At 40.7% G+C, this 72,089-nt stretch overlaps 2 protein-coding genes and 2 pseudogenes across 2 annotated transcripts; 2 read left to right on the top strand and 2 right to left on the bottom strand.

Moving 5' to 3' along the window:
• The first annotated feature begins 25,382 nt into the window (after positions 1 to 25,382).
• LOC142168247 (uncharacterized) lies at positions 25,383 to 26,171 on the top strand. The gene is made up of 2 exons (XM_075228907.1): positions 25,383 to 25,860; positions 25,957 to 26,171. The coding sequence occupies exons 1-2, from the start codon at positions 25,383 to 25,385 to the stop codon at positions 26,169 to 26,171; spliced, it is 693 nt and encodes a 230-aa protein (XP_075085008.1).
• Positions 26,172 to 26,231: 60 nt separating this feature from the next.
• Positions 26,232 to 26,858, top strand: LOC107758978 (uncharacterized). The gene has a single exon (XM_016576829.1). The coding sequence runs from the start codon at positions 26,232 to 26,234 to the stop codon at positions 26,856 to 26,858; it is 627 nt and encodes a 208-aa protein (XP_016432315.1).
• Positions 26,859 to 27,818: 960 nt separating this feature from the next.
• Positions 27,819 to 28,763, bottom strand: LOC107758980 (polyubiquitin 11-like; annotated as a pseudogene).
• A 448-nt stretch (positions 28,764 to 29,211) lies between these two features.
• Positions 29,212 to 30,723, bottom strand: LOC107758979 (uncharacterized; annotated as a pseudogene).
• Between the last annotated feature and the right edge of the window lie 41,366 nt (positions 30,724 to 72,089).

Below are 72,089 nucleotides of genomic sequence, written 5' to 3'. Positions count from 1 at the left end.
AAACTTCATGCTAATGCATGCTGAAGTTATTTATCCTGCAGTCTACAGTTTTGCATTAGTTTTATCTGAAACTTCAGTCTAAACATGCTGAAGTTTTTTAGTTCATTTGCTAAAATTTCAGACTAAACATGTTTAAATTTTTGTTCTGCAGTATGTACTTTTCTAATGAGTTTTTTCTAATGCATGCTGAAGTTATTTAGTTCATTTGCTAAAATTTCATACCAAAATATGATGAAGTTTTGTCTTGCAGTTTACAGTTTTGTCATGAGTTTTATCTGAAAGTTCAGTCTAAACAAGCTGAAGTTTTTTAGTTCATTTGTTAAAACTTCAGACTAAAAATGCTTAAGTTTTTGTCTTGCAGTATGTAATTTTCTAATGAGTTTTTGCTAATGCATGCTGAAGTTATTTAGTTCATTTGCTAAAATTTCATACCAAAACATGCTGAAGTTTTGTCCTGCAATCTACAGTTTTGTCATGAGTTTTATCTGAAACTTCAGTCTAAACAAGCTAAAGTTTTTAGTTCATTTTCTAAAACTTCAGACTAAACATGCTTAAGTTTTTGTCTTGCAGTATGTAATTTTCTAATGAGTTTTTGCTAATGCATGCTTGTTTACCCGAAAAACGGTACAATTGAATTTGTTCAGTTTCTAGACAAGTGAATTAATTTCATCCAAAAAGTAATGAAATAACTGATGAAATATAAAATACTTAGCCTTAGAATGTAGATGGAATGACAGAACTGATGAATCCAGGAACAGGGTTTCCGGGCACAACAATGATGAGATCAAAAAAGCGAGAGAATAAAATTATATTAAAATGTTGTGGAGAATAAAGTGAAAGCCAGAAAATTCGTCCTCTTACAATGATAACAGAGCTCACTATTTATAACTACGTCTAGGAAAGGAGGTCCTAAGATCATGCCCTTCTTTAATGTCAATTATGAGGGCCATTGATAAAGATGTAACGTTAGACATAAATGCCAAATTCCTTGTAATGGGCCATCATCCTTAATGCTGCGAAATATTTTGTATTAAATGTTACCAAGCGCAAAATATTTAATACTCCTTTTATGATCGTTATTCCTTCTGGTGACAAGTGGAATAGCTATGTTCAGTGGCCATCCCCATCTTCCATTCCACATGTCCTTCCTTTAAGTGGCCACGTGTCATATCGTATTTTTCTCTATACAGATAGTCCCCCTGCTTTCCAGTGACACAATTTTGAGTTACCGGAAAGTTGGTAGAAAGCACCTTTTTAGCGAGAATTACTATAACTCCCTTTGAAGTTTTCTGAAAGTTGATTAGATGTACGTCTTTCCGCATTTAATGCCCCGAACATGCGTCATCCCACGATTCAACACAATTTTTTTGCCGATTATCGAGGTAATCATGGCCATGAATTTAGCCGCCAGAATTTTAGTTATACACATCGTCCTCATCTTATGTACTTCATAATTTCTCAAACTTCTAACTTGCATCTTTATTTTTCAACTTTTCTCTGATCTTCTTCGAACCAGAAATTTTCCTTCCTTCAATTTCAATGGCTTTCTCTTCAAAACGTGCTAGTTCTTCAAAGGGCAAGAACAAAACCGAGGATTTCGTTCCTCCAACAGTGGGTTCCATCATCTCAAGAAGGCTTAGTACTTTGAAGGATTTTAAAGAAAAATTTTCTACTATAACCCTCGTACATGGGATGTTAGTAGATACCCTTCTTCCAATCACCCTTCCAGTATTTCTGTTGTGAAGGAGGACTGCCGCTGCCCTGAGTTAGCTATTATTGCTCCTGATTTATCGGAGAGAGTAACCCTTCCTAAGGAAGGTTTTACATATTTCTTCACGTATCCTATTACATTGGGTGTATTTTCTTTGAGCAGAGAGCTTGATTCCGTAATTGCAGAGTTTTGCCTTCGCTACCATGTATGCTTGGCACAGGTAAGTCCTTCAGTGTGGAGGACGATCGCCTGCCTTCGGCGTTTGTACCAAGAAACTGGAGAGGAGCTAAGCCTAGCTCATATGATGAATCTTTATTCCCCCAAAATCTTCTGTGGGGGAATGATAAACCTTTGCAAGCGTAGCCACTATGCTTTATTGTCTAGCATGGATGATGACAACGACCGTGGGTGGATGGAACGGTTCGTTGCAGTTGCCACCAGTGACATTAATACAACAACAGCTTCATCCTTTCCGGTCGCTTGGAACCGCTCTCGTAAGTTCCCTTTAATAAACTGTTTCCTACTAAATATTCTTTCATGCTCGTATTGATTATTCAACCTTCGTTTGTTACAGTGACTCAATGGATCCCACCGGTGATAGAAAGCGTGAACCGGTGGGTTCAGAATATCTTGGACATCACAATGCCCGAAACTCATTTGTGGAAAGAGTTGTCCCTTAAATATGGGTGGAAGGACAAAAATTATGGTAACTTTGAATTACCTTGTTTCCATTTTCTGTATATGAAGAACTTGGTTGAACCCTTCTTACTTGTTCATGAAATTAGGTCTACCTGCAGGCTCAGTTGATATTCCCGAGGAGGATGTTTTGGCCTACTTCGGGCGCAAACGTTTCTTCACGGAGTTACCGGCCAGAGAACAAGCAACCAAAGAGAAGACGTTCCTCTGTGGCCGGGGAAAAGAATAAGAGGGAAAAAGTTGATATCCCCGAGTCATCTCCGGTGGCGATGGTGACTGGTCCTCCTTCCGGGATGGTCATAGACACTGTGATGATCGATAATGATGAAGAAGCTAGTGATGAGGGAGCTTCTTTACATAACTGACGATGATGTATCAGCACTTTGGGGAGAATATGATTTAGTTGAATATGCTAACTCCCACTTATGGGCCCCAATTGCTATAACCGGTACCACAGGGCTGAGTATCGGGTCCGTGCCGTCTTTAGTTGGCGAGCATCAAACAACCAGCACTACATTTGATGCAACTGCTTCTCGCTCTTTAACTCCATCAGCTTCATCTCTACCTTCACCACCACCAGCAACTGCTACATCATTTCCATCTTCATCCACTATTCCAACAATGGTTGCTACATCATCTCCATCGGCTGCACCTAACCATGAAGAAGGTGTCCCTCCTCCACAGTCCCCAGTTCATGAGAATTTGAGGCAAAATTATGCTGCCCCTTTTGAAAATCCACAAAAGAGGAGGAGTGTTACTCTTTCGGTCTCCACGGGTGCAACTTGCTTTCGAGGCTGGTGAAGCTTGCTAACTATCTGAATCCTTTGGCTTCGGAAAAATACTGGGAGAAGATTCAAACACTCTCGGGGGAGTGTTTTTTGAACAATGCTATGCATAACGCCACAACGATATGTTCCTTTCTTATTTTGTTATTTCTTCTACTTTCAAAAAATTGTACTCTAAGTTTTACCTCTTCTTATTTTGTAGGCCAATTTTCTTGCTTCTGAGGCCTTCAAAGGCTGATTCGTGAGAAGGAAGAACTTACTTCTGAACGGGATCAGCTTTTGGCGAAACGGGACCAGACTGTTCTCCGTCTCTCAGAACTGGAAACCAAGGCTACCTAGGTCGTTGTTTTGGAGGCCCGTTTGCATCAAAGTGAGCAAGAAGTGGTAACCCTTAGCCAAGAAATTGGGCCGTTGAGGGTTAGATTTGATGAAGCCAAGGCTAAATGGGCAGAAGTCCAGAACATCGTTCTTGCAGCAACCGATCGTGAGGCTGCCTCAACTGAAAGAGTGATTAACTTGGAGGAAGACTTAAAATCCAAAAGTGAAGAGCTTGCTGCTGTGGTGGTGAAACATGCCCAGCTAGAAGAAAAGTATAGGAAAACTATCGAGCATAATAGACTCTTTAGTTCAAATGTCAATGAGCTCGACGTCAGTCTTAAATCTGCTAGGTCCGCCTGGGAAAAAGTTTCCGCCGAAGTTACTCAACTCAAAGAAGAAATCAAGCACCGAGCAGCTTCCCTCATTGTTGAAAAAACTTATTCCATGTATAGGATGAGGAGAAAAACTTTGGAAGAGGCCAAGAATGGTATCATTGACATTGATGCCAAAATTGCTAAGGCCCCAGAGCTTGAGTTGGCTGCAAAAAATGGACTCCCGGCGCAGTCTGACGCTCCAGGTTCTTCTGATTCCGATTTCGAGTTCTCGTAAACTGAAGAAGGATCGGAAAGCGATGATGCCGAAGACCAAGCTAGGGAAAATATTGAGCCATCGGTGGAACCATCTACTACTCCAGGGGATGCATATACTTCTCTTCCTCCTGATTTCGGAGACGCTGCAGTTTAGCTTTTTCTTTCTTTTTCTATTTTGTACCTTTATCATTTTGACGCATCCTTGTAAATAAAAGCATATTTACTTTCGTACTTTCTCAAGTACTCTGCGCATGTTGTTCTGTTCGTGCTTTATTATGTGTAATCCTGGATGCTTTTTCTTCGAAGCATTTTGGTTCCAAGTATTATCCCTTTTTCGTGAGGACTTCCATGAGTATTTGTGCAAGTTTGCTTTCTGCATCTTCTTCGTATGCAGCTTCGAGTGTATTTTTCCTCAATGGCATTCTAGGTTCCGGGCATTGATTCTTCCGGAACCAACCCTTTAACGTGAGGGTTCTTATAAGAGAAGGCCTTCTTATGTTTACGGTGCTATTGAAGAGGACGTCTCATGTTCATTACGACACTAACATTTGAACTACTTATTTAACTTTCAAATGGCAAAATTAACTCATCGTTCGGACAAGAAATAAGATAGAAATAAAAGGATTTAATTTTATTTAATTCCTTCTATTTTAAAAAGTACATAAGCATTTTGCTATGTAGAAAAGAAATTTCCATGACTTGTGGCTATCTTGAACAACTTGTTTCTATGGGGATGGTTGCGCAGTCCTCGGTCCCGATGAATGTATTCTGTTCCCGAAATTTCATTCCCTGGTTGACGTGGCATTCAGTGTTGTCGTATTCTCATATCATTCACCTACAGTGTTCGAATGCGAAGAATACGAATTAGAATACTGGAAGTCTTGTATCTTCGAAGATCCCACCAATGAATTGCTAGGTAATCCTTCACTCAGCAACATATCTTGTTTCCCTTAGGAAACCATACTATCAAGCGAAAGAATATCTAATAGTCCTCTAGTGGTTTGTGCTCGTGAATGGTCGGGTAACCTCCATTCGGTAGCAAACTTAACTTCCCGGTGAGCATTTGCTATCGAAGCAAAGATTATCTAATCGTACCCAAGTCGAAACTTGTTCGTTTGCCTTGTTATGAAAGGTCTTATCACTGCTGTCTTCGTAGTATGCTTTCCGTCGCTGCCTCATTAGAAACCTTGCCAGAAAAATACAATTGGAACAAAAACTAAATGAAGGGAAAAAGAGTACAGCACATACTATCCGTTTGACTGTTGTTTGTCAGCAGTAATATCTTTTGAGGTGAGCCACGTTTCAGTTGTTGGGCAACTTGTCTCCGTTCTGGTTCTCCAACTCGTATGATCCTTTCCCAGTGACAGCTAAAACCCGGTAATGGCCTTCCCATGTTAGTCCTAACTTGCCCACATTTAGTTCTCGAGTGTTTTGAGTTACCTTCCTCAAGATCAAGTCTCCTACTTTGAAATAACGGAGGTTGGCTCTTCGATTATAGTATCGCTCCATTCTCTACTTTTGAGCCGCAATTTTGACATGCGCCAAGTCCCTGTGTTCCTCGAGAAGCTTCAAGTTGATTAGCATTGCTTCGTTGTTCGATTCTTCGTTCGTCTGGAAATACCTTAAGGTTGGTTCCCCTACTGTCACACCCCAAAACCGAGGAGCGCGACCAGCTCCCAACCGAGTGAACCCGACCGAGCAAGCCTGTTAGATTTCTTTCTACCCAAACTCATCCACAAATGAAGATAATACATATTTTCATTAATTAGACAAAACGTGATCATGTCTACAATACCAATTCATTACCAATAGTTTTCATTATTTTAAAGTCTCAAATGGGACAAATAATACAACCACAACATAACATAGTTTGTCTTTTCCAGCACCAATACACAACCCACACTATGTCTACGAAGCCTCTATAGATAAAGAAGAGTACAATGATAATGTCGGCTACAAGACCCCGGCTATACCTCAAACAGAATACACAAAGAACAAAAGATACATGACCCCGGGATGAAGTGGGGCTCACCAAGTCAGCTAGGAAGAAGGTGTACTGCTATCACTGATCAATACCTCTTGCTGTGAAACCACCTATATCCATTTAAAGATGCAGCGCCCCCGGCAAAATAGACGTTAGTACCGTCGAATAAGACTAGTATGAAAACCAAACACCAATTTAAGAATTTAGAAAAACAATATGAATATGATAAATCATGGCGACAATAGCATGATATAGCTAACCGTTTAAACCAGAGCAAGCTTATTAAGAGCTATCAATATCATTTATAGGATTTAATATGAGATCCTATGTAACCATATCCACACAAAGCGGCCCTACCGCCTCACCCGATGTATGCGAGTGGAGGTATAAGTACAATACCACAATTCTACTCAAGCGGCCCTGCCGCCTCACCCCAATGTATGCGGGTGGATATATAACCATAGTACCACGAACTTACACAAAGAGGCTATGCCGTCTCACCTCAATGTATGTGGGTGAAAATGCATCAATGATACCAATACCAACACAAGCGGCTATGACGCCTCACCCCAATGTATGCGGGGGGAAATGCATCAACAATACCAATACCAACACCAAGCGTCTGTGCCGCCTCACCCCAATGTATGCGGGTTGAAATACATCAACAATACCAATACCAACACAAAGCGGTTGTGCCGCCTCACCCCAATATATATATTTGGGTGGTGGTGCCACAACAATACCAAAACTATCACAAAGCGGTCGTACCGCCTCACCCAAATTTAAAAACTATACACAAAGCGGTCGTACCGCCTCACCCCAATGTATGCGGGTGGAGATGCAGTCCCACAATACCATAATCTCTACACAAAGCGGTCATGCCGCCTCACCTCAATATATGCGGGTGGAGGTGTATCACAATCACAATCTCTATTCCATAATCCCCACACAAAGCGGTCATGCCGCCTCACCCCAATATATGCGGGTGGAGGTGTATCACAATCACAATCACAATCTCTACACAACTTGGCATAATAACTTTCACATAAATCACGACTTGAAATTATAACATGTGGATACACAATCCATAGTTTGGAACATATCCTCAATTTATAATGCAATATGATAAGAGCATTTGAAACATGAATTGAACATATATCTTCATCACAAAACTTATCGGAATACTCGATTTGAAATCAACATCTCGGAACTCACAAGGATAATGAGAATTCCAACTCTTAAAGAAGAGTTTAGCCAACATACCTCACTTGAGCTTCCTTACACTCTAAATATTCCGGAATTCTTAGCAACTTCAATCTCTAGGATGAAGACCTAGTGAGTTTCCCTTCTTAATCTTCCAAAACGTGAGCAAAAATTGAAGAACACCTTCTCACTCCAGGGCACTCTCTCACTCTAAAATGTCAGATTCTAGCTCAAAAATGGCCCAAAGAGTGTATTTAACGAAATAGGGTCAGGTTTTAAAAACTCAAAAATGGAGCTCCGGAACATGTTCTGCGGTCGCATATGCGACCTCATAACGGATATGCGGACCACATATCGGTCGCATAATTGCAAACCAAATGACCAAAAATCTGTCTGTGTATGCGGTCACTATGCGGTCGCATAGTCGACCGCATAGCTGCTTCTTGAATGGCCCTCTCCTGCTCACTTCTGCGGCCATTATGCGGCCCGCAGAGTGATTCTGCGGTCGCATAATGGATCGCAAAAATACATTTTCTGCCAAAAAGTTTTCTTTACCTTTCCGTGCATTGTTCAACCCCAAAAGTCCGAGCCGCTTAGAATTTCTATAATCCTCAACATGTAAAACGAATTAGGCGCCACAAAACATTATTTTCTTTTGCAAATTTTTACGGGGCCTTACACCTACTTCCACCGGTATTAAAGCCTCTGCGCCTTACACAAGGGAAAAAGGGATTTCTCTCGTGCTTGACTTGGTCGTTGTTCGGTAGGCCCATAGAACCCCAGGTAATTCTTTGGAAAAATTGCCTTTTGCTGCTTCTAATCTTTTCTTTAGATTTTGTATAATCACTTTGTTTGTTGACTCTGCTTGACCATTTGCGCTCGGATGATAAGGTAAAGAGGTAATCCTCTTTATCTTCAAATCTTCAAGGAACTTTGTAACTTTTGCATAGATAAACTGCGGCCCATTATCGGATGCAATCTCTTTTGGTATTCCAAACCTGCAAATTATGTTTTCCCACAGAAAGTCGACCACTATGCGTTCTCCGATCTTCTGATTAGGACCTGCTTCCACCCATTTAGAAAAATAGTCTGTCAAAATTAAAAGAAACCTTACCTTTCCAGGAGCCAGTGGTAGTGGTCCGACGATGTCCATCCCCCATTTCATGAACGGCCACGGGGACAGAACCGAATGTAGGGGTTTTGCCGGTTGATGTACTAGTGGTGCGTAGCGTTGGCACTTATCACATTTTCGTACGAAGTTTTTGGCATCTTGTTCCATACGGGGCTTGTAATATCCTGCCCGAACTAATTTCAGCACCAAAGAATCCGCACCTGAATAGTTGTCGCATATCCCTTCGTGGACCTCTCTCATGGCATAGTTAGCTTCTGATGCTCCTAAGCACCGGGCCTTGAAAGGAAAACTGTACAATTGGCCTTTCTTGAAGCTATAACGTGCAGATTTGGCGCGTAAAGCTCTTGATGCTTTGGGGTCTTCGGGCAACTTTCCATGCTCGAGATAACCGATTATTTCGTTTCTCCACTCCCAGGCCAAACTAGTCGAATTCACCTCATAGTAACCATCTGTGTCACAAACTAAGTTCATCAGTTGTACTACCGTTCTTGATCCCAATCCTTGGACTTTTGTCGATAAGCCCAAATTTGCCAATGCATCTGCTTCCGCGTTATCTTCCCTCGGGATATGAATAATTGACCACTCTCGGAATCGTGCCAATAAAGCCTGAACTTTTACCACGTATTGCTGCATATGTTCTTCTTTGGTGTCAAAAATTCTATAGACCTGCTTCACCACCAACTGCGAATCACATTTGATTTTGATGATTTCAGAGTCAAGCCCCCGCGCCAATTCGAGCCCTACAATCAAAGCTTCGTACTCTGCTTCATTGTTAGTTAAAGGAATTGTTCTGATGGATTGCCTCAAGGTTTCCCCCGAAGTCCTGATCAAGACTATTCCAAGCCCGGACCCTTTTACGTTTAAAGATCCATCCGTAAATAAGGTCCAAACTCCTGATATCGATTCTGACACCATTATTTCCTCCTTGTCCACCAGAGGCAATGGTCCCGAACTGAAATTGGCCATGAAGTCAGCCAAGACTTGCGACTTAATTGCAGTCCTCAGTTTATATTCTATATCGAACTCGCTCATTTCGACGACCCATTTGGCCAATCTACCCGAGAGCTCGGGTTTATGAAGGATATTCCTCAGAGGGAAAGTAGTCACCACAACTATCGAGTGGTATTGGAAGTAGGGCCTCAGCTTCCGAGAGGCGACTACTAGAGCTAAGGCCAGCTTTTCCAGATGTGGGAAGCAAGTTTCTGCTCCTATTAAAATTTACTAGCGTAATAAATGGGAGTGTGTGTACCTTCGTCCTCCCGAACTAAGATTGCGCTTACCGCAACTTCTAAAACCGCGAGGTAGACTAGCAACGTTTCACCTTCTATTGGTTTTGAGAGCAACGAAGGGTTTGACAAATATTTCTTCAACTCCTTCAAGGCTTGCTGACACTCTGGTGTCCATTCGAAATTGTTTTTCTTTTTGAGTAGAGCGAAGAAGCGATGGCATTTTTCTGATGAACGGGAAATGAACCTGCTCAAATCTGTCAATCTCCCTGTGAGCCTCTGGACTTCTTTTACGTTAGACAATTGATCTGGGATGTCCTCTATGGCTTTGATTTTGTCGGGATTTACCTCAATTCCCCTTTGTGAGATTAGGAACTCTAGGAACTTACCCGAACTTACCTCGAAAGCACACTTCTCGGGGTTAAGCTTCATATTATACTCCCTCAGGATGTCGAATGTTTCTTGAAAATGCTTCAGGTGGTCACCTGCATTCAAAGACTTAATGAGCATATCATCTATATATACTTCCATAGTCTTTCCAATATATTTTTCGAACATCTTATTCACAAGCTGTTGATAAGTGGCTTCGGCGGTTTTTAACCCGAAGGGCATTACGTTGTAACAATATGTACCAAAATTTGTTATAAATGAAGTCTTTTCCTGGTCTTCTGGGTTCATCTTGATTTGATTGTACCCAAAATAAGCATCGAGGAAACTCATTAACTCGTGCCCAACCGTGACATCAATCATTTGATTTTTTGGCATTAGGAATGAATCTTTCGGGCACGCCCTATTAAGATCCTTATAATCTATGCACATGCAAAATTTATTATTTTTCTTAGGAACTACTACTACATTGGATAACCAGTCCGGGCTAACTTCATCTGATTTGAGGGAAGGTGTCGGTTCCAGTAATTGCTATGCCACACTTTCCTTTCCTTTGCTATTGGAGACCAAAATTGCATTCATTTCTCTTGTCTCCGGTTGATCACCCCTTTTCTGTTTAATCCCCTGGGGTGCCAGAAACTTTAACAATTGGTGATATGTTGAAGGCATAACTTTTATCTCGTGCAGTCATGGTCTTCCCAAGATGATGTTATACCTCATGTCTCTATCTACCACTTCGAAGAGAGTTGTCTTCATTACTCCCTAAGCGTTCGTGAGTAGCAAAATTTCTCCCCGAGTTGTCACGCTTGCAAGATTGAATCCGGCGAGGAGTTTTGTTGCCGGGATAATGCTTTCGGTGAGTTTACCTTTCTCCAGTACTCTCGATTGTATAATATTAGTTGAACTTCCTGGATCCACTAAAACACATTTAATTTTAAAATCTAACACATTTAAAGAAATTACTAGTGCGTCATTGTGCGGTAGTAGTAATCCGTCTGCAGCTTCGTCCATAAATATGATATCGTCTTCCCGGAGCCTTTTACTATGAGTTATCAATACTTTTGTCTTCTTCGCTGCCGAAAAGGCGACCCCGTTAATTTCATTTCCTCCGAAGATCATGTTGATCGTTTGGCGTGGGGGTTCTTCTCCTGCTTTCGAGGTTTCCGCGTCGCCCCTGTTCCGACCATAATTGTTTTTAGCTCGGTCACTCAAGAATTCTCTGAGGTGACCATTCTTTAACAGTGTTGCCACTTCTTCCTGGAGGTGTCGGCAGTCCCCAGTCCGGTGGCCGTTAGTGCCATGGTATTCACACCATAAATTGGGATCCCTCTGGCTGGGATCAGATTTCATAGGTCTTGGGAATCGCGCCTCTTTGATATTCCTCATGGCCGACACTAACTCTACTACACTGACATTGAAGTTATACTCTGATAACTTTGGGTAAGAAGAATCTCGCCACTCCCAGATTTCTTTATCCTGTAACGATCTGTTGTTCCGGCCACGATCGGTCCCTCTATCAATGGTGAACTTGTCTGTTGTCTGGAAGCTCCTGCCACGACCTTCTGTCTGTTCGTAGGGCAAAAACCGGCCCCTCGAAGTCCGTCTATCCGTGTCAATATCATCTTTCATTTTTTCTCTGTTCTTCTCCCGTCCTTTGGTCGATGATGGAAAGCCCACCTAATCGTCTTCGATCCTTATTTGTGACTCATACCGGTTGTGTACATCCGCCCAAGTCGTCGCTTGGAACTCGAGCAAACTTTTAAGAAACTTCCGGTAAGCGTCCGAACTTCTCGGATTTAATCCTTTGGTGAATGCTTTAGCTTCCCATTCGTCCGCGACTGCTGGTAGTAATATCCTTTCCTTCTGGAACCGGGTAACGAACTCTCATAATAATTCATACTCTCCCTGTGCGATCCTGAATATGTCGGCCTTTCGGGCTTGTACCTTTCTGGCGCCAGCATGGGCTTTGATGAAAGAATCCACGAGCATCTCAAAGGAATCTATGGAATGCTCGGGCAATAATGAATACCACGTTAAAGCTCCCCTCGTGAGAGTCTCAACAAATATTTTCAGCTACATATACCTAATTTCATGAGGAGCCAAATCATTTCCTTTCACTATTGTTGTGTCGGTGGTAATGTGCTCCTGTGTATTTGAAGTTCCGTCATACTTTGGAACTTTAGACATTTTGAACCTCTTCAGGATTAATTCCGGGGTTGCGCTCGGTTTATACGGTAATTGAATATACTTCTTTGAGTTTGGGCCTTTTAGTACTGGTGGTGCACCCGAGATTTGATCCATGCGGGCATTTACTTTCTTCATGAACTGTAAAAGTTCATCCTTGAACGGATCGTTCTCGTTGTTGAGGCCGGATCTACTCCCCCTAGCCCCATCGGAGCCAACTTCACCCCTAAGAGTGTTATTATCAACTCTCTACGTCGTCTGGTTTGCGGGAACACCAGGAGGAACTAGATCTCACCTGTTTGCATTATTTTAGGCACCCGATAGCGCCTTCTTCAGTTCCGTCATAACCTGATCATGCCTCGTGAGATGGCCTAGAATGATTGCATGTTGCTCTTGCAGGATCCTTACTGCATCCGCCACATGCCACTCATCAGCATCATCAGGAGTTGCCTCCCGAACCTGTCGAGGGTACCGCCTGTCATGTACCGGTGTGGCGTTGTTCCCCTCATTACGAGTGTCACTGATTGAATCCTCGAAATGAGACTGTTCCCCTTGAATTTCAGGGTTGCATGTGTCGTTAACAGTGTTATCTGCCATTTCTTTTGTGATTTTTGCTAAGACAAAATAATCAAACACTTAGAGAAAAAAAGGCAAGGATCAATTTAATCGCACGAGTGTCTAGGCCCCACGGTGGGCGCCAAACTGTTTACCCGAAAAACGGTACAGTTAAATTTGTTCGTGGTTTCTAGACAAGTGAATTAATTTGATCCAAAAAGTAATAAAATAATTGATGAAATATAAAATACTTAACCTTAGAATGTAGATGGAATGACATAGCTGATGAATCCAGGAATAGGGTTTTCGGGCACAACAATGATGAGATCAATAGCGAGAGAATAAAATTATATTAAAATACTGTATAGAATATAGTATAAGGTAGCCAGAAAATTCGTCCTCTTACAATGATAGTTGAGGTCACTACTTATAGCTACGTCTAGGAAAGGAGGTCCTAGGATCATGCCCTTCTTTAATGTCAATTACGAGGGCCATTGATGAAGATGTAACGTTAGACATAAATGCCAAATTTCTTGTAACGGGCTATCATCCTTAATGCTGCAAAATATTCTGTATTAAATGTTACTGGGCGCAAAGCATTTAATACTCCTTTTATGATCGTTATTCCTTAAGGTGACAAGTGGAATAGCTATGTTCGATGGACATCCCCATCTTTCGTTCCACATGTCCCTCCTTTAATCTGCTACGTGTCATATCGTATTTTTTCCTATACAATGCTAAAGTTATTTAATTCATTTGCTAAAACTTCAGACTAAACATGCTTAAGTTTTTGTCTTGCAGTATGTAATTTTCTAATGAGTTTTTGCTAATGCATGCTGAAGTTATTTAGTTCATTTGCTAAAACTCTATACCAAAACATGCTGAAATTTTGTCCTGCAGTCTACAGTTTTGTCATGAGTTTTATTTGAAACTTCAGTCTAAACAAGCCGAAGTTTTTTAGTTCATTTGCTAAAACTTCAGACTAAACATGCTTAAGTTTTTGTCTTGCAGTATGTAATTTTCTAGTGAGTTTTTGCTAATGCATGTCATACCAAAACATGCTGAAGTTTTGTCCTGCAGTCTACAGTTTTGTCAATAATCTTTTATAAAAAAAAGGTCAAATCGTCTTTTTAAAATGCTTTTAACAAAAAAACGGGTACGGATGCAAACGAAAAAATAAAACGAGTACAAATTAAAAAGGGACGACCAAATAGGGCGCCCCATGCAATTTTTACATTTGGTTTGCTTCAATTTTTTAAATATTTTTTAATTATTATTAATTGTTCGACTATAACATGGAGCTGGTTTTATTATTTCACATGATATCACTTTTGATAAAGGACTTTAATTTATTTTTTCCACAAAATTTTAGTGTTTAAACAATGGGAGAATATTCTTATGAGTTATGACAATAGATACAATCATACAAATTACCACTGTTGCGTCTTGCTAAATGTTAACACTATGAGAAGATGTTTTACAGTGAGAGCTTAGAAATAAAAGGATGGGCCGGAAACTATAACATCTGTTTATATTTTGATTAAAATTTTGCTATTTTAGTTATTTCACTTTTTTCTGAAAAAATCAAAGGTAATTCAACTGTCTATTTGTGTAAAATCCTAATCTAAATTCTAAAAATATTAAATCATCACCAAATGAATTTCGATATTTTCAGTTCGCTATTTCAACTAAATCGCAAAAATGCATACCTCTACATCCAAGCTTGCGATTTGAGAAAGTATATCTGTTTTATTTTGCACTATTCAACCTAAGACAGGTAATAAGTTGAGGTTTCGTTCTTTTGCCCTTTCCTTCATCGAAACAAATAGCATTGAATTATGTATTAGTCACTTATTTTTCGTTGGGTAAAACTAGCAATAATTTTAAATTTCGACTACCCTTGTGTCTTAAATGAAAAAATAAAAAAATTTGTCAGATGATAATACAGAGCTGAACTCGGTGCGTCATGGTCAAAATTTGAAACTCTTTTGAAATATAAGTTGCTTTTTGTATCTTTTGGTGTTGCTGAGATAAAAAATTATTTTGCTGTATTTAATAAGTTAGTTCACTGTCAAGAACTAATTAAAAAATAAGAGGATAATGTGCTACAAAAACCATACAACTCTTTTCACAATAGCAAAACCATACAATTGCAAGTAAAATTTCCAACCAAAATAATAGGTGAAGACTCATCAGAAAATTAAAGTCCGCATAATTTTTGGATTGAATTAAAATAAAAATTGATACACATTTCTCTATTTTTCACCAATTAGAAAAATTAGTGAAGCAATTGCAATGTATCCTCGAAAAAAGAGAGTGGTTTTCCTCCCATCCGGGTCCATCAGCCATTTTAGCGTTTATGTTTAATTACACATCCGCCAATTATTTGGATGGAAAGTTATTTAGGCTAATTACTCAATGTTGAAGAATGTCAAAGTATGTTTATTAGGTTGAAACACGTATATTTAGTTTCTTTGCTGATCTGATTTTTGCTTAATTGAGTCCGCTATCACCCGAATTCTCTCTCTACAATGAATAGCCAGTGCTTTGAACCTTCAAACACAATTCCTCCAAAACCACCTGATTTAAAACATGAAAAAACCACAATGCTAGTATCCTCACACCCAATGAACTTTACAAGTGCTTTGAATCTATCTCAAATGCAATTGGCAGAGAGCTCCTCAGAAGATGGACTGTTTGGTCATTTAATGGAGCCTACAACAACAATAACCCAGTATAATTTCACTAGTGGGGTCTGGAGAGGGTAGTGTGTACGCAGACCTTACCCTTACCCTGGGATAGAGAGGCTGTTTCCGATAGACCCTCGGCTCCCTCCCTCCAAGAACTCTCCACCTTGCTCTTGGGGTGATTCGAACTCATAAGCTCTTAGTTGGAAGTAGAGGGTGCTTACCACTAGAGCAACCCACTCTTTATTTAATGGAGCCTAACACATGGGAAATTAAAACAATACCCCTAACCGAGGAAAACATGTAGAGAATTTATGAACCATGGAAGTTCTTTGAAAATTTACATGTTTTCGGAAAATGTATACTACATTTTCTAAAAAAGAAAATTCAAGAGTTGTGGCGTCCCACATAGGCTTTCCCATTAATTGACCTAGGGAAAGACTACTACATCATCAAATTTAGCAAAAATGAAAACATGGAAAAAGGCCCTCCATCGGGGACCATGGTTCATTAATGGCCATTATCTATAAATTACAAAATGGAAACCGAACTTTGTAATCACCAAAGAGAAATTAATAGTCTCAGCGGTATGGATTAGATTACCACAATTGCCGACTGAATTCTATGATGAAAATTTTTTAGAAAAAATTGGGAATTCTATAGGATGTCTATTAAAAATTGATGCATGCACATCAACCACAGTGCGCGGTCGTTATGCCAGGATCTTTGTTGAATTACCATTGAAATTCTCAGTACAACCATTTATCTACATTGGTCACCATAAACAATACATCCACTACGAAGGTGACAATGTTATATGCAAGAACTGTGGAAGGTTGGGTCATACACAAACCTAGTGCATTTATGTGCAAAAGGAAAACATGGACAAAATGACTACAAACAAGGACCAGCCAATAACGACAAGGGAAGATGCTGACGGGGAGTGGAAGACAGTATCTTTCAATAGAGGGAAGAAGCAAATTCCAAAGAATAATCCAAAAAGTTTCACCAAATCAATGGAAAATCACAACAACTCAGGTATCACTGTAAAATTATTCAATGCCAATACAGGTAAGTATCTGGATACTCAAGTCTTGCAATACAAATCTAAAAATCCTGTTAGAAATCAAGGAAAATCCACCAATGAGGGTTCAATTAACTTGGCCATGGGCAGTGGAGCAACCGGTGCCGGTATGATGGCACGAGAATCTTGCTGAGATCTGTTGCTCGACAACCTAGGGCAATACCTTCTTATATGATCAATATTCCCACACTCATAACACCCATCCTGCTATCGTGGTTGCTGAAGTTGAAGCTGACCCGAACGAGTCGGATAGCCGCCATAGTGACTTTGGAGTGGTAGTGCACTGATAGGAGCTGGGTGTGCACTAAATGCCGACTGACCAGAGTAAGGCATAATAGGACCATGACTCCCTGAAGCACCGTGAGATGCCTGAAGTGCTGAATAAAATGGCATGGGAGGATGACCCCTACCATAAGTACCCCTGCCTCTAGATGAGGTACCTATACAATTACCGAAATGACGGGGCCTTTTATCTGACACTGGCCCTCTCTCCTGTGAAAGAACCAACTCGATCCGCCTGGCGACATTAGCATCCGTCTGAAAAGAAATCTCACTCCCAGTCTCATTGGCCATATGTAGCTTGATAGGTTGAACGAGTCCATCAATGAATGTTGTCACCCTCTCTCTCTCTCGGTAGGAAGAAGAAGAAGAGCATGATGGGCTAGATCCACAAAACGGGTCTCATACTGAGTGACTGACATACTGCTCTACTAGAGACGCTCAAACTACTTGTGGTAATCTTCTCTCAATGTGATAGGGAGGAACTTCTCTAGAAATAGCCGTGAGAACTGCTCCCAAGTAAGTGCAGGCAGACCAACTGGTCTAGTAAATACATAATCTTTCTACCACCTCTTGGCGAAACCGGTCATCTGAAACACAGCAAAATCAACCTCGTTGCTTTCGACTATCCCCATGTTCTGCAATACTTCATAGCGGCGGTCAAAAAAATCTTGTGGGTCCTCAGAAGGTGTACCACTGAAATGGATTGGAAATAGCTTGGTAAACTTGTCCAACCTCAACAAAGCCTCAGAAGACAAAGCAAGGCTATCATCGGACTGTGCTGCAATAACTGGTTGAACTACCCCAACTGGATGGGTTGCTGGAGCCTGATTCAGGGGAGCTGTCTGCCCCGGAGTGGGAGTAGTGGGAATTTGTGCTCCTCCCCCAGCCTGTGAGATGGCCGGTGCCACTGGAAATGTACAATTCTGGGCCACACCTTCCATAAGGCTCACTAAACGGACTAGAGCGTCTTGAAGCACTGGAGTAGCTATGAATCCTTCCGGATCCTGAACTGGTTCAACAGGTACCATCCGAGCTGGAACCTCCGCTTCCAAATCCACCTAAGGTTCTACAACAGGTGCTGCTGCTCGAGCTCTAGATTGAGCTTTGCCTCTGCCCCTACCTCGGCCTCTACCCCTGGTCATAGTCATCGGGGGTTCTGGTCCTTGTCCGTCGGTAAATGTATTACGTGTTCTCACCATCTGTGAGAGAATAAGAATAGAATGGCTCAATCATTGGTGATAGAATTAGAATTGCACGATATAATAAGAAAGATGTGATATTGTTCCTAAACTTCATAGCCTCTGAGAGATAAGTACAGACGTCTCCGTACCGATCCTTCAGACTCTACTAAGCTTGCTCGTGACTCGTGAGACCTAAGTAACCTAGTGCTCTGATACCAACTTGTCAAGACCCAAATTTCCAACTTCGGGACCGTGATGGCGCCTAACATTTCACTTGCTAGACAAGCCAATGTTAGAATAATTTTAACCATTTTAAAACAATTTTAAATTTATTAATAACAAAGGAACAAATGCGGAAATAAAATTATGAGAGATAAGGTACCCCTCTTAGGACTAGAAGAGGGACCCCCCGAGCATGTCTTACAAATGTCCAACCAAAACTCAATCACCAAACAAATGGCACATCCCCTAAAACACGAAATGGAAGCCAAATCTTCAGAAGATCATGTTATAAATCTTATGCCTTTCCATCCAAATGACATGCAAATTGAAAACCCAATCATTGACCTAACTACCTATACTCCCGCTACCACTGGTGAATCCAAAACCACGCCTACCAATAACCCCCTTAAAAACCACCAATTAATATAAGATGCTAAGAATTCCCTCCACACTGAGGAGAAGACACAGACTAATCCAGATTCTGAGACATCAAAGAACTCAGAATATGAAAAATCTACCTCCTTTCCCCCCACAAATAAAAAATTCACAAATCATTTATGTTCAACCACCTGCTGCACAAGACTACCAGCCTCTTTCATGGATGGAGATGGGACTGATGGGTCATGCACGCAGTCTCTTTCAATCTCCAAATAAATGGGTAAGAGACGATAGTCATCTTCCACAATACCCATTACCTAGCACAATTGATATCCGAAGGTATGAGGCTTGCAATAAACAACTATCTAAACCAAGTATGGTTAAACAATATTCTGCACCCATTTGCACCATCTCTGAACCCATACCTAGTGCATGCAATGAGGAACCAATGGAACATGCCACCCCATTTCAATCCCATACAACCACAGAAACTGCTCCTGGACATGCCCTTCTTTCCATTAGAAACTCTCTCACAACTAAACCCGATCTTCATGCCATGGGAAAATCCACAACAAGCCCAGGAGCAACAAGCACCACCAATGGAGCAACAATCACCACTACAACAACCTCAGATGGTGCAGGATCCAGAACAAGAAGAGGCAGACATGGAAGAAATAGGAGACCCTCTCAACCCAGGCTTGGAACAGATTCTGGAGTTCTCAAACCTAAACGAGGTAAAAGTGTATCTCTTCACGAAGATGCAAGAGAAGAGGCATGTGCTCAACTGCCCACTGGCACTGTACAAGTGCTCAATGGACATCAGACCACCATAAGACCCAACGGTGGAAAACCGAGCCGTGATTCTAGTTCCCTCACTCAGGAGGAGCCCTGTCTTTCTAGTTGGGGGGTGGGGGGTGGGGGTGGGGGGAGGAGGGAGAATGGGGACCCAACAAACATGAATCTAAACCAAGCCATGGATTGTCCAACTAATTTCATTTTTTAGAATATTAGGGGAGAGAATAATGACGACTTTTGGAGAAAATTTAGGGTGATGGTTGACACCCATAGACCATGCATGGTTACACTATTGGAAATTAGGATGGCAAACCATGCTCAAATATTTAGTGATTTTGGTTTCTCGGAAATGATAGAAGTACCCGTTGAAGGCCAAGCAGGAGGTATGGTGGTAATGTGGAACCATAATGTAGTCATTGTCCATAACTTTGTCAGCAGGAACCAAGAAATTCATGCAACAATTGAGGTACTTTCTGTTCGTAAACTTTGGTTATTTTTATCTATATATGCTAGTACTGATAAATTTAATAGAAATATTATGTATAAAAATTTAGAAAATATCTACAATAATTATAAAGGCCTGTGGATGGTAGGAGGTGACTTTAATGACATTATGGGATCAAATGAAAAATTCAGGAGAGACCTTTAAACAGTAATAGAGCTAATTACCTTTGGTCAAAAATTAGTAATTACAATTTAATAGACATTGGCTATAAGGGTTGCAGATATACGTGGCCAAATCATAGAAAGAGAAAAAAAGGACTCATCATGGAGCAACTAGACAAAATTTTAGGAAATGAGGATTGACTTGAAGTTTTTCCTAATTGCTCAGTAATCCACCTTCCAAAGACATACTCAGATCATAATCCACTTTTAGTAGAATTAATTCTTAGAGGTAGACAAGAGTATAGACAACCATTTAGATTAGAAACTTTTTGGTGTAGACACCCTGACTTCCAAAACCTAGTTAGCAAGAATTGGATTGGAATAGATTATTGCAGTGCTAGTAAGAACTTTGCAACTAGTATAAAGTCATGGAAGGATAAGACTTTTGGATATATTTTTGAAAAAAAAAAGAAAATTTTTGGCAAGACTTCAAAGGATCCAAAACTCTAGAAATTACACAACGAGTGACTTTCTTCATACACTCGAGGTTAGCCTCCAAAAAGATTACAATGACATCCTTAGAATAGAGGAGGAATACTGAAAATTGAGGTCTAGAATAATGTGACTTAATGAAGGAGATGCTAATACAAATTTTTTCCATATTTTCGCTTCAAATAGGAGGAGGAGAAATAAGATTACCTAGTTTAAGGACGAGGCTAAAAACTGGCTAAATGATCAACACTTGATCATGTCACATGTTTGCAATTACGTTAGGGATACTTTCACTACCTCGCACTTGAGTATTGATTGGAATAGCATGAAAACAAGCCCCTATAGTTGCTATAAATATGATCTAACAACCCTAGAAAATCTATTGTTAGATAGTGAAATTACGAGAGCAATCTTCTCTTTTAAACCTTTTAAAGTTCCTGGGCCGGATGGCCTTCATCCACTTTTTTCCAAAAATATTGGCATATTATTGGGAAATCCGTCAAAAACCTTTGCCACGAGATCTTCAACACCCAATAAATCCCTAGTGACATTAATAAAACATACCTATGCCTAATTCTAAATTTTTCAAATACAAACAATATCAAAAATTTTAGGCCCATTAGCCTTTGCAATACTATGTACAAGACGGTTACAAAAATCCTAACAAATAGTCTCAAGCCATTCCTAGAACATATTATTTGTCCTTTCCAAACCAGTTTCATGAAACATAGAAGAGCCTCCGATAATGCAATCATAATCCAAGAGTTAATCTCAAATTTAAAAAATTAAAAGGAAAGCAGGGTCAAATGATCTTAAAGATTGACCTCGAAAAGGCCTTTGGTCGCCTTGAGTGGTCTTTTATTTATCGTACCCTCAGATATTTTAATTTCTCCCTAAATAATCCAAGCTCTTACTAAATTATATTTTCACTAGCTCACTAGGGTCCTAGTAAATGGTTCAATCACCAACTTCTTTGAACCAAGTCGGGGAATTAGGCAAGGCAACCCTATATCTCCATATATCTTTATACTTTGTATGGAGATGTTCTCTAGATTTATTAACCACCAAGTAGATATACAAAATTGGGGCCCTATTGTTACAGGAAGAAAAAGCCCCCAATTCTCACACTTATTTTTCGCAGATGACCTAACATTGATGGCCAAGGCAAATAATAAATCATGTCAAGCCATAAAAACTGGTCTAAATTAACCTATCAGGCCAAAGTATAAATACTACAAAATCAAAAATTATTTTCTCTAACAATTGCTCCCCTAATATTGTTAAGGACATTACTAGCAGCTTGGGACTTAAAAAAAGTGACTCTTTTGGAACATATTTGAGATTTCCAATCCTGACCAAAAACCCAAGACCTGCTGATTACCACTTTATTATAGCAAAATGAGGGCTAGACTGGAAAACTGGAAAATTAGGTTTATTAACATAGCAGGAAGAACCAATCTAGCCCAAGCTTGCCTAAATTCAATCCCTAACCTCTATATGCAATACACCTTACTCCCAACAAAAATCTTGAAAAATATTGATAAAATACAAAGAGATTTTATATGGGGAACAACTGTTGAAAAGAAAAAACTCCATCTAATCAAATGGTCTACGATGTGCCAACAAAAGCCCAATTGGGGTGGGAGGGGGAGGGATGGGCATAAGAAATGCTAGTGCAAAAAATATTAGCCTACTAATAAGCTTAGCCTGAAGACTGCTCACTAACACAACTACTCCGTGGGCAAAACTTATTATTACCTCCCATGGTACTAGCAAAGCCAAGAACCACCACTCTTTCGTTTGGAGGAGTATTTTGAAAGGATGGGAATATTGCACCAAAGGTATCATTTGGTCACCCCACCAGCGATCCAATATGAACATTTGGCATACAAATTGGATCCTAAATACAAAAAACCTTAGAAGCACAGTTGAGGGACCCCTTTCAATTGATACTCTCTAAAAATTAAAGATATCTATAGCAACCATAATTGGAACTTCACAAAATTCTCTATAACAATCCCCGAGGATATTAAGGAGCATATTTCTAAGGTTAGGATTCGTACTAGGGGTTCGCTTTGTGACATACCTATTTCGTCCCAAAATACAAAAGGTCTTTTTACCACAAAATCTCGCTATGGCCTAATTGAACCACCAAAAGCAAGAGAAATAGAATTTGATTGGATTTGGAAGTTGAACTGTCCGAATAAAATCAACTTCTTCCTATGGTAATGCCTATATAATAGACTGCCATGTAGAACGTACCTACCACATGTAGGCATTAACATAGACCCCAAGTGTCCAATATGTAAAACGGAGGAAGAATCCATCACGCATATTTTCTTCGCCTGTAAAACGACTAGTCCCTGTTGGGAAAGTGTGGGATGGTCAAATTATTATAAACCAACAGACATCCATTGGCTTATACAAGTAAGAGATTTTAATCACAACCTTGGAAATAGTTGTATAAACTGAAAGTCTCTTTTCCCATTTTATTATGGAATATTTGGATAAATAGAAATAACAACAACCAAAACAACACATCTAACCCCATCAATATTGATTACATCATGCAAAGATCTATAGAATACAAGCTTCTAACGAAAAATTATCACAGCTATAATAAGAAAATGCCAATCAATATAAGATGGCACAAACCTCCAAAAGGATGGTATAAATTAAATATAGATGCAAGCTACAAAATCAGCCAAAAGAGTGGCTTGGGAGGTGTATTCAGAAACACAAGTGGGAATTGGATTGTAGGTTTTACAAAATTCACTCATACAAATGGCTCATTGGAAGAAGAACTCATGGCTCTACTTGAGGGATTTCAAATAGCTCAAGAATGGAAATTGTTCCCACTAAAAGTAGAAACAGACTCTACTGAGGTAATCCAATATATACACCAAGGTAATAAAATGTATGATGATATTGTTGACGCATGCGGGTTGTTAATCCAGCAAGAGAAGGAAGTGGTCCTCAGACACGTGTTCCGGCAAGGGAATGAAGTCAGGGGCGGATCTATGTACACGGTTCGGGGTGGTACGCCACCCGCAAATTTCGGCAAAACCCTTATGTATATATGTAAATATGTATAAGAAATAGGATATATATTTAAAGTGCCACTCGTAGAACAAAAGTGGCAAAGGTGCCAGTGGCAAAGGTCTGCCTTTTCATTCAGCAGGGCAAGAGTTCGAATCCAGGCGGGAGCAAATAAATTTTTGGCTTACATTCAGTTGTAATTTAAAAAAATTAAGTATACTACACAACACACTCTTCTATATTTTATAGTAAATATTTTACTTTTCTGTTTGTTTGTTAAGGAAATTAAGTACACTACACAACACACTCTTCTATATTTTATAGTAAATATTTTACTTTTCTGTTTGTTTGTTTGTTTAAGTATAAACAAATAAGATAAAATAATAATAAAAGTACTCTTTATAGAATATTCTCTTATAATTAAAGGTAAAACAATGCCCCAATTTCCCAAGTCCACTTTCCCCTTTCCCTTTCTCCAATTCTCGCTGCTTCAGCCTTCATTCACGCCACTGCTTCTGCTTCCTGCTTCTCTGTTAGACTGTTACTGTAAGCATTTATTTTGCTTTACCTTTGCGGATGCTTGATGCTTCACACATTCATTGCTCACTAGTCATTGCACTACGCCCACCATTGTAAAGTTTTCTCAATGCTCACCTCCTCATGTTTATTTCTTAACCCTATGTGGCTATTTTTTCCCCATCAAATATATATTCTTGCTATATTTTTGTTTTGTATTTAGTTGGATATTAGTGTTCTTGCTAAACTTTATTGTCACTATTTTGATTTTTTTTATTATGTATTTCTTTGGTTGTGTTTGAAAATCAAATGCCTCTTAAATGGTTTCACTGTAGAATTTAAAATAACTAAACTTATTGATGGTATGACCTGGTAGAAATTGTTCTATATTTCTCACTGGAATGAACTTCTATTTTATAGGAATTGATTGAGATGGATAAATTTGTCACGAGGTTGGACCATTCTCAACCAAGTCCTAGTTGTCAATCCTTGATCCAAGCGAATGCCAATCATTCCTATCTTATAAATAAACTCGATTTGGGGTCACTTAAAGACGATCCAGGAGAAAGAATACCTATTGCTGACTATAACCTTAGAATATGACATGAAGTAAGGAAACATTACATTCAACAAGGTCCTTATCAACCTTCCAAGCATCAATTTCCCAAAACTCAAATAGGAGGAAGAATGCGTCAATTTATTCCAAGTTAGTTCAATGGTCAATTTTCTAAATGGTAGGAGTATAGTATGAAAAAAGATGCGGCATTTTGCTTATGTTGTTATTTGTTCAAAAATAAATTTATTCATGGAAGTGCGGGTGAATGTTATACAAAAAATAATTTTAGGGCTTAGAATAAGGGTCTTGAAAGATTGCGTTTACATGTTGGTGATGTCAATAGTGTCCATGATAAATGTTTCAAGAAGATGCTAGATTTATCAAATCATCATCAATCAATTCAAGTTGTTTTTGATAAGCACTCCGAGAAGTTGAAAAGTGAGTATCGAATGTGTTTAGAAGCATCAATTGATGTGGCAAGACTTCTATTGTTGTATGGATTGCCTTTTAGGGGCCATGATGAAAGTGAATCTTCAACAAATCAAGGCCTCTTTCTAGGATTCTTACGATGGCATGGGGACAAGCATCCGGATGTGGGAAAAGTAATATTAGAAAATGCTCCACAAAATGATACTTTGACTTGCCCTATGATCCAAAAGGATATTATCAATGCTTGTGCAAAAGAAATATTAAAGGCTATAATTTGAGACTTGAATGGAGATTATTTTGGTATATTAGTTGATGAGTCCAAAGATATATCACACAAAGAACAAATGGCTCTTGTTTTGCATTATGTTGATAAAAATGGTGAAGTGGTAGAGCGATTTGTTGGTCTTGTCCATGTTAGTGATACATCGGCATGCTCATTGAAAGAAGCAATCTACTCTTTGCTTTCGGACCACTTACTAAGTCCGTCTCAAATACGTGGACAAGGTTATGATGGAGCTAGTAACATGAGGGGAGAGATAAGTGGTCTTAAGACTTTGATTATGAAAGACAGCTCATCGGCATATTACATTCATTGCTTTGCTCATCAATTGCAATTAACACTTGTAGCTATGTCTAAAAAGCATTTGGATGTCGAAGACTTCTTTTGTCATGTTACTAATGTGTTGAATGTCATTGGAGTATCTTTTAAGCGCAGAGATTTGCTTCGCCATCTTCAAGCTGAAAAACTGGAGCAATTACTTGAGTCTGGTGAAATTCATACTGGGCAAGGACTAAATCAAGAACGCGGGCTTCAAAGATCAGGTGATACTCGTTGAGGATCACATTTCAAAATATTAGATAACTTTATTATTATTTTCTCATCTATTATTCATGTGCTTGAAGTGATTGAATATGAAGGTTCTACATCAAATGAGAGAAATCAAGCAAAATATCTTTTGAGTGAGATAATAACATTCAAATTTATTTTTATGCGTCACTTGATGTTGAAAGTTTTGGCAATGTCAAATGAGTTGAACAAGATCCTACAAAAGAGAGATCAAGATATTGTTAATGCCGTGGAGTTTCTTATTATTATAAAGAAAAGATTGCAAGATATAAGGGAAACTGGGTGAGAATCTTTGCTAGATGATGTTTCCTCATTTTGTCATATGCATGATATTATGATTCCCAAGATGGATGAATCCTATTTTCCTGGAAAGTCGAAGCGTAAGTCTTCTGGTATTTGTTATTCACACCACTTGCGTATTGATATCTTTTATGCTGTAATTGATGTGCAACTTAAAGAGCTTAATGACCATTTTGATGTAGTGAGTAGCGATTTGCTTCTTGGGATGACTAGTTTGAATCCAGCCAATTCTTTTGCTAATTTTGATAAAGGTAGAATAATGACTTTAGCAAAATGTTACCCAAATGAGTTTGATGAAGTACACATTCGAGACTTGGGTTATCAACTAGATACTTTCATAATTCATATGCGAGTTGGCAATCCCAAGTTCTCCAACTTGCAAGGAATTAGTGATTTGGCAAAAGCATTGGTTGAGACAAATCTTGTGGAGACTTATTCATTTGTTTATTTACTTGTGAAGTTAACTCTGACTTTACCTGTTGCTATCGCAACTGTGGAGAGAGCATTCTCATCCATGAAGCAGATAAAGAATGAAGAGAGGAACAATATGGGTGATCAATATTTAAATGATTATTTAATTTGTTACATAGAGCGTGATGTATTTACAAATGTAAGTAATGATGTCATTATTGATCGTTTTCAAAATATAAAAGCTCGTCGAGGACAATTGTAAATAGATTGTATATGATATTAAAAATATTGTTGGACGTTTTATGCTTTGCGTCAATTAGTTATAGTTATTATATTTTCTTTCGTTTAATCTATTTGTCTATATACCCCGAAGTCCCGAATCGACGTTCGAGTTGATCACATCAATTAGGTCGGCACCCGTAACCCCTAAATCCTGGATCCTCCTCTGAATGAAGTGGCCCACAAGCTAGCAAAGAAGACTGACGTACAAACAAGAATGAAAAAATATTATGTGCAGCCTCCGTCTTTTGTTGAATCTTTTGTAATCAAAGACCAAAAGGAACAATATGTTTTTGTGAAGCATCTAGCTACTGATGCTTGTAATGTTCTAGCAAGTCTAGGTAACCAATGTGTCCTAAGTGACTCGGACAATGTCTGTAATGTTTTAAAACCTACGTAGTATTAATATAAATATCTTTGTTTTGCTCAAAAAAAAAAAGATTTTTGCTTAATTATATGCCCAAATAAATCATGGCTGGTTACTATTGCGATCATCTTTTGGAGGTGATTGCTCTTCTTTCACAGCTTCCATCTTTATGGCTTTACCTTTAGAACATTTAGTTCCAAGATAGCTGAATCAATCAATTAATTTCTTTCCTTTTGAACGAACTCTTTTTTCCTTAGCTTTTCCTACTAATTCAGCTCACTTCAGAAAAGGGAAACGAATATGCCTTTTCTTTTCTTTTCTTTTGTGTGTTAACAAAACCAACTACGACTTACTGCAAGTTAAGTTGCCTCATATGAACCATCCGTCTGAATTCTGCTAACATAGAAAGTCCAGGTAAGGCATTTAAGAAAGTGTCATAATTGAGTGCCTGTTGTCTTCAGTTGAATTTATTTTCTATCTTCTTTTTAGAGGGGGGGGGGGGGAGGGAAACATGTTAAGATAAGGAGACAGCATTTAATCAACAAACAGAATGACTTAATTTTTAGCAGACCAAAGGAAAAGAAATCTATCTAATTAAAAGCTAACCCCTTAAGGTTTGGTCATTCAACATTAGTATTCTTCAAATACCAAAAAGAAGTCTAACAACACAGCCATCAAAACAAAGACATAAGATGTTATATAAAACTCCAGAGAGCCTCAATCCTCAGTAGTCACCACCACGCAGGCGAAGGCGAAGGACAAGGTGGAGTGTGGATTCCTTTTGGATATTGTAATCCGCAAGGGTACGCCCATCCTCCAGCTGCTTACCAGCAAACATGAGCCTCTGCGGGTCTGGTGGGATCCCTTCTTTGTCCTCAATTTTCGCCTTCACATTATCTATAGTGTCGGAGCTCTCCACTTCTAATGTTATGGTCTTCCCTGTCAAAGTGTGTTGACAAATATCTGTATACCTCCCCTCAAACGCAACACCGGATAAAGTGTTGACTCCTTCTGTATGTTATAGTCAGCAAGTGTCCTTCCATCTTCAAGTTGCTTCCCTGCAAATATCAAACGCTGCTGGTCGGGGAATGCTTTCCTTGTCTTGAATTTTGGCCTTCACATTGTCTATTGTGTCAGAACTCTTAATCTCCAAGGTGATAGTCTTCCCCGTCAAAAGTCTTAACAAAGATCTGCATGCCACCACGTAGACGGAGGACAAGATGGAGGGTTGACTCCTTTTAATTATTGTAATCAGCAAGAGTTCAGCCATCTTCAATTTGCTTTCCAGCAAAAATCAACTTCTGCTGGTCTGGAGGAATCCCCCGTCTTGGATTTTCGCCTTGACGTTGTCAATGGTATATATCCGAGCTCTCAACTTCAAGGGTGATGGTCTTACCAGTTAAGGTTTTAACAAAAATCTGGCCTGCACATTGTCAAAAGATTGAAATTGCATCAAGCAGATAATAGAATGAAGTGAAAGCATTAACAGATCTTCATGGAATAAGCAGGCATAAACCACATTTCAATGATTCACCATCAATCTACTATAATTAGATCAGGTATCGAAACAAGGATTTAATCAACCTAAATCAAATCAAGCTTATGTCAACGCAACTACTCAAATACCTCCTGAAACATTGAAACCCTAGGTCATCAAGTTCATAATCTATAAACTTATGCATCAGTTAATCGAAGAACCGCATCTGACAAAGAATCACTCAGATCCAAATAAATCAAAAGAAGAAAAGTCGGCACAGTCAGTCCAATTACAAAAATAACAGAAAGAAGAAAATAAAAACGTAGCTCAGCAAATTCATAACTTCCATACGCGAAATCCAAAATTTACACATGAATTGATCAAAAAGAAGCATTGCCCATCGCAGAAATTCAGCAAGTTGTGATAAATCAAACAGGAAAAAAGAAAACCTAAAACGACAATCTAATCTAACATGTACCAAAATAAGGATTTAATCACTATCTTGATAAAGAGAATGAGCAAGCTTCGAAGGACGTGAGAGCAAAATCATCAGCACAAGCAAGAAACAGATTAGAACACAGCTTTCCCGAGTCTCCCAATCTTAGGCTATGCAATAGGAGAGAGCATTAACAGCAAGCCATTTTCATATTGTACTTGGCCCGAAGAATAGTGTCATTGTGTATCCGTGTGTTGTTCCGATAAGTTGTGTCCTCATTGACAAGATGTGTCCATTTTGTCCTTCCACTACGACCAAAGTGTTTAACCTGCATGACTTTTGGTAGCATGGACTTATCCAACTTATCCTCCCCTATTGGTGCAGAGAAATTACGGAGGTATATACTATCAATACCAGAAGTTCCAGCTCTAGCTCTGTCGTCAGGATCTGACTGGAAGAAAGCACCCTTGTGATAATATTTCTGCATAAACTTCCTCTTCTTCTTCTTGGGTGGTGGTGGGGAAGGTTTTGGGTTTCTCCTCTCCCACTCATTTCTCTCTTCTTCCGTCATGTTTCTCAACATCTCTATTTCTTTCTGCACCGCCTTCAAAATAGCCTCCTCCTCCTTCTTCCTCTTGATCCTGGCTCTTTCTCTGGACTTCCAAGCTTTATATTCTTCAGCCTCATTCACCTCATCATCAGTATCTACATCAGCAGCAATATTAGCTTCCAGCTCCAAATTTTTCTGAGTTAAAATTTCTTCATCTCGTATCTTCTCAACTACTATTTGCTTAGTTTCAAGTTTTCTCTCCTCTAACTTCTTCCTAAGTAACTCCTCGACAGCTCGTTCCTCTGCCTCACGCCTCTCACGCTCATGTATGGTGTCTCTCTCAAATTTTGGAACAAAAACTGCAGGTTTCACTATTGCTATCCTACTTGTTGTTGTCTCTTCCTCTGATTCAGTCTCATATTCTGACTCTTCTTCCTCCACTGCCTCGGCCTCCTCTGCTTCTTCTTCTTCTTCTTCTTCTTCTTCCTGTTGCCTCAGAAGATTCTTTTCCCTAATTCTCCCCCTCCTTTCCTCCAAGGCATCTTCATCCTCCTCCTCAAATTCCATTCTTTCTTCCTCTTCTATGGTTGAAACAATCTCCACTTGCCGGATGCATCGATGATCTGCTCTGATTTCCTCACGGTTGTCAACTCTATACTCTGCCAATCGATGCAGCCTAGCATCATCACCCTTTTTTGCAATGTCTGAACCGCCGGCGCCCTAGCTATGAAAGTCTTTCTCAAGCACTGCTTCCCTCCTAATATCCTCCTTATCATCTGCCCAGCATTCAGGAGCTTTACCAGGACAATATTTTTTCACTTTTGTTTGGCCAATTTTACCCCTAATTGCCATAATTGTATCACTTACACTAGCTGTTACAGACATTTATAACAACGAAAGAAGAGAAAAAAACCTAGCTCAACAAACTCATGACTTGAACATGCAGAATTGATCGACCTGATGGCAGAAATTCAATCGAACAGAAAAAAATAAAAAACCTAAAGATCAATCTAATCTAATATAATCTGCGCCTCAACAAGAAAATCAATTAAAATCGCATAAAATTAAGGAGAGGAGAACATTCTTATTCTTACCTGAGAGGAGACGGCGAAAGAAAGTTGCTGCTTTTTGCCAAGAAGAGAAAAAGAGATTGGTTGAGACTTGATACTTGAGAATGAAACGAAAGGAGAGGAGGATGAGGAGTATATAGGAGTTGAAATAATGGTCAAAGTCAGTTTAGTTTCCCGTTTCCGTAGGGATTAGGGTTTTTTTTCTTGTGTTTTTTGTTTCTTTTTGAAAATTTTAATTTGGTATTTTTTAAAGGGGGAAATTTTATCTTGTCTGACAAATAAGAAGAGGGGAACGTCTTCATTCTTTCTCTTCTTCTTCTCTACGATTAGGTTTGGGATATATATATATATATATATATATATATATATATATATATATATATATATATATATATATATATATATATGTGTGTGTGTGTGTGTGTGTGTGTGTTTAATTATACGCAAATTAAAGGGCCTCATCTAATCAAACTACACCGTGGTTGGTGTATTTTATTATGTCAAATGATTTTTTTAAATTATATTTTCTAAATATTATAACACAACTTGGACTTCAAATTTATTCTACCGAGTTTGTTTAGGATTATGATCGGTTGGCTTACAATAAAATTGTTTACCCGAAAAAAGGATAGAGTTGAATTTATACGTAGTTCTAAGGATACGTGGTATAACTTGGCGCAAATCGGAAAAGTAAGTAGAAATATATCGAATATCGACTGTAAAGAATGAAATACAAACCAAATTGAATGGAGAATGATTTATAAATAAGCAAGATGAATCAATGTATAAAGCTCATAAGAGGATAATCTCTACTGTATTTCTCTGTGAATATCAATAATATATGAGTATGAGAGTGTATAAATGCCTTAAAGTTGGAGATATAATTAAAAATACATAGTGGGGATCTCATGATAGATTAGCTTTCCCCTAATTCCCGCCGAGATGCTCTCCCTTAGTGCGGCTGTAACGACTCTTGTCTCTTGGCTCGATCTTGATCGGACTTGGTATTGGTCGATTTCCAGATTTAGAGCTCGATATTAACTCGACCTCGATATTGACTCGGGGCTCGGTATCGACTCGGGCTCGGTATTGGTCAGTCTCTGGCTCTTAAGCTTGATAACACCACTTCATATCATAGTTCGATTTGGACTCGAGCTCGATAATGACTTCAAGCTCGGTATTTGATCGGTTCCTGAACTTGAGCTCGGTAACCTGGCTTCAGATCTCATCTCGATATTATGAAGACACTCTTCGGTCCATTATGTTCCAATCTTGACCAATCATACGAAGGTCGAAACACTGACGTTTGCATCGAGCCCGACCATGACGTATGTGATAGATGTCCTGTCGATTCAGTTACCAAGGCATTAAATGTGTGTCAGACGATGGACGACCACTGCTGATATTGAACTGTCATTGCCAACTCTATAAATAGCTCCTCTCTTCACCATTTTTTTACTTTCAGATCTCCAATCACCAAATCTATGAAGTTCTTTTTTGTATCTTCTGAGTTCTTCATCTGCGAATCTGTGATTCTCACTACAAAATCTCTCTTTAGAACACTAAATCTTTGTCATCTCCTTCTATTTTCAATCTTCAAATTCAAATGGCGAAAACCGTTCCTCAAAAAGAAAGTGCTTCTTCTTCGTGGCCTGCCGGCGACAAAACACCGGTGGAGCCACGACCTGAGGAGTGCGTTCCCGGGGGGGGGGGGTGTTCTCACTTCTGATTTTAAGATCGATAAAGCCTCGTTGGTTCCCGATCGATGCGAGCCAGTATTGAGGTATATATACTCGATAACTGAGGGATACCTTGAGCAGGTAAGGAAAGATTGCAACTGGGGAAAAAAAGAAGTGGTGATCCTGACTCCCGAAGAAGATATCACCACCTATGTGGAAGGGTTTTTAAGTGTTTATACTTACCCTTTCACGTTGGCCCCCCTCGACTCCATTGTCGTTCACTTTTGCCGCCAGCACCAAATGACCCTAGGCCAAATCCACCATTCCTTTTGGCGAATTGTTATTCTGCTCCGATTTTTCGTGAGCAAAGTCGAGGGGATGCCTTTCACCCTCGACCACCTCATCAAGTTATACAGCCCCCGCCTCTATCGAGGTGGGTTAATAAAACTCCAACATCGAGCTACCAAAGTACTGTTCTCGAGCATAGACTATGATGAGGATCGAGGTTGGATGAGCTGGTTCATTCGAATGAAGACTTCCGACCTTATCCCGGCCGAGAAGATGCCATTTTTCGAGAAATGGAAAATAAAGCGTAAGTACAATCTTACTGTTAGCTCCTATTGTTTTGCTCCTTCGTTTCTTTCTCACTGATATCCTTTTCTGTGATGTAGCGGTTGCTTGGATGCCCGGTGCAATTCCTAACCTTAAGAGCTGGGTACGGGACCTGTCCTCAGCCTCTACATATGCCGAGCGCTCGTGGCGCGATTTATCAAAGGGCCGATGGGAGGCCAAAACACATGGTAAGCTTCTTTCATGCGTCTTTGTTGACTTTGTAAAACGTTTCTTACTTATTTTCTTTTTATACAGGCCTTGGCAAAGATGTTGTTATGAGGCCCTTATCCGGTGAGGAGAAAACTTCGATGCCGACATCAAAGTCGGGGAATGATAAAAAGAGGAAAAAGGTCTCGACCTACGAGGATCCGGAACCTAAGAAGATGAAGGCTCATAAGCTGAGAAAGAATATCATCCACCTGACCAAAGAATCTATTCGGCATCTTATGGATGAAGATGAAGAAGAGGAAGAAGAGGAAGAAGATGACTCCGAGCTGGTAGCCCGAGTGAAAATGAGCATCGAAGCCCCAAAGGCTACTGAATCGGTGAAGGCTGCAGAGTTTCCATCCCGTGATGAGGGAGTCTCGGGAAGAGAATTGGTTGAAGTCCCCGAGTCGTCAATGATCGAGGCTACCTCGCACCATAATGAGCCAATGGTGGGTACGACTAGGGGGGCTGATCTCGAGGTCCCCCGAGATGGAGAGAACGCCCCAAGTGATTCACTTGGGGCAATAGAATTGGAGGCTCCCCTTGTTTTCCGAGGAGATGATTCGAGAGGCTCGGTTCTTGAATACCCTTTCCATTGAAGGAGGCCAAAGAAGGGAATATCCCTTCCGTGATTATTTTACTGGGGTCGAAGATGCTACCGGCCTGAGCGACTTGGAGGTCTCGAGGAAGGACTCGGGTGAGGCGTCGAGTCTTTTCAACGAAGTACAACAAGCTCTTAATCGGGTAAGCCTTAACTCCCTTTGTTGGTATTACCTTTATGTTTGTTTTTCTTTTCTAACTTCTTTTCTTCTTTCTGCGTAGGCCTCAATGGTTCATCGAGAAGCATGTTCTCGGTCTCAAGCTGAGCTGAGTCGGTATGAGGCCGACCTCCGAAGGCTCACGGAGGAGAGAAATGCCCTTAAACTCCTTTGCGGGCAAAGAGAAGAGGAAATCAAGGATATCCGAGCTGAGTTGGCCAAGGCTCACCAAGATCAGTCCGACCTTCTCGAGTAGGTAATGAACATCTTAAAGCTCACGGGCTCGATTCGGGAATGGTGGCTAACATTTCAATCCCACAGCTGCAACAGAAGATCGAGGTGATCGGGCAGCTCCGCGAGGAGGTCGATACGATGAAGGCGTAGACCTTGGGTTGGAAAGAAGGTATGGACCGCTTTGCTGTAGAAAAAGAGACTACCTTATCCCAATTGTCATCTGCCGAAAGTCATCTTCGAAGCATAAAAGAGAAGATCTCGGCTCAGGAAAAGAAAATAGCGGAGCTCGAAGCTCGGTTAACTTCCGAATTTAAAAAGGCTAAATCTGAAGCTACAAAGGCTAAAGTCGAGGCATATGCAATCGTGGCCATCTACCTGGCCGATGCAGAAACCGCTCAAGTATAAGCAAGAGAGGCATCCGAGACCGCTCAAACTCGAGCACATTAGGTTGCTGAACTCGCCAAATGCCAATCTAGGAAGGAAACCCTCAAGGAGATCCATGCTCGAGGTTTCGATCTTACCGAAGAGATAATAAAGGCTAAAGAGCTTGAAGTCGGTGCTGGAGCCCTGGCTTCCGATGATGATAATGATGATGATGAGAGCAAGAGTGGGTCTGAGAGCAGGGAGGAGCTCGATGGAGAAGAGACTGCTCCCGTCGATAATCAGGAACCTTAGGGTTTTTCATTTTTGATCTTTTTGTGTAGGGTCCTGACCGGACCTTGTAAATACCCTTATATATAAAGATTTTTTGCTTTCCCGATTTGTCTTTGTTTCATTTTCTGCCTTGTGAAAATTTTGTTTCATTCATGCCTTATGAAAGTTTCCATAAGTTCGAGGCTTTAGGCAATGCGGTCGAAGTCGGACCATGTAGTTTTTATAACCGAGTGAGCGTTTGACCGAACTCTCATTAAGAGTAGCCCTTGGGCTTTATGGTTGAGTGAGTATTTTTTCAAACTCGAAGTAAGAGTAGCCTTTAGGCTTAATAGTCGAGTGAGTGTTTGATCGAACTCGAAGTAATATAGCCCGTAGGCTTTATGGTCGAGTGAGTGTTTTTTTCTCGAACTCGAAGTAATGTAACCCTTAGGCTTAATGGTCGAGTGAGTGTTTACTCGAACTCATGTAAGAGTAGCCCTTAGGCTTTATGGTCGAGTGAGTGTTTTTTGCTCGAACTCGAAGTAATGTAGCCCTTAGGCTTAATAGTCGAGTGAGTGTTTGCTCGAACTCGAAGTAATGTAGCCCGTAGATTTTATGGTCGAGTGAGTGTTTGCTCGAACTCAAAGTAAGAGTAGACCTTAGGCTTAATAGTCGATTGAGTGTTTGCTCGAGCTCGAATTAAGAGTAGCCTTTAGGCTTAATAGTCGAGTGAGTGTTTGCTCGAACTCGAAGTAAGAGTAACCCTTAGGCTTAATAGTCGAGTGAGTATTTGCTCGAACTCAAAGTAATGTAGCCCTTAGGCTTAATAGTCGAGTGAGTGTTTGCTCGAACTTGAATTAATGTAGCCCGTAGGCTTTATGGTCGAGTAAGTGTTTGCTCGAACTCGAAGTAAGAGTAGCCCTTAGGCTTTAATAGTCAAGTGAGTATTTTCTCGAACTCGAAGTAAGGGTAGCCCTTAGGCTTAGTAGTCGAGTGAGTGTTTGCTCGAACTCGAAGTAATGTAGCCCGTAGGATTTGTGGTCGAGTGAGTGTTTGCTCAAACTCGAAATAATGTAGCCCGTAGGCTTAATAGTCGAGTGAGTGTTTGCTCGAACTCGAAGTAAGAGTAGCCCTTATGCTTAATAATCAAGTGAGTGTTTGCTCGAACTCGAAGTAAGAGTAGCCCTTAGGATTTGTAGTCGAGTGAGTGTTTGATTGAACTCGAAATAATGTAGCCCGCAGGCTTAATAGTCGAGTGAGCATTTGCTCGAATTCGAAGTAAGAGTAGCCCTTAGGCTTAATAGTCGAGTGAGTGTTTGCTCGAACTCGAAGTAATGTAGCCTACGAGTAATGTATCCCGTAGGCGTTATGGTTGAGTGAGTGTTTTCTTGAACTTGAAGTAAGAGTAGCCCATAGGCTTAGTAGTCGAGTGAGTGTTTGCTCGAACTCAAAGTAATGTAGCCCGTAGTCTTTATGGTCAAGTGAGTGTTTTTTGCTCGAACTCGAAGTAATGTAACCCTTAGGCTTAATGGTCGAGTGAGTGTTTGCTCGAACGCGAAGTAAGAGTAGACCTTAGGCTTTATGGTCAAGTGAGTGTTTTTTGCTCGAACTCGAAGTAATGTAGCCCTTAGGATTAATAGTCGAGTGAGTGTTTGCTCGAACTCGAAGTAAGAGTAGCCCTTAGGCTTAGTAGTCGAGTGAGTGTTTGCTCGAACTCGAAGTAATATAGCCTGTAGATTTAATAGAGCTTGGTCTTGTTGATTTTTCAGTTGGCAGTCCCCGATCTATGGGGTAATTTTTCAAACTTCGGTCATTGATTCTTCCGGAACCAACCCTTTAACGTGAGGGTTCTTATAAGAGAAGGCCCTCTTATGTTTACGGTGCTATTGAAGAGGACGTCTCATGTTCATTACGACACTAACATTTGAACTACTTATTTAACTTTCAAATGGCAAAATTAACTCATCGTTCGGACAAGAAATAAGATAAAAATAAAAGGATTTAATTTCATTTAATTCCTTTATTTTAAAAAGTACATAAGCATTTTGCTATGTAGAAAAGAAATTTTCATGACTTGTGGCTATCTTGAACAACTTGTTTCTATGGGGATGGTTGCGCAATCCTCGGTCCCGATGAATGTATTCTGTTCCCGAAATTTCATTCCCTGGTTGACGTGGCATTCAGTGTTGTCGTATTCTCATATCATTCACCTACAGTGTTCGAATGCGAAGAATACGAATTAGAACACTGGAAGTTTTGTATCTTCGAAGATCCCACCAATGAATTGCTAGGTAATCCTTCACTCAGCAACATATCTTGTTTCCCTTAGGAAACCATACTATCAAGCGAAAGAATATCTAATAGTCCTCTAGTGGTTTGTGCTCGTGAATGGTCGGGTAACCTCCATTCGGTAGCAAACTTAACTTCCCGGTGAGCATTTGCTATCGAAGCAAAGATTATCTAATCGTACCCAAGTCGAAACTTGTTCGTTTGCCTTGTTATGAAAGGTCTTATCACTGCTGTCTTCGTAGTATGCTTTCCGTCGCTACCTCATTAGAAACCTTGCCAGAAAAACCCAATTGGAACAAAAACTAAACGAAGGGAAAAAGAGTGCAGCACATACTATCCGTTTGACTGTTGTTTGTCAGCAGTAATATCTTTTGAGGTGAGCCACGTTTCAGTTGTTGGGCAACTTGTCTCCGTTCTGGTTCTCCAACTCGTATGATCCTTTCCCAGTGACAGCTGAAACCCAGTAATGGCCTTCCCATGTTGGTCCTAACTTGCCCACATTTAGTTCTCGAGTGTTTTGAGTTACCTTCCTCAAGATCAAGTCTCCTACTTTGAAATAACGGAGGTTGGCTCTTCGATTATAGTATCGCTCCATTCTCTACTTTTGAGCCGCAATTTTGACATGCGCCAAGTCCCTGTGTTCCTCGAGAAGCTTCAAGTTGATTAGCATTGCTTCGTTGTTCGATTCTTCGTTCGTCTGGAAATACCTTAAGGTTGGTTCCCCTACTGTCACACCCCAAAACCGAGGAGCGCGACCAGCGCCCAACCGAGTGAACCCGACCGAGCAAGCCTATTAGATTTCTTTCTACCCAAACTCATCCACGAATGAAGATAATACATATTTTCATTAATTAGACAAAACGTGATCATGTCTACAATACCAATTCATTACCAATAGTTTTCATTATTTTAAAGTCTCAAATGGGACAAATAATACAACCACAACATAACATAGTTTGTCTTTCCCAGCACCAATACACAACCCACACTATGTCTACGAAGCCTCTATAGATAAAGAAGAGTACAATGATAATGTCGGCTACAAGACCCCGGCTATACCTCAAACAGAATACACAAAGAACAAAAGATACATGACCCCGGGATGAAGTGGGGCTCACCAAGTCAGCTAGGAAGAAGGTGTACTGCTATCACTGATCAATACCTCCTGCTGTGAAACCACCTGTATCCATTTAAAGATGCAGCGCCCCCGGCAAAATGGACGTTAGTACCGTCGAATAAGACTAGTATGAAAACCAAACACCAATTTAAGAATTTAGAAAAACAATATGAATATGATAAATCAGGGCGACAATAGCATGATATAGCTAACCGTTTAAACCAGAGCAAGCTTATTAAGAGCTATCAATATCATTTATAGGATTTAATATGAGATCCTATGTAACCATATCCACACAAAGCGGCCCTACCGCCTCACCCGATGTATGCGAGTGGAGGTATAAGTACAATACCACAATTCTACTCAAGTGGCCCTGCCGCCTCACCCCAATGTATGCGGGTGGATATATAACCATAGTACCACGAACTTACACAAAGAGGCTATGCCGTCTCACCTCAATGTATGTGGGTGAAAATGCATCAATGATACCAATACCAACACAAGCGGCTATGACGCCTCACCCCAATGTATGCGGGTGGAAATGCATCAACAATACCAATACCAACACAAAGCGGCTATGCCGCCTCACCCCAATGTATATATATATATATATATATATATATATATATATATATATATATATATATATATATATATATATATATATATATATATATATATATATATATATATATATATATATATATATATATATATATATATATATATATATATATATATATATATATATATATATATATATATATATATATATATATATATATATATATATATACAAAGCGGTCGTACCGCCTCACCCCAATATATGCGGGTGGAGATGCAGTCCCACAATACCATAATCTCTACACAAAGCGGTCATGCCGCCTCACCCCAATATATGCGGATGGAGGTGTATCACAATCACAATCTCTATTCCATAATCCCTACACAAAGCGGTCATGCCGCCTCACCCCCAATATATGCGGGTGGAGGTGTATCACAATCACAATCACAATCTCTACACAACTTGGCATAATAACTTTCACATAAATCACGACTTGAAATTATAACATAAATCTCTAACTTCTTTTCTTCTTTCTGCGCAGGCCTCAATGGTTCATCGAGAAGCATGTTCTCGGTCTCAAGCTGAACTGAGTCGGTACGAGGCCGACCTCTGAAGGCTCACGGAGGAGAGAAACGCCCTTAAACTCCTTTGCGGGCAAAGAGAAGAGAAAATCAAGGATATCCGAGCTGAGTTGGCCAAGGCTCAGCAAGATCAGTCCGACCTTCTCGAGTAGGTAATGAACATCTTAAAAGCTCACGGGCTCGATTCGAGAATGGTGGCTAACATTTCAATCCCACAGCTGCAACAGAAGATCGAGGTGATCGGGCAGCTCCGCGAGGAGGTCAATACGATGAAGGCGGAGACCTTGGGTTGGAAAGAAGGTATGGACCGCTTTGCTGTAGAAAAAGAGACTACCTTATCCCAATTGTCATCTGCCGAAAGTCATCTTCGAAGCATGAAAGAGAAGATCTCGGCTCAGGAAAAGAAAATAGCGGAGCTCGAAGCTCGGTTAACTTCCGAACTTAAAAAGGCTAAATCTGAAGCTACAAAGGCTAAAGCCGAGGCATATGCAATCGTGGCCATCTACCTGGCCGATGCAGAAACCGCTCAAGTATAAGCAAGAGAGGCATCCGAGACCGCTCAAACTCGAGCACATTAGGTTGCTGAACTCGCCAAATGCCAATCTAGGAGGGAAACCCTCAAGGAGATCCATGCTCGAGGTTTCGATCTTACCGAAGAGATAATAAAGGCTAAAGAGCTTGAAGTCGGTGCTGGAGCCCTGGCTTTCGATGATGATAATGATGATGATGAGAGCAAGAGTGGGTCTGAGAGCAGGGAGGAGCTCGATGGAGAAGAGACTGCTCCCGTCGATAATCAGGAACCTTAGGGTTTTTCATTTTTGATCTTTTTGTGTAGGGTCCTGATCGGACCTTGTAAATACCCTTATATATAAAGATTTTTTGCTTTCCCGATTTGTCTTTGTTTCATTTTCTGCCTTGTGAAAATTTTGTTTCATTCATGCCTTATGAAAGTTTCCATAAGTTCGAGGCTTTAGGCAATGCGGTCGAAGTCGGACCATGTAGTTTTTATAACCGAGTGAGCGTTTGACCGAACTCTCATTAAGAGTAGCCCTTGGGCTTTATGGTTGAGTGAGTATTTTTTCAAACTCGAAGTAAGAGTAGCCTTTAGGCTTAATAGTCGAGTGAGTGTTTGATCGAACTCGAAGTAATATAGCCCGTAGGCTTTATGGTCGAGTGAGTGTTTTTTTCTCGAACTCGAAGTAATGTAACCCTTAGGCTTAATGGTCGAGTGAGTGTTTACTCGAACTCATGTAAGAGTAGCCCTTAGGCTTTATGGTCGAGTGAGTTTTTTTGCTCGAACTCGAAGTAATGTAGCCCTTAGGCTTAATAGTCGAGTGAGTGTTTGCTCGAACTCGAAGTAATGTAGCCCGTAGATTTTATGGTCGAGTGAGTGTTTGCTCGAACTCAAAGTAAGAGTAGACCTTAGGCTTAATAGTCGATTGAGTGTTTGCTCGAGCTCGAATTAAGAGTAGCCTTTAGGCTTAATAGTCGAGTGAGTGTTTGCTCGAACTCGAAGTAAGAGTAACCCTTAGGCTTAATAGTCGAGTGAGTATTTGCTCGAACTCAAAGTAATGTAGCCCTTAGGCTTAATAGTCGAGTGAGTGTTTGCTCGAACTTGAATTAATGTAGCCCATAGGCTTTATGGTCGAGTAAGTGTTTGCTCGAACTCGAAGTAAGAGTAGCCCTTAGGCTTTAATAGTCAAGTGAGTGTTTTCTCGAACTCGAAGTAAGGGTAGCCCTTAGGCTTAGTAGTCGAGTGAGTGTTTGCTCGAACTCGAAGTAATGTAGCCCGTAGGATTTGTGGTCGAGTGAGTGTTTGCTCAAACTCGAAATAATGTAGCCCGTAGGCTTAATAGTCGAGTGAGTGTTTGCTCGAACTCGAAGTAAGAGTAGCCCTTATGCTTAATAATCAAGTGAGTGTTTGCTCGAACTCGAAGTAAGAGTAGCCCTTAGGATTTGTAGTCGAGTGAGTGTTTGATTGAACTCGAAATAATGTAGCCCGCAGGCTTAATAGTCGAGTGAGCATTTGCTCGAATTCGAAGTAAGAGTAGCCCTTAGGCTTAATAGTCGAGTGAGTGTTTGCTCGAACTCGAAGTAATGTAGCCTACGAGTAATGTATCCCGTAGGCGTTATGGTTGAGTGAGTGTTTTCTTGAACTTGAAGTAAGAGTAGCCCATAGGCTTAGTAGTCGAGTGAGTGTTTGCTCGAACTCAAAGTAATGTAGCCCGTAGTCTTTATGGTCAAGTGAGTGTTTTTTGCTCGAACTCGAAGTAATGTAACCCTTAGGCTTAATGGTCGAGTGAGTGTTTGCTCGAACGCGAAGTAAGAGTAGACCTTAGGCTTTATGGTCAAGTGAGTGTTTTTTGCTCGAACTCGAAGTAATGTAGCCCTTAGGCTTAATAGTCGAGTGAGTGTTTGCTCAAACTCGAAGTAAGAGTAGCCCTTAGGCTTAGTAGTCGAGTGAGTGTTTGCTCGAGCTCGAAGTAATGTAGCCTGTAGACTTAATAGAGCTTGGTCTTGTTGATTTTTCAGTTGGCAGTCCCCGATCTATGGGGTAATTTTTCAAACTTCGGTCATGGTCGGCCCTTAAGCCTGTTTGAACATGAAGTAGAAAGATTTTTCTAAAATATGAGATACCGGTAAAGAAGAAGTTTCTCTTTATAAGTCATTATACATATGTTTGTGTTTTGTGCCAGGGCTCGAGAAAAACTACGCGGGCATAGTTCGTCTGACCATTTGGCCCTTACACTTTTTCCTATCGAGACCCTGTTTGACATGAAGTATCTTTCTTGTATCGAACTTGATTTATTCGATGGCAATTGCCCCCCAGTGTTCGACGTTGATTGTAAAGAGGCCTCGGATACTGTTGAATTGTTCTAAGTTAGCACGATTAATGGTTGCCTCATTAAAAACCTTGCCGAAAAATCCATTTGGGATAAAACCGGTCTAAGGAAAAATAGTATAACACGTGCTTTCAGGCCTAAAGTCTTCGGGTTGAATAATCCATCCATGTTCCTGGTCGAACTCCTGCGAAGGTTAGTTTCAAAATATAAATGAACATGGGAGGGTCGTACCTTAGCAGTAGTATCATTTTAGGTGCGACACATTCCAATTGTTTGGTAGTTGTTTGTCGTTTATCACACCGATCTTGTAGGATCCTTTTCCGACGATTTCGAGAACCTGATACGGTCCTTCCCAGTTCGGACCCAATTTTCCTTCATTTGTATTTCGGGTGTTGAGGGTGACTTTCCTTAGCACTAAGTCCCCGATTTTAAAATGGCGAAGATTGGTTCTTCGATTATAGTATCTTTCGATCCGCTGGTTTTGGGCGGCCAATCAGACGAGAGCTGCTTCTCATTTTTCGTCCAATAATTCTAGGCTTATGTTCATTGTTTCGTTATTCGACTCATTTTTTGCATATATAAATCTGACGCTAGTTTCTCCGACCTCAACCGAGATAAGAGCTTTGGCGCCATAAACCAACGAGAATGGTGTTGCTCCGATATTGGATTTTGATGTTGTGCAGTACGCCCATAGGACTTCGGGTAGTATTTCTCTCCATTTTCCTTTAGCGTTGGTTAATATTTTCTTAAGATTTTGGATGATGGTTTTGTTGGTCGATTCGTCCTGTCCATTCCCGCTGGGATGATAAGGCGTTGATAGGACCCTTTTGATTTTGTGGTCTTCGAGAAACTTAGTCACTTTGCTGCCGATAAATTGCTTTTCATTATCACATACAATCTCGGATGGCATCCCGAACCGACATATGATGTGGTCCCAAATGAAGTCTATCACTTCCTTTTCTCTGACTTTCTCGAAAGCCTGTGCTTCAACCCATTTAGAGAAATAATCAGTCATAAACAAAATAAACTGAGCCTTACCTGGGGCCGATAGGAGGGGGCCGACGATGTCCATTCCCTATTTCATGAAGGGCCATGGAGATAGGACCGAATGGATAAATTCCCCGGGTTGATGAATCATGGGCGCATGTCTTTGGCATTTGTTGCATTTTTGAACGATCTCCTTTGCATCCTTGTTCATATCGGTCCAATAATACCCTGCTCTGATTATTTTGTGGACCAACGAATCGGCACCGGAATGATTTACACAAGTGCCTTCGTAAATTTCACGTAAGATGTAATCGGTGTCTCCCGGTCCCAAACATATTGCCAGTGAACCATCGAACGTCCTCCTAAACAACGTTCTGTCTTCGGACAAGGAGAACCGTGCTGCCTTTCTACGCAGAGCCCTCGATTCTTTTGGATCTGACGGAAGATTCCCGTTCTTAAAGTACTCTATGTATTTGTTTCTCCAATCCTAGGTTAAACTCGTGGAGTTTATCTCGGTGTGGCCTTCTTCGATTATTGATTTCAGGAGTTGTACGATAGTCCCCGAGTTGAGTTCGTCATCCTCGACCGACGAACCTAAGTTTGCAAGAGCGTCGGCCTTACTGTTCTGCTCTCGAAGTAAATATTGCAAAGTCCATTCCTTAAATCGATGTAGAGTCACTTGTATTTTATCCAAGTACCTCTGCATTCCATCTTCTCGGACTTCAAAAGTCCCGTTGACTTGATTTACCATGAGGAGGGAATCACATTCAGCCTCCATGACCTCAGCTCCCAAACTTCTAGCTAGTTCGAGACCTGCAATCATAGCCTCATACTCGGCCTCATTGTTAGTCAATTTTGTAGTTTTAATAGACTGTCTAACTACATTACCTGTGGATGATTTTAGTACGATGCCTAGTTCGAACACTTTTGCGTTCGAAGCACCGTCCGTAAAGATGGTCCAGACTCCCGAAGTGGTACTCGATTTTATCAGTAATTCCTTTTCAATCTCGGGTACAAAGGTCGGCGTAAAGTCAGCCATGAAGTCCACTAAGATTTGAGATTTGATAGCGGTTCGAGGTCGATACACGATGTCGTACCCGCCGATATCTATGACCCATTTGGCCAATCGACCTGAAAGCTCAGGTTTGTGTAAAATATTTCGTAGAGGATAAGTTGTTACAACATGTATCAGATGGCACTGGAAATATGGTTTTAGTTTCCTAGAGGCACTTATTAAATCAAGCGCTAATTTTTCTAAGTGTGGATATCTAGTTTCGGCCTCACCTAAAGTTCAACTGACATAATAAATAGGGAATTGCGTACCTCGTTCTTCTCGAATCAGGACTCCACTTACCGCTATCTCTGAGACAACTAAATACAGATAAAGTTGTTCGTTTGCTTTCAGGGGAAGAAGCAATGGTGGGCTCGATAAATACCATTTTATTTCTTCCAAAGCCTGCTAACATTCCGGAGTCCATGAAAAATTGCTTTTCTTCTTAAGTGGAGAGAAAAATCGATGGCTCCTATATGAGGATCTCAAAATGAATCGTCCCAGGGCGGCTATTTGTCCCGTTAGCCTCTGTACGGCCTTTACATTATCTACCACTGTGATGTCCTCGATAGCTTTGATTTTATCGGGGTTAATTTCGATTCCTCGATTGGACACCATGAAACCGAGAAACTTGCCCGAGCCAACCCCGAATGCATATTTTTCGGGATTGAGCTTCATCTTGTACTCCCTTAGTATGTCGAAAGTTTCCTGTAAATGCTTTAAATGGTATTCTGCTCGCAGGGATTTAACTAACATGTCATCAATATAAACCTCCATTGATTTTCCTATTTGCTTTTCGAACATTCGGTTTACTAGGCATTGATAAGTTGCAGCAACATTTTTTAGACCTAATTGCATTACATTATAACAATAAGTCTCGTACTTAGTGATAAACGAGGTCTTTTCCTGATCCTCCGGGTTCATCTATATTTGGTTGTACTCGAAATAGGCATCGAGAAAACTGAGAGTCTTGTGGCCGGACGTGGCATCGATCATACGATCGATATTAGGGAAAGGAAAAGAATCCTTAGGGCATGGTTTATTCAGGTCTTTATAATCTATACACATTCTAAGTTTGTTCCTCTTTTTAGGGACTACCACCATATTTGCTAGCCATTCAGGGTATTTTACTTCCCGAATAGACCCTATTTTAAGAAGTTTGGTTACCTCGTCTTTGATGAAGGCATGTTTGACCTCAGACTGTGGCCTTCATTTTTGTTTTACCAGATGAAATTTTGGGTCCAAGCTTAGCCTATGAGTGGTGATTCCCGGTGGGATCCCTGTCATGTCAAGATGGGACCAAGCAAAACAGTTCATGTTAGCTATAAGAAATTGAATAAGCTTTTTCATGAGCTCGGGATCTAACCCCATGCCCATGTATACCTTTCGTTCCGGCAGATGTTTGACTAGCGTGATTTGCTCCAGTTCTTCGACCGTTAATTGGGTAGCGTCGGAATCATCGAGGACCGCGAAGGATCGAGGAATCCCATGTTCATCATCTTCATCAGTCTTCTGATTCTCTAGTTGGTTGAAGCTGACGTTTATGATTGCTATTTGGTATCATGTTTCCCCCTTCGAGTCCGATCTTTCTGTCGACAATAGTGAAGATATCGAAATTGCTTCCTCGACGACAAACATTTCTTTTTGCGGCCGGTTGTTCTCCATAAACTGTTTTGGCTCCCTCCGATGTTGGGAATTTCATAACCTGGTAGAGGGTCGAGGGTACGACTCTCATATTGTGGATCCACGGTCTTCCAAAAAAGGCGTTGTACCTCATATCGCCTTCGATTACGTGAAACTTCATTTCTTGGATGGTTCCGGCCACGTTTACTGGCAGAATTATCTCGCCCTTAGTAGTTTCACATGCCATATTGAATCTATTTAGAACCATGGTTGTGGGCATAACCTGGTCATGTAGACCGAGCTGCTCTACGACCTTCGATCTAATAATGTTGGCCGAGCTACCTGGGTCAATTAACACATACTTAACTTGAGTTTTATTTATAAGTACAGATATTACCAGTGCATCGTTGTGAGGTTGCATGACTTCTTCTGCATCTTCATCATTAAAGGACAGGATTCCTATGGGTGCGTAATCCTGAGTTTGAGATCTCTTCTCTCTTATAACCGACATCTTAGTGCGTTTAAGCACCGGCCCCCCTGAGGGATATCGATCCCACCGATGATCATGTGGATGATGTGTTGTGGCTTTTTATGTTCGTTTTGTCTACTGAAATATTTGTTATGAAATGGTTTTTGTCCATGTCCCTTAAACGTTCTCGAAGGTGCCCTTTATTGAATAACCAGGCTACCTCCTCTCTCAGTTGCCTGCAATCTTCCGTTCTGTGGCCATGAGTGTCATGATATTTACACATTTGATTGAGATTCCTCTAAGCAGGATTGGTCTGCAGAGGTCGAGGCCATTTAGTATCTTTGATGCGTCCGATAGCCGACACGATGGTGGATGCATCGATGCAGAAGTTATACTATGATAACCGTGGTGCTTCCTTAGGTTTGGTATGCCTGTCGAAACCATTCCTGTTCATCAGCCCCCGAGAAACTTGGCCTCGATCACTTCTTTTATCGTTTTGTATGGGGTTACGTCTTGGTTCGTTCCCCCTATGGTCTCCACTATATGGTCGGTATCGGTCCCTGATCGGCCTTGGTTCTCAATTGATGTCCCTTTTAACAACGGACCCAGAACCCAACTGGTCGTCTTCGACTCTAATTTTGATTGATACCGATTATGCACATCGGCCCAAGTAATAGCTGGGTACTTGATCAGGTTATGCTTCAACCGCCGTGAAGCCATCGAACTTCGTTCGTTTAGACCTTGAGTGAAAGCTTGAACAGCCTAATCATCTGTGATTGGCGGTAGATCCATTCGCTCTATTTGGAAACGAGATACGAACTCTCTTAGCATCTCATTATCTTTTTGTCTTACCTTGAATAGGTCCGACTTCCTGGTCTCGACCTTTATTTCCCCAGCATGTGCATTTACGAAAGAATCTGCAAGCATAGCAAAAGAATCGATAGAGTTAGGCGGTAAATTATGATACCATATCATTGCTCCCTTTGAAAGGGTTTCACCGAATTTTTTCAATAATACAGATTCGATCTCGTCATCTTCTAGATCGTTCCTTTTAATGGCACATGTGTAAGAGGTGACGTATTCGTAGGGATCGGCCATTCCATTATATTTAGGAATTTTGGGTATGCGGAACTTCTTGGGGATCGGTTTTGGAGCTGCGCTCGGGGGAAAGGGCTTTTGTACAAATTTTTTGGAATCCAACCCTTTCAATACTGGTGGAGCCCCCGGGATCTGATCAACCTTGGAGTTATATGTTTCCACTTTTTTGTCGTTTGCTTCGATTCTTCTTTCTCCTGACTCTATTCGTTTTGTCAGTTCCTCGAGTATCTTAGCAATTTCGGGATTAGTCCCTGATTCTTGCTCATTTGACCTTACTATAGTTGGCCCCGTTCTGCGAGTGACTTCTCGGGGTGGACTGGGCCCCGGTCAGCTCGGTGCCTAAGTTTGACTCTGCAACTGAGCTATTGCTACCTGTTGAGCTAGCAAAATTTCAAAAATCATACGCAAGTTGATTCCGTTTTCCTCAACGTTTTGGGTATTTCGAGTTGCAGGTCGAGTTCTACCATGAATGTTATTTTCAGGGTCGGAACGTTGGTTTGCCTCGATGGACACATGCGAATTAACATCTATTGGCACTTCGATCCGAGCTCCAACGGCATCGACAAGCGGCATTTCATCCCCGGGCGTCAAGTTGTTGTTCTTATCTTAAACGCCAGCTTCGTTATCGATAGGTAGGGCCATTAATTGAGAGTTTGTTATTTCTAACCTGAAATCAAAGACACTTCTGAGAGCAAGCATGGTGTGTTTTATAGAGATTCGTACCAAATAATCACTGTTATACTTAGCCCCATAGTGGGCGCCAAACTGTTTACCCGAAAAATAGATAGAGTTAAATTTATACATAGTTCTTAGGATATGTGGTATAACTTAGTGCAAATCGGAAAGGTAAGTAGAAATATATCGAATATCGACTGTAAAGAATGAAATACAAACCAAATTGAATGGAGAATTCTTTATAAACAAGCAAGATGAATCAATGTATAAAGCTCATAAGAGGATAATCTCTACTGTATTTCTCTGTGAATATCAATAATATCTGAGAATGAGAGTGTATGAATGCCTTAATGTTGGATCCCCTTTACAGAAATGATAGCCATCCCTCTTATAGTGGAGGGATCCTACTTTGGATATAATTAAATATACATAGTGGAGATCCCATGGTAGATTAGCTTTTTTCTAATTCCCGCCGAGATTCTTTCCCTTAGTGCGGTTGTAACGGCTCTTGTCTCTTGGCTCGATCTTGATCAGACTTGGTATTGGTCGATTTTCAGATTTAGAGCTTGATATTAACTCGAGCTCGATATTGACTCGGGGCTCGGTATCGACTTGGGCTCGGTATTGGTCGGTCTCTGGCTCTTAAGCTCGATAACACCACTTCATATCATAGTTCGATTTGGACTCGAGTTCGATAATGACTTCGAGCTTGGTATTTGATCGGTTCCTGAAACTTGAGCTCGGTAACCTGTTTTCAGATCTCATCTCGATATTATGAAGACGCTCTTCGGTCCATTATATTCCAATCTTGACCAATCATACGAAGGTCGAAACTGGTTTTGACCGTATACAAAAATAGAATGAAATTCGTTGTTCTTGCCTTCATTCTTGTTAGTTTAGTTAGAGGTGCCAATGGATCTTTAAAAACCGACTAAATCGACTGAACCATACCATATCGAATTGGTTATTAGATTTTTTAAAAATAAAAATGCAGGTTTTTATATAAATTTATAATCGTACCGATAATTAGGGTAGGTTCTAAATTTTATAAAAAATAAGTTGAAGAAATACCGAACCGTACCAAATAAATTTATATATAAAAAAATATTGTATATTTTAAGTTTAAAAACAATGAAATATTAATATTTCATTGGGTCTTGGGATTTAAAAACGGTTACAAGCCAACAGATAATTAACACCTAAAATACAACTCCCAAAAACTATTCTGCTACTTTCTTTGAAATTAATTAAAATAGTTCTATGAGTAGGAAGCCACAAACATTTAATATTTTTCCTCTCGTATGATTTAAATTTTACTTATTGGATACTTAATCGTCTAATAAACTCAATTCTTGAGTCTCTTAACATCTTTTACTCGTATGATTTTTATTTTTCTCATCTTTGCTTAATTTATGTTGTTATAGGATAGTGTGATGAATTTCTATTCTGGTCATCTTTCATGTTCTCTTGACTAATCACCTTTTATTAAACAGTAAAAAATATCTAAAGAGCTTTGACAAAGCCCTATGCAAACAACGGTGGACCAGAATTTTGTACCAACAGATTTAGTCAAAAATCGGATTAGACAGTTAATGTATAAGTGCACCGGTAAATAACATTTGCGCACTACTCTTTCTTTCATCACATAACTTCAAAATGAGTCACTTTTTTAAAATATTGGAAAAAATCTAAAAAGATAACAAAAAATATCTATTTACTTTAAAATTTTAAAATTTTAAGATTTATCTATATAAATTAACAAATTTTATTTAAAAAATTTAGCAATTTTAACCAAAAAGTATTTAACCAACTTAAAAGTCGTACTATAACTCTAAGAAATTTAACGTGCAAAGTTGTTACAAATAAAAGATACGGAAAATAAGAGTTTTAAACTAAACTAATTAATACAAATGATTAAAAGATATTATACACCAAACTAAAATTTTGAGTATAACACAATTTAATAATTTCAATATAAACTAACTAAATTAAATTAAATGATTACAAATAAATTCAATAAAGCACTCTCATTCTTTTTGCAAAAGTTATAGAAAGGAGAACCAAAATTCACTTTGTAGAAAGGTATAACTTTTAATTGAAGTAAAATGAAGTTTAGTAAGAATAGCTTTTATTGGATTAAAATAAAGAAAAGAAATCATAAAGAGAAGTTAAAAAAAACCTAGACAAAAAAAAGGAACAACACGGCAACAATAAGCAAAATTAATATACGACTACAACAAAGTGATGAACTAGAGCATGAATTCAAATGTGAATTCAATATACACGTTTAGCAAAAGGACCATAGCTAAAAGAAATAATGTTTCAATTTGTTTCTTTAGAAGTGGTTCAAACTTCCAACGTTAGGCCTTACTTTGAACCCATTTGACCATTGCTCTACAACTTCTATCTGTGTCAAGTAGGTTCAAGTATTTTAGCATTTATTTGTTTCATGTTTTCCTGATGAAATTCTCAAGAATAATTAAGTTTTCAACTGAACCCCTTCGTACAAGGTTGGTCCGCCCCTGTATGCAAGTACACATGTTATCGTGTTTTAACTTTTGCTAGTGACTCTTACATGACGTTTTAAAAAAATATTAAAAATTAATCGAACTGTATCGATACCGAAGAGAAATCGAGATGATTGAAACGATTTCAAAAAGTCTAATTTTAATTATATAAGATAGAATAATCAAAAAAATGATATGATATAAGTTTTATAAAATAACCAATCGAACCGAACCATAAACACCCTTAAGTTTAGTTACCGTAAAACTTTTAACCATGAATGCAATTGTATCATTTGTTGCTTAGTTTGGTGATGAAAAATCGAGAAAGATTCATTCACTTAATACTGCATTTAAATTTCATCTTAAGTATACTTATCGTTGTGGCTTTAGTGTTTATAGAAATCATATCAGTAGATCAGGATAAACCAATGATTTGTTAAGTGTTTGTCTGGTCAAACAAGGATTTCACTAAAAGAAAAATCTTGAGAGTAATAGAACGAGATGAAATTAGAGAATGGCGCGTGTTTGACCAAAAAATATAACTCTTGGTTCAAATAATTAAATTTATGTGATAATGAGTTAAACCTAATTAATAATAATATTTCTAGATGTGACTTCCGAAAGTGTGATTAGCGTCGAATAGATTTGGCAGAAACGTGATAACAATATGCAATAACTATTCTAAAAAGTATAAGTAATAATGTAACATTTAATAATAATGAATAATAAATAAATGGCATTTAAGTAAATATAAGGAGTGATTCACCCAATAAAGGATGAACTGGATGGTTGTTCCTCCTGATAATGATGAGTGACAGACAAAGGTAGTGTTTGTATCTTAGTAAGAGAGAGAGAATCTTTTATCAAAGTTTGTTCTTACAAATGAATATCACATGTCTCATATCATTGTCTCTTTTTCTATTTATATGAGACATATTTCTAGTAAACCCTAATAGTACAATTGCAGAGAATATCCACTAGAATATTTCCTTTAATATCCTATTTCGAAAATTAGTCGTTACAGCTTCATCAGCAGTGCTCGTCCTCGACCATTATCGACATCTCATCCATAACACTCGTCGTCTCCTCGGCTATGAGTCTCGTTACTTCCTGGTCCACCTCGACTAACGACGGCTCGAGAATCTTTCTTTATCTATGGTCGTCCCATTATGGCATTGTACGCGGTGTCTTGGTCTATGATATGGAATGTCGTTTCCAGAGATACGCTGCCGGCCAAGACGGGGAGAGTAATTTCCCCGGATGTCCGTTCAACTGCATTATTAAAACCAGTTAGCGTGATGCAGTGCGGTACTATCTTATCCTTGAGTTTCATTTGGGTAAGTACTCGGGGATAAATAATGCACGCGCTGGTTCCGTCATCAGTCATAATATGTTTAACATCAGTATCTAAAATTCGTAGAGTAATAACGAGGGCATCATGACGAGGAAAGACCAAACCGTCGGCATCCGACTTGTCGAAGATGATACTTTCTTCAAGTTTGTCGTACAGTTCGCGGGTGATGGATCGCTTGAGTTTGTGGGTAGTGGTGAACTTCACGTTGTTGATAGAGGCGTCGTCTCCGATGATCATGTTGATGGTACGGGCAGGTGAGGGCGCTTTGGGTGGCCCTTGATGTTTGCGTCCTCTGGCGAAATTGGTTCTTCCCTTATCGCTTAGCAGCTCTTTAAGATGTCCTTGTCGTAGCATATTCGTGACCCCCTGCCTTAGGGCGATGCGGTCTTCCGTCTTGTGCCCTCGTTCCTGGTGGAACTCACAGAGTCGGACATTCTGCTATTATGGTCTTATCTCATCTTTGGTGGCCACTTCACTTTTGGCCCGAGCTTCTCCAGGGCGTAGACTATCTCTGTAGGTGACACACAAAAATGGTAAGCAGATAACAAGAGGGAATACCTCTGTCGTTTCGATGAGTTCTCGTCCTTGTTCTGGATGGACCTTCTTGGTAGCAGGGGTGGCGGCCGTTCTGATATATGGTTGGCGTCATTCCCTGTTAGGTCACAGAATTGGGTGATATGATCTGGCATTGTCTCTTTGATCCTTTCTTGATTCCACGTGTACTGAGGTTAGCCGGTGGGTTGGCCCATTGAGGTCAACCTCATCTGCGCGGACTTCGGCACAATAAGCATTGTGGATTTCGTCCCAAGTGGTTGGGGGATACTTCATCAACCAACTTAATAATTTCCTCGTTGCTCTTGAACCATCCTTGCTCAGCCCGTTCTGAAAAGCTGACCGCCATCCCTTCGGACACGTTTGGCAAAGTCATCCTTACTCGGTTTAATCGGGCGAGGGAGTCCCCCAGTCCCTCTCCCAGAGATTAATTGACAGCAAATATGTCATTCACTCTTGCCTCGGCCTTTTTGGCTCCGGCGTGGGTCATTACGAACTTGTCGGCCATTTCTTCAAAGGTTTCAATGGAGCGTGCTAGTAGTTGCGAATACCAAGTTAATGCCCCTCCTGTGAGGGTTTCGCCGAACTTCTTGAGCAAAATGGAAGACACATGTTCCTTGACGAGGTCGTTGCGTTTTACAGCGGTGATGTAATGAGTCAGATATAAGTTCACTACGGAAAGTTCAAAGGGAAACCTACTTATCCAGATGCAATTAATCCTTGCATGTAAATCACACACTCGTCCGTGCATTCCTTTGTCTTATAGCCATTCCCCATTTGGTAATGTGTCAATAGCAAACTCAATCTCCCGCTCTGGCGGAAGGCCTGGAAGCTCATCGAGAAAAACATCGGGAAACCCATTAACCACCGGAATAGATTGAAGGGTCGGTGACTCTGTTTTCACATCCTGTACCCAAACTAAGTGATAAATATAGCCCTTTATGATCATCTTCCTTGCCTTGAGATAGGAAATAAACCTACCTCTCGACGATGCAGTATTACCTTTCCACTCTAGAACTGGCTCCCCTGGAAACTGGAACCGAACCATCTTTGATCTACAATCAACGTTAGCATAACAAGAAGCCAACCAATCCATACCCATTATAACACAGCCGATTTCTATTCCTCCTTATAGAATGGCACCCGCAGAGCTGAGAGAGTTGAAAGAACAACTGAGGGATTTGCTTGAAAAAGGCTTTATCAGACCTAGTGCATCACCGTGGGGAGCACCTTTGTTATTTGTGAGAAAGAAAGATGGTTCCTTGCGGATGTGTATTGATTACAGAAAGTTAAATAAGGCGACGATCAAGAATAAGTACCCCCTCCTGAGGATTGATGATTTATTTGATCAGTTGCAGGGTGCCAGGTGTCTCTCAAAGATTGACTTGAGGTCGGGGTACCATCAGGTAAGGGTTAGAGAAAAGGATATTCTGAAGACAACATTCAGGACCATATACGGACACTTTGTGTTTCGTGTTATGTCATTCGGTTTGACTAATTCCCCAGCGGTACGGGGTTGCGTCATCACTGTACGACTGTTCGACGAACCGGTCAGCGTCCCTCTTCGGTAATAGCTCGGGGCGCCCGGTATTTTATCAACCCTTTCCTGGTGCTCTTTCATTTGATCTCGGAGTGCTTTGTTCTCATTCTCCATTTCTTCCATCCTTTTCAGAATGGCTGCAAGGGCGTTGTCACCTGCACTATTAATGACATTGTGAGTAATACCTGTCGTTGGAGGAGGAGGGAGTTGGTTGCAGTGCTCGTCTGCTGGTTGTATGGGGGAAGTCCCTGCGTTTGCTGTAATCGTGTCTCGGGCGGGCTTGTTGAGGATGTTGGTTAGCGTGTCAATTAGCCACGCTTCGAGGAGCGTTTTTATAGCTGGGGGAGTCTCTTCCCCCAGAGACGTGAAGGCTCCCTTACTAAGAGATTTGTAATACTGCAGTGAGGGGGGGGCAGACCCATATCGCCTAAGGGAGGCACTGGGCGATATGAGGGTGTAATCCCAAATTTTACAGTCTTCCTCCATCAAAACCCTATATCCACTTCTTCCTTTTCCATTCTTGCACATATTTTCCCTTTGTTCTAGCGATTCTCACCGTTCTTCACTCCTCCGTTGTTTGATACCTTCCTTTCTTTTGTTGGAAATATGTCTAATGTACCTTATGATTCCAACGAGGGAAGTGACCCAGTCCCTCTAGCGATTCTTTTTCCTCCTCACGCGGAGAACATTCCCACTGACGTTGAGGACGAAAGCTTCCTGATGTTGGAAGAGATAATTCCTCGTAACCCCGACGCTAGGTTTGATTTTTTAAAATTGCCTGAAGCCGAACCTGAGACCTTTAAGTCGGCGATGAAGGAGGCTGACTTATTAGAGCTTAAGGCGAAATACGGCCTTCCTGATCACGTCAAGTTGATCCTTCTCGGGTGGGATGTGGTGCAGTACTACCATCCTGGGTATTGCGCGTTCTACTCCTATCCCTTTCACATCGGCTACACTTTTCCCGGCTCAGCTCGCACCGTATGTCTACAAGCTCATAAGGATGCTTACTAAATTTGCGAAGTTAGCCGGGGTGGAGATCACACTTTAACACCTGATGCACCTGTTCACCCCCAGCGTTTATAGGGGGACGATCCTGAACCTTCGCCACCGAGGAGGCAAGTGCCTTTTGGTGAAGATGGACGATAAGTCTAACCGTCAATTCTGACTCAATGTTTTCTTTGTTAGAACAGAGGACGTGGTGGCCAACGTCGACGGCTGCCCTGAATCTTGGAATTGCACTCGTAAGTGCCTAACTTCCTTGCATGTAGGTACTTGGTTTGTTTTGCTTAGTTATGGATTCTGGCCTCTCGTTCTATTCTTACGCATCTAAGACCTCGCCTCCTCATTTGGTCGAGGACATTTTTGGTTGGGTCGGTCAACTCCTTTCTCACATCATCAGGATTCGTGAGTGGACGGGTTTCTTCAAGAGATTTGGGCCGGCTACCCCCTCGACTGGTAAGTTACTCATTTTGCTGGAGTCTTCGCTCCCTTCTTTTCTTTTTACCTTGCTGATTTCCCCCATTTTTTGTGCTTTTCCTAGGATCGTCCAGGGGCGTTCAAGAAGGGAGAGAGCTCCCACCCCTTCGTTCCGAAAAAGAAAAGTCATTGAGCTTTCGGCTTTCGCCCCACCTACAATGACGGCTAGTTCTGTACACACCTCGACCCCTCTTGTTGTTGCGCCTGGTTTCATTCCTTCTTCGGCCGTGGAGACTTCAGCCTCTCAAATGCGTCGTCTTATAGATGAAGACGATGAGCATGTCCCGAGTGATGGGAACTTACTGCACCTCAAGAGGAGGTCGGTAGATGTTGATGATGGGGTCACTCGGGTCATTGGTTCAATGGTAGGTGATTTCTACTTGCGTGAGACTGCGATAATAGTTATTGAAGAGGACGTTGCGCCGGAGCCCGAGTCCACGAGGTTGGAGGCAGCCGAAGTAGGTATGCCTTTGGTGGTTGCTGAAGTGGAGAGATTGGACAATAATGCCTTCGAGACTTGGAGGCGAGGGGAGGCATCGACATCTCAGCCGACCACTGATGCTACTTTGTCGACCAATGAAAGGGGTAAAAATGTTGTCGATGAAGGTGATAATTCGGGGTCTGACATTGATGCGGCCGGCCGGAAAATGATGGAGAAGGGTTTTACCCAACTTGAAATGAGGCTGGAGGGGTCTACGAGGATCATTGTGGTCCCTATGGACCACGACTTGCTAAAGAACATGGAGGACGTGGTCCCTGCCCTCGGCGCTCTTTACTTAAAAATTGAAGGTAAGACCCTCAAAGAAATGGGCGACGTCACCTTATCGAGGACCATAGTCGGTCTCACTCTCCGGGTGAGTGCTTAGTGGTTTGTTCTTTTCTTTTTTACCTTTGTTGGCAGGGGCGTATTTATGTTTGGCTTACTCTTTTTTATTGTTTGTAGACTATGATTTTGGGGATTGAAAAAGCTCGAAGATAAGAGAAGTGCAAAAAAATATTTGTAAGGCTGAAAAACAAATATTTCAAGTATCACGGCAAGTACTAGGAGTTCCACAGGTGGTTTGGTGAGGGAAACTATCTACAGGCCCTTCGTGATGAGCTGAAGGAGAAGGTTGACGAGTTAGTGAGAGTCATCGAGAAGTGCAACGTCCTCGAGGGGACGCTGAGGAGTAGGAAGGAGGAGCTGGAGGTCAGTAGGGTCGTAGAGGCCCAGTGCGGTGACCTTCGGGCAAGGTGGTTGAGCTGCGCAGGTAGTTAGAAGAATGTCGGCTACAGATGGAGGTCCTTCATGGTGAAGTCGCTGAGAAGCACAGCGAGCTAGAGAAGGAAGATTCTTCCCGTTTTGAGGCTCGGAGAAAATCAGAGATGTTAGAGTTGGCAAATATGACTCTCCGGGTCGAGCAGGAGATTGATAAATATACGGCAAAGGCAAAAGAGGATAGACTAGATGAGAGGATCAGAGAGCTAGAGAAAGACAACTCTCTCCTCCAAGATCGAGGGGATGCTTAAGAGGCTGAAAAGGTCTTAACTGCTTGTGCAACAGTCTTCCTCTCATACTTCAGATTTCCCAAATGTTCCTCAGGACCTGTACGAGGAATGGATTCATGTTGAAGCTCTGTTGGACGTGTTTCGATATTTCTATAAGACGGGGTTCATTTCTGTGATCTCCCTTGACAATGTTCGTGTTAAGGCCCGCGAGGCTCGGGTCGCTTGTGGATATGATCTTGCCACGCCTGAGGCGGGTGATGATGAGGGGGACAAGGACGTGGACCGGCTTGAAGAGAACGCCTGGTATGATGCTACATACCCTGAGGGCGAGGTGTTGATGAAGACAAGGATCAATATGGCCCAGGTATTGGCAGTCAGGGTAGTGGAGGTGCAGAAGATCAGGAAGGCGATGACCAGTAGTTTCTTTTCTTCTTCTTTTTTATTTTTTTATTTTATTGTAAGCTTATGTATTTTTGCCTGCATATTCACGAGGCTTTGTAAAAAATGTTTAAATATGAAATGGAATGCCAAGGTTGTTTTATGCATTTGTTTCCTTTTCTATGGTTTATTTTCTGTACTTGCATGTTTTTACTTCTGTTTCGTCTTCAAGCGAAGTCGAACATATCTGAACTTAGCTGTGACCGAGGTCGGTAGGTGTTAGTTCACGCGAGGTCGAACATAACCTGAGTTTAGTTATGGCTGAGGGCCGGTAGGTGTTAGTTCGAGCGAGATTGAACATAACCTGAGTTTAGTTATGGCCGAGGGCCAGTGGGTGTTAATTCGAGCGAGGTCGAACATAACCTGGATTTAATTATGGCCGAGGGCCGGTAGGTATTCGTTCGAGCGAGGTCGGACATAACCTGAATTTAATTATGGCCGAGGGACGGTAGGTGTTCGTTCGAGCGAGGTCGAACATAACCTGAATATAGCTATGGCCGAAGGCTGGTAGGTGTTCGTTCGAGCGAGGTCGAACATAACCTGAATTTAATTATGGCTGAGGGCCGGTAGGTATTCGTTCGAGCAAGGTCGAACATAACCTGAATTTAATTATGGCTGAGGGCCGGTAGGTGTTCGTTCGAGCGAGGTCGAACATAACCTGAGTTTGAGAGAAATGCGCTGGTAAGTGTAAAGTTTATTGCCTCGACATTGTTGCATTTGTTACATACTTGGAGAAATTTACAGATTTTGGGTGTTGGCTAGCGTTCCAGTCCCGGTTTATCTAGTCCCTTCATTGGTCGACCTGGAGAGTAGAGAGGTCGAGCAATGAAATAGTAAATAGCGCCTTGCCTTTGCGTACTTCGACTTGGAGTATTTTCGTCGTCGCCTCGTTAAAAACCTCCTTGAGAAAACCCAACTGGGACAAAACTCAAGTGAGGAAAAAAGAGTATGACTTGGGGAACACTATTTCTTTAGAAGTTGAAGTATTTGAGGTGGCTGATATTCCAGTTGTTTGGTAGTAGCTTTCCTTCCATTGTTTCTAGTTGAAATGATCCTTTATTCGCTTTTGCTGTGATTTTGTATGGACCATCCCAGTTTCTTCCCATCTTACCTTCTCTGGGATCTTTGCTCGCTTGGGTTTTAACTTTCAGTACGTAGTCCCTGACTTTGAGCGGCTTGACCTTTGCTTTCTTGTTAAAATAGCGCTTTGCTTGCCGTTTTGGGCGATCATTCTTATAAAAGCCATATCTCTTCGTTCATCGACTTCGCCGAGTTACTGCCTTCAGCCCTCGTCGTTGCTTGTGCCGCTCTTGTCGGAGTAGTTTAGACTGGGCTCTCCAACCTCGACTTGTATTACCGCCACGGTCTCGTATACCAAAGAGTAGGGCGTCTCTCGTATGCTCATTTTCGGAGTTGTTCGGTATGCCCACAATACTTCTGGTGAGACTTTCGGCCACAGTCCATTGGCATCCTCAAGCTTCTTTTTCATAATGTTTAGTATTGATTTGTTGGAGGACTCTGCTTGCCCGTTTCCCGCGGGGTGGTATGAGGTTGAGAGTATTCTTTTGATATGCCATTTGTCGAAAGATTTGACGGTTTTCTTGCCCGTAAATTGGGTCCGTTGTCGCAGCTGATTTCTTTGGGAAGGCCAAACCGGCATATGATATTTCTCCATATAAAAGTGATTATTTCCTATTTCTGTATTTGGGCGAATACTCCTACTTCCACCCACTTAGAGAAATAGTTAGTTAAAACTAAAAGGAATCGTAAGTTACCTCTTTCTGTCGGGAGGGAACCTACAATATCCATTCCCCATTTGATGAACTGCCAAGGTGAGGTGACCGAGTGGAGGTGTTCGCCGCTTGGGGAATCACTGGGGCGTGCTTCTGGCATTGCTAGAATCTTTTTACGAAGTCTAGGGTCTCATTTTTCATGGCGGGCCAATAATATCCTGCACGTCTGAGGCATCTGACCAGTGCACGATTGTCGGAATGAGCCCCGCAATGTCCTTCGTGGATCTCTTTAAGGACACGTCGAGTCTAGTTTGGGCCAAGGCACTTTGCTAAAGGGCCGCCGCAGGTTCTCTTGTACAGGTCGTTGTGGAGGATAATGTATTTGGCTGCTTGCATCCTTAGTTTCCTGGCCTTTTTTTATCTCTTGGGAGTGTCATCTTGCGAGTATGCGATAATACGACTGCAAGGAGTTGTCTAGCAAGGAGTTGAGGAGATGGACCACGTTTCTGTCTCCTGTTGTGATGCTTTTAGTAGTTGCAGCTAGTTTATTGAGGCCATCTACGTCGGCGTTCTGTGCTCGGGGAATTTGGTCGAGCTGACATTCGTCGTACTCGGGCAGCAAGTTGCAGATTTCAGTCTGGTATTTTGCAATCTTTTTTCCTTGATTTGGAAAGTCCTTGTGACTTGGTTGATTACGAGCTGGGAATCACAGCATAGTTTTAACCATTTTTCCCCATACTTGCGTGCTAGTCTCAAACCTGTAATGACGGCCTCATACTCTGCCTCGTCGTTAGTCATGTCCGGGCACCTTATGGACTGGCAAATTACTTCGCGTGTTGGGACTTTGAGTTCGAGTCCCAGTCCGGACCCCGACGCGTTAGATGCGTCATCGGTGTATAGGACTCAAAGGTCTTTTGTTTTGGGGGAAGTTTAGAGTGCTTCCTCTTTCGACTTCAGGAATTATTTTTGCGCTGAAGTCGGCGACGAAGTGAGCAAGCATTTGTGACTTTATCGTTGTTCGTGGCTAGTACGTGATATCATACTCGCTGAGCTCGATGGTCTATTTGGACAACCTTCTCGATAGCTCGGGTTTATGTAAAATGCTTCTTAGGAGGAAAGTTATGACGACCGAGATGGGATGGCATTTGAAATACGGTCTAAGATTCCGTGAAGCTACGACTAAGGCCAAAGCCAATTTCTAGAGGTGCGGGTACCTCGTCTCGGCATCGACTAATATTTTGCTGATGTAATAGATGGGAGATTGCGTATCTTTGTTTTCTTGAATTAAGACTGTGCTCACAGCTACCTAGGATACGACTAGATAAATGAGGAGACGCTCCCCCGGCTATGGCTTTGAAAGCAAGGCGGCGGCGACAAGTATGCTTTTAGTTCTCTCAGAGCTTGGACACACTCTGAAGTCCATTGGAGGCCATCATCTTTCTTGAGTACGCCTAATAATTTGTAGAACCTATCCGAAGACCGTGAGATAAACCTTGTTGGGGCGGCGATGCAGCCAGTCAACATTTGGACCTGGTTTTTGGTGGTCAAGAATTAGGGTATCCCCTTAACGGCTTTAATTTGGTCAGGGTTGACCTCGATCCCTCGCTGTGATCCGAGGAAACCAAGAAATTTTCTGAGGCAATATGTCACACCTCCTTTTTTCCGAGGGGATAGGGGATAAGGAAGTTTTTCTAATTAAAGTGACATTAATCGAAATGAGATTATTTATTTATTCAGAGTCGCCACTTGGAATAATTTATGGTGTCCCAAGTCACCGATTTATTTTAGAATCCCAAATCGAGGAATTTTGACTCTTATTTTTGGTCTGCGAACACAGAAGACCGGGTAAGGAATTCTGTTAACCTGGGAGAAGGTGTGAGGCACTCCCGAGTTCTGTGGTTTTAGCACAGTCGCTTAACAATTAATACTTGGCGTAATTATCTGATTTATTACATGTTTTAAACCCATTGTGCATTTTTATCTTTTACCACTTTTTAATATTTATGAAATTTATTTGAACAAGTCGCGATGTCGCACACTTGTCGTTTTGGTACACATTGCAAACTGCGCCACATGAAACGCACCTGCGATTTACAACATGTTTATTTTTATTATTATTTGAAATTATGGTCAAGTCGCGTGAAACGCGCACTTGAATTGGGGTTTACGTATCATGACTATGCCACATGAACCGTACCCATAGTCATGATGATTTATTATTAATTGCGCCTAAATTAAACTACGGTGTTCGAATATTATTCAATTACTAATTTTGACATTATTATAAGGTCATGAGGTATGTATATTGTTATCGAGGAAATGAAGTAAATTAATTATGGAAAAAGTTGGCTAGCTTGTGAATGTTTATTTGTTTTTGGTCATGTACAACAATTAGCCCATAAATACGCTAGGGAAGTCCAATTAAAGTCTTACACCAATCATGGCCCAACCTAATCTCTTATAATTTTACTGCTAATCAATATTTGAAATTAGACTAAATTTATGGCAGGAAAAGATAGATACAGGCAGGACCAATTTAGTCACTAAGATAGGAGATCAAAATGAAACTAAAGCATGCTAAAATGGAAAACCATTACTTCATTGAATAAACAAGAAAAGTAACGAATTAATACATATTCATCAATAAAATTAACCATATGAACTACTAAAAAGGACAATAAATTAATCGTAACAAATACTCAACATGAGAACAAATTAATCTTAGCACACTCAGATGCGAACTCGATCATATCATACTCAAAGTTAAATTAAAACAGAGTGACCCAAAATATTAATGAGAAAAACAAAATAGAAAGAGAAGTGAACCTTTGTATTGATGATTGTGGATTTAAATTATAACCACTCAATGATCGGATAGCTCTCAACTGGACCCTTCGGACCACGGAAAACTCGAGCGGCAAATCTCAACTTGCAACCTCAATCGACCTTGCAAAACTGACGATTTAGTGGCTATTTTTGGAGCCTTTTTTTTTTTTTGGGGTTAATGATGGCTCAAAAGTGGTCAAGGGCTGGTGAAGCTGCTGGAGTTTTCGAAAGAAAGTCGAAGAAAGACTGAAACGAATAGAAATTTCCTTATCCTAGAAGAAGAAAAATAAAATAATTTCAATTCCTTCCTCCCTATTTTTTCCTTTCTCTCTCTCTCTCTCTCTCTCTCTCTCTCTCTCTCTTTTTCATCACATTTCTTTCTATTTATAGAATTTTTTTTTGAAATTTTCAGATTTTTATTTTTTATTTTTTATTTTTTATTTTTTTAATTAAAAAGAATTTCCACTTCTCATTTTTCTTATTTTTTTTTAAAAAATAATTCCCCACTTTTCTTTACTTTTATTTTTTAATTTATCACTTTTTTTACTTTTAATATATTTAAAATCCCACTTTTTTACTTTTCTTTTTTTATTTCTCACTTATTTTTCTTTTCTTTTTTTATTTCCCACTTACTTTTACTATTTTTTTTAAAAAAATCAGATACCCTTACTTTTTTTTTTTTAATTTCAACTTTATTTTACTTTTTATTTTTTAAATTTCCACATTCTTTTAGTTTTATTTTTTAATTTTTCCACTTTCTTTTACTTTTTTTATTAAACAATTTCTACCTACTTTTACTTTTACTTTTCATTTTTATATTTCTACTTTTCCTATTTTTTAATTCCCATCCGAAATTTATTTTAAAAATAATAATAATAACAATAATTAATTTTTATTTATTTTCGGTTTTTAATTAAAAATAAAGATAAAAATAATAATAAAAGTAATACTAATAGTAATAATTGACCTTATTTACATAGTAGAAAGTGAAAAAACTTCAAATATAGTCAAAAATTAGGTGCTCACAGTTGCCCCTCTTTGCTTGGAAATATGAAGAGTTTTCAGGCAAAGACTAGGTGAGCCACGTGACTAATTTTTGACCAAACCATTATTCAAAAGGAAAATAAATAAAAGATAGGGTGCAACCGAGTCCTGGTTTGGGACATCCTACATATCCCGGGTTATAGGAGAATCAGGTCGCGTGTAGTTCAAGGAGAATGGTGGAATGATGAGTTGAGGAGTCGAGTGAGGTTCCGTCGAGGCTCCGGTCCGCGGTCCTGCTATTATATCAAAATAAAAAAAGAAACTAAACAAGCATATAAATTATGAGTTACAAGATTCCTATCTATGAGTCTTCAGAAACTTGATCTTGAGTCTTGACTGGTTCTTCATGCAGACTCTGATCTAAACCTTTGCTCGCTAGTTGTAGGTTCTAGTTCATTGTTCTATAGCTTCTTCTAATCAAAACGGGATTCCAATGCTCGTGGCTTCAGTCATGTCTTAGCATTCCACATATTTTCAATTGCTTTTGCATTTTGGATTCACTTATTTTTTTTCTTTTCTTTTATTCTGAATTGAGACTTCTTTTTTTTGGTCATCTAGAACCCTGTGCCTCGAGGTAAAACCTATCACACACCAAAACAAACAATCGAACGAAATTTTTCTGCCCCAGTTTGCACTAGGAAAATTTCGTGAGTTATTGTAACAAAATTCTAAACTACTTCTTTATTGAAAGCAATAAAAGGTCGGGAGTGGTGTACCCTGAAAATGTCATGTGTTTTTTTTTTTTTGGATTGTGTTCTTTTATTGTCAAAAGGATATCTCAACTAAGGATTGGTGTACCTTATGTTGGGAAAATGTGGCCAGGGAATGGGATACCTTATATTGGCAAAGATATCGGGGAATGGTGTACCCTGCATTTAAGATCAAATCAACTAGGGAGTGGAGACCCTATGTTGGAAAAAGCGACTAGGTAGTGGAGACCCTATGTCAAAAATAAAATCAACTAGGGAGTGGAGACCCTATGTTGGAAAAGACGACTAGGGAGTGGAGCCCCTATGTCTACAATAACATCAACTAGGGAGTGAAGACCCTATGTTACAAAAGCGACTAGGGAGTGGAGACCCTATGTCTAAAAACACCAACTAGGGAGTGGAGACCCTATGTTGGAAAATAAACTAGGGAGTGGAGACCCTATGTCTAAAAATTATCAACTAGGGAGTGGGGACCCTATGTTGGAAAATCATCAACTAGGGAGTGGAGACCCTATGTTTGAAAAGAAACTAGGGAGTGGAGACCTTATGTCTAAAATATCATCAACTAGGGAGTGGATACCCTATGTTAGAAAATCATCAACTACGGAGTGGAGATCCTATGTTGGAAAAGAGACTAGGGAGTGGAGACCCTATGTCTAAAATATCAATCAACTAGGGAGTGGATACCCTAAGTTGGAAAATCATCAACTAGGGAGTGGAGACCCTATGTTGGAAAAGAGACTAGGGAGTGGAGACCCTATGTCTAAAATATCAATCAACTAGGGAGTGGATACCCTATGTTGGAAAAGCAACTAGGGAGTGGAGACCCTATGTCTAAAATAAAATCAACTAGGAAGTGGAGACCCTATGTTGGAAAAGGCAACTAGGGAGTGGAGACCCTATGTCTAAAAATAAAATCAACTAGGGAGTGGAGACCCTATGTTGGAAAAGAGACTAGAGAGTGGAGACCCTATGCCTAAAAATCATCAACTAGGGAGTGAAGACCCTATGTTGGAAAAGCGACTAGGGAGTGGAGACCTTATGTCTAAAAATCATCAACTAGGGAGTGAAGACCCTATGTTGGAAAAGCGACTAGGGAGTGGAGACCCTATGTCTAAAAACATCGACTAGGGAGTGGAGACCCTATGTTGGAAAAGCAGACTAGGGAATGGAGACCCTATGTCTAAAAACATCAACTAGGGAGTGAAGACCCTATGTTGGAAAGGAGACTAGGGAGTGGAGACCCTATGTCTAAAATAAAATCAACTAGGGAGTGAAGACCCTATGTTGGAAAAGGCGAGTAGGGAGTGGAGACCCTATGTCCAAAATAACTTCAACTAGGGAGTGGATACCCTATGTTGGAAAAGCAGACTAGGGAATGGAGACCCTATGTCTAAAAACATCAACTAGGGAGTGGAGACCCTATGTTGGAAAAGAGACTAGGGAGTGGAGACCCTATGTCTAAAAATTATCAACTAGGGAGTGGAGACCCTATGTTGGAAAACGCAGCTAGGGATTGGAGACCCTATACTACTATGATTTGTTTTCTTTCTTTTTAATTTCATATATTTTTTTAAGATAATGAGTAAAATGCGGGAAAGAGTTTGGAGAAGACTTCCCTTTTGCAGTAGTTGTTGCAAAACTGTTTCTAGCCTTTGCGTAATTTCGTTTTGGTTGCACCTGCTTCTTGAAAGGTTGCTTTTGGATTGCACCTGTTTCCCTATTTTTTTTTTTTCAAATAAAGAACAATTTTTCAGTTTGAAACGGTAGTTGGTTTTGTGGCCTTGATTGTTTCAGTCACTTGGTCTCGGTCCTTTCAGTTGCAACTGGTTGTTTCCTGAATATCGATTGCATTTCTAACCACTGAGAACCTCTGGCTTTTCCGGATTTTGCCATGATGGTTAGTCACGTGGGATTTAACTTTTTCAACTTTTTTTTGCCCTTGTGGGCATTTGACTTTGAATTTCCTCTTTCAACAGTTTTTGATTTCGAAACATCGGCCAACATGGCCAGTTGGAGTCAACTTGATGCCCTTGCCGAGATTGGGTGCCTTTTCTTTTGCATATAGGCTTGTATCAAGTGAGAACCCTATAAATCAGTCCTGCCTTCCCTTCTTTGTCTTAGTTTCAGAACAAAGTTAAACCGAAAAGGATTCAAAGAAAAGCAAACAATGGAATAGACAAATGAATTTAGACAAGAGGTATCCCTTTCGGGGAAAAGAAAGAAGGACTTATCTGGAGTGTATACAGACTTCAATGAACGTGACATGCCTCTTGGACTAGATGCCTAATCTGTGTAAACCGTCCAACTCTCAGAAATTCATCACAACTCTTGCTTTGAGACTGAGAAACTTTGCCCAGGACTGTGTCGATACCAGTGACTGTAAGGATTCTCTTTTCGATCAGTGGCTCCCTTTGCGGGTTTTCACCAGCTGGCCTCTCTCATTTCTTTTCTCACTATCGCCTTATAGTGCTCTTTGTGAGTTTTCACTAACAAGACTCTCTCATTTTCGAATTTCTCTGCTTACCATTGCCTTATGATGCCCGTGAGGTTTTTACCAATAAGACTCTCTCATTTTATTTCTCTTATTTTATTGTATCAGATCCGAGTAACTGTATCCTCCCATTTTGAATCTCTTTGCTGATTGATCGGAAGGACTTGAAAAGGATTTGGATAAAAAGGATTTGGATTGAATTACAACTTTGGAACCTTTCAGACAAAACCATCACCAAACCATTATAACATCTGCCCCGGTTTCACTTTTGAGGAAATTTGGGTTTTTGTTTTGGTGTGACTGAACCCCAGAGAGAGGCTGCCTACGTATCCTTTTGGAATCAAGTCAAACGTAGTTCAAGGAACTTTGTTTTTTTTTTTTATCTTTTTCTTTTTCTTTTTTTGTAGTAACGAGGTTCCAAAGAGGGTGATCAAAGAAACAAAAAAGGGTCAAACATAATACCTCTTGACCGCATCTGCATTGACAGCTGTTTCGGGGTCATTTCCTTCAATGTCTCCCAAGTACAACGCTCCTTTCGACAACAGTTTTCTTATAATGTACGGACCTTTCCAATTTGGAGCAAATTTTCCTTTTGCTTCATCATGATGCGGGAAATTACGTCTCAGAACGAGTTGCCCCACTTCGAACTTCCTGGGTCGCACTTTCTTGTTGTAGGCACGGGCCATTCTTTGTTGGTACAACTGCCCATGGCAAACTGCGGCCATTCGCTTTTCATCAATCATAGTCAATTTTTCCAATCGGGCCTTGATCCATTCATCATCCTCAATCTCGGCTTCAACAATGATTCGAAGAGAGGGAATTTCAAATTCTGCAGGTATTACGGCTTCAGTGCCATAAACCAATAAGTAAGGCATAGCCCCAACTGATGTGCGCACGGTTGTGCGATATCCCAATAATGCGAAAGGCAGCTTTTCATGCCACTGTCTAGAACTTTGAATCATTTTCTTGAGGATCTTCTTGATATTCTTGTTTGCAGCTTCAACTGCGCCATTAGCTTTGGGCCGATAAGGGGTAGAATTACGATGCGTAATCTTAAATTGTTCGCATACCTCCCTCATCAAGTGGCTGTTCAGATTTGTAGCATTGTCTGTAATGATAGTTTTAGGAATACCAAAATGACAAATAATGTTGGAATGCACGAAGTCCACCACCGCTTTCTTGGTAACGGCTTTGAAAGTGACTGCTTCAACCCACTTTGTGAAATAATCAATGACAACCAAGATGAATCTATGCCCATTTGAAGCTTTTGGCTCGATTGGCCCAATGACATCCATACCCCAAGCAACGAACAACCAAGGTGCTGACATAGGATGTAACTCTGAAGGCGGTGCATGAATCCGGTCACCGTGTATCTGACACTGATGACACTTCTGGACAAAACTGAAGCAATCATTTTCCATGGTCATCCAGTAATAACCTGCCCGAAGGATTTTCTTTGCAAGGACATATCCGTTCATGTGAGGTCCACATACTCCCGAATGCACTTCGTTCATGATCTTTTCAGCTTCTAGGGTATCTACACACCTCAAGAGATTCAGATCTGGAGTTCTTTTGTACAAGATTTCTCCGCTCAAGAAGAAACCGCTGGCAAGCCTTCTAATGGTTCTCTTTTGGTCTCCACTAGCCTGTTCGGGATATTTCTTTATTTTCATAAACCTTTTGATATCATGATACCATGGCTGAACATCTGGTTCTATTTCAATTGTATTACAATAACCATGCCTCTCTCGAATTTGGATTTCCAGCGGGTCAATATGGACATTGCCCGGATACGGCAGCATTGAGGCCAAAGTAGCTAATGCATCAGCTAACTCGTTGTGGAATTGAGAAATATACCTGAACTCGATGGAATTAAATCATTTGCTAAGATCTTCCACATGTTGCCTATATGGGATAAGCTTGATATCTCGAGTTTCCCATTCACCTTGGGCTTGCCGAATGATCAAATCTGAATCTCTCATGATTAACAATTCTTCCACATCCAGATCAACTGCCATATTCATGCCCATAATGCAGGCTTCATACTCAGCGGTGTTGTTGGTACAGAAGAACCAAAGTCGGGCTGTGGTCGGGTAGTGCTGACCGGTGGGTGAAACCAAACTTGCCCCAATCCCGACACCTTTTGCATTTACAGCTCCATCAAAGAACATTTTCCAAGAATTGGTGTCTTCTGGAATTACTTCAACTGAATTTACTTCCTCGACCGGAAAGTAAGTACTTAGGGGTTGGTATTCATCATCAACCGGGTTCTCAGCTAGATGATCTGCCAAGGCTTGAGCTTTTATCGCTGTACGGGTGACATAGACAATGTCGAACTCAGTGAGCAGGATTTGCCATTTTGCTAACCTTCCCGTGGGCATTGGTTTCTGGAATATGTACTTCAGAGGATCCATTCTAGTTATGAGATATGTGGTGTAGGCCAAAAGATAATGTCTGAGCTTCTGGGCGACCCAAGTTAGGGCGCAACAAGTTCTTTCGAACAAAGGGTACTTGGCTTCATAAATGGTAAACTTCTTGCTCAAGTAGTATATGGCCTTCTCTCTCTTCCCGGTCATATCATGTTGCCCCAAGACACAGCCAAAGGAATTTTCCAAGACTGTCTGATACAAGAACAAAGGTCTTCCTGGCTCGGGTGGAACCAACACTGGCGGATTTGACAGATATTCTTTGATCTTATCAAAAAGCCTCTTGATATTCATCTGTCCATTTGATCACTGCATCTTTCTTCAGCAACTTAAATATGGGATCACACGTGGTAGTAAGCTGAGCAATGAACCTGCTGATGTAATTCAATCTCCCTAGCAGACTCATGACCTCTTTCTTGGTTCTCGGAGGTGGCAAATCCCGAATAGACTTTATCTTTGTCGGATCTAACTCAATACCCCTCCGGCTGACTATAAACCCCAGAAGTTTCCCAGATGGAACTCCGAATGCACATTTGGCTGGATTCAATTTTAAATCATACCTTCGCAGATGCTCAAAGAACTTTCTCAGATCTTGCACATGGCCTTCTTGTGTTCTGGATTTAATGATCACATCATCCACATACACCTCAATTTCCCGGTGCATCATGTTATGGAAGATGGCAGTCATGGCTCTCATGTAAGTTGCCCTGGCATTTTTCAAACCGAATGGCATGACTCTGTAATAATAAGTGCCCCATGGCGTGGTGAAAGCCGTCTTTTCTGCGTCGTCCTCATCCATCAGAACCTGGTGATACCCAGCATAACAATCCACGAAAGACTGTATCTCATGTTTGGCACAGTTGTCAACAAGAATATGAATGTTTGGCAGTGGAAAGTTGTCCTTGGGACTTGCTTTGTTCAAATCCTGATAATCAACACACAATCAGGTTTTCCCATCTTTCTTTGGCACTGGGACCACATTAGCCAACCACATGGTGTATCGGACCACCCGAATCACACCAGTTTTTAATTGTTTGGAGACTTCTTCTTTGATCTTATCACTGATTTCCATTTTAAACTTTCTTTGCTTTTGTTGTACGGGTGGGTAACCGGGATAAGTTGGCAATTTATGTACTACCAAATCAACGCTCAAACCTGGCATATCATCATAGGACCATGCAAACACATCCTTGAATTCAAACAAAAGTTGGATCAATACATCCCTAGTTCTTTCATCGGCGTGAATGTTTATCATGGTTTCTCGGACCTCTTCTGGACTGCCCAAATTAACTGGCTCAGTTTCATTTAAGTTTGGCTTAGGCTTATTCTCAAATTGTTCCAATTCTCGATTTATTTCCCTAAAAGCCTCATCTTCATCATATTCTGGATCTTGATTCACTATTTCACAGTTAGACATTATTTTAGGATTTGGGCATGAAGTCCACAAGTATGTCATGTTATCTAAGTCCGCATTATTAGAACTAAAAAGGAAAAGATAAGAAAAATAGCAAAATTAGAATAAAGAAAAAGGAAATATCCATTGATGATGAAATATTGATTTCATTTCATTGAATTGAAGATAAGATGGTTTACATCGAAATCAAAAGACAATAAAATAAAAACATTCGAGTTACACCCTGAAATAACTCGTAATGTAGAAAAGATGGCAAGACTGGACTATCGGGATTCCCGCCTGACAGGGAATGGGGTAGCTTTCCAATTCTGAAGCTTGGCATTTGGCCCCATGTATAACACCTCAGCAGTGCTCGTTCCTTCCCCCGGCTGGACCATGTGGGACTCATACAGCATTCGTTTCATGGCTTCATAAATGTCCTCAATCTTTTTAGCCGTGAAGGTCTCTTCTTCTTCTTCTTCTTCTACATATTTGGGATCAATAAATGACTTAGTGAGATGCGGAACGGGCTGAGGCAGGACCCACCCATTTTTCTTGCGCTCATCAGCCCATTTTCTATCAGCCTCTGTAGCTCGGAAACCTACGCCGAAGAACTTTTCATTGGCGGTTGACATAACGGGCTCTATGATGCCTTGTAGATATACCCCGAGCCCCTTTCCGGTCTTGTACCCATGTTTAATCATTTCAGTGGCGACCATGACCGAGGCATTAGATAAGCAAGGTTGAGGGAACGGGGCCCCTTCTTCGCATTGATCAGCGATCACAATTTCGAAGGCTTGGTAGACAATGTGCTCACTTCCTTCTCTAGCTTCGAGACATGGGACTGAAGGGTCCCTGTAAATGGACTATTCATCCTCCCCGTGGACAACAATTTCTTGATTTTCATGTTCAAATTTGACCATTTGATGAAGAGTGGAGGGCACAGCTTCTGCAGTGTGAATCCATGGTCTTCCTAGGAGAAAATTATATGAAGTATCCATGTCCAGAACCTGGAAAGTTACCTCGAAATCCACAGGGCCAATAGTCAAAATCAAATCAATTTCCCCTATTATGTCTCGTTTGACACCATCAAAAGCGCGCACACATACATTGTTTGGTCGGATTCTTTCTGTTCTAATTTTCATCCTCTGGAGCGTTGAGAGAGGGCAAATGTCGACCCCAGATCCACCATCTAGCATGACTCTCTTCATATAATAACCTTCGCATTTGACAGTCAAGTGAAGGGCTTTGTTGTGGGCGGCTCCCTCTTGGGGCAAATCATCACGGCTGAAGGAAATCCTATTAACTTCAAAGAATTGTTCAGCCATTCTTTCCAGTTGTTCAACTGAAATTTCAACCGAGACATATGCCTCGTTCAATGTTTTCAGGAGTACCTTCTGATGTTCATTTGAGCTAATAAAAAGAGATAAAAGTGAAACCTGGGAAGGAGTCTTCCTGAGTTGGTCAATTATTGCATATTCCGAAGTTTTCATTTTTCGAAAAAACTCTTCTGCTTCCTCAGAACTCACAGGCTTCTTAGGCGGAAACCATTTATCCTTGCTCAGTTTTAACATCTTTTGCTCTTCTGGGTTGTGGTACTTCCTAGGTTGGTTCATTTCGTTCACCTCTCCCATAATCTCTTTCCCCTTATAAGTAACCACTATTTTGCTATAATTCCAAGGGACTGCAGTGGGGTCTCTCATAGGGCTCTGTGGCGCGCGGCTAATAACCACAGGCTCATTCAGCCTTGGTGAAATTACCGGCCCCCACGCCACATAAGTCCCTTTTGGCACATACAACTTTGGCACATTTAGCATGACTTTCCTCTGTTCAAATCTTTTGGGAGTGTTCAACATGAGTTGTTCTTTCCTTGGTGCCCTAGGAACATAGAGAATTGCGTCCTTAGCTGGTG

The sequence above is a fragment of the Nicotiana tabacum genome, chromosome 13 (genome assembly GCF_000715075.1).
Source record: "Nicotiana tabacum cultivar K326 chromosome 13, ASM71507v2, whole genome shotgun sequence".
NCBI lineage: Eukaryota > Viridiplantae > Streptophyta > Magnoliopsida > Solanales > Solanaceae > Nicotiana > Nicotiana tabacum.
This window is presented reverse-complemented; position numbering and strand designations above follow the sequence as displayed.

Coding starts and splice junctions, on each gene's coding strand:
- LOC107758978 (XM_016576829.1), top strand. CDS start 26,232: ATGGATGAATCCTATTTTCCTGGAAAGTCGAAGCGTAAGTCTTCTGGT.
- LOC142168247 (XM_075228907.1), top strand. CDS start 25,383: ATGGCTCTTGTTTTGCATTATGTTGATAAAAATGGTGAAGTGGTAGAG. Junction 25,861..25,956: donor ACGCGGGCTTCAAAGATCAG/GTGATACTCGTT, acceptor TTGAATATGAAG/GTTCTACATCAAATGAGAGA.